This window comes from Uloborus diversus, chromosome 3 (genome assembly GCF_026930045.1).
Source record: "Uloborus diversus isolate 005 chromosome 3, Udiv.v.3.1, whole genome shotgun sequence".
Classification (NCBI taxonomy): domain Eukaryota; kingdom Metazoa; phylum Arthropoda; class Arachnida; order Araneae; family Uloboridae; genus Uloborus; species Uloborus diversus.
The window spans coordinates 150,164,220-150,236,308 of NC_072733.1; positions in this window are offsets into that span (position 1 = coordinate 150,164,220).

Below are 72,089 nucleotides of genomic sequence, written 5' to 3' on the forward strand. Positions count from 1 at the left end.
ACATCAAAATATTATCTTACGCAAAACAAAAGCTCTCAAACTTATAATAGCCTTTAGCAGAGACTAAAAGAGTTATCTTATTAAAAGTAATTCAATAAAAAAAATCTTATCGTAGAAATTGTTCTTTTAATGTATTTCGAAAGAAAAAATGACATTGGAAAAGATAATCCCTAAATACAAATGCAGTCAGAATGAAATAAAATATAATCTAGTAAAAAAATGCTGCATAAGTAAGTTTTACTGAAAATAATTTCCTTCTCTTCAGAAGAATTTATAGCGGAAAATTTTCTTAGGACTGAAGTTTATTAGCTCAAGAGTGTTTAAAATAAAAACTTTTTTATGACATTGCGTAATCTTTTTAAATTAGGAGATAATTAAGGCTTTAGCTCATATTTATGCATTCAAGTAAATATGACTAAGTACCTTAGATGAAAAGAGCTGAACAAACATTATAGACTAATAAAATTAGAATTGCTAATTTTGAAAGTTAATTAATAACTAAATGAAACTCATTCTAGCATCTCAAATTTTATTTAAACTTCATTAAATTGTGTGAAAGTAATGTTTTATTTTTTGAGTATTGTCATTAACTATAATCATCCACGTGCGATTAAAATTGTGTTTAAGGTAAACACACCAGTAGCAGCCAGTGCTTCAGTAGTGGCCACTTTAAGGTTTATATTTAAAAAGGATTCCAGGTCTCCTAATGAATTCAATAGAATACATCAAACGTGCGGGACGTATTACTTAAATCCATTGGGAAACCTGGAATCCTATTTCTTTTTTTTAAACAAACCTTGAAGTGGCCGCACTAACTGAAGCACCACTAAAGCACTGGCCACTACTGGTGTGTTTACCTTACTCGCATTTACTTCAAAGCCTTGACGAACATATTTGTTGTTTCATATCCTCCAGGTATTTCGGCAGCTAGACTACGAACATACTTAAAACATTTAATATTACAAAATGATGGGAATGAATGGTATTTAAGGATAGTGAAAGGAAACAGAATAAAGACATCATATAGTAAACATGGTTATGTTCAATAGAGGGCTACAAACGGGAAGGGGGGGGGGGGGCATGGCGCAGACTGGGCGATTAAATTTTAGTGGATTTGTTTCAGAGGAACTTTGGATTCCTTCGCTTTTTAAACAAACAATCAGAGATTGCTTATTGATTTCTTTTTACCGTAGTGTTTCTCATTCTATTCGCTTTGCGTTTGATTGGTAGTAGTAATTGCAATACCGGTATACGGAATACCGATATTTGGAGCTGTTTTGCAATTAAGTAATACCCGTATTTGATGGGGTAGAATACCAGTATTTTCGGTATTAGCCAAAAGTAATAAATAGTTTTTAATAAAAGAGTGTTCAATTTAACTAATTAGATATCCACTGTTATTTTAAATATAAATTTCATTTTCAACGAGACAGCTCTAAAATCAATCTATTGAAGCAAAAATTTGGCTTCAAAATCACGAATTTATAGAATATCATTAAATAATAGTAGCGGAAGGATTACAAAATGACATTTCTTTGACTTGCCTTCAAGTGAAAACTAATTTTAAGTGTAATTACGAATGTGTTAGTGCTATGAAAAATTTATTCCAACCATCAATTGCATTATTTTTTTATAATATTTTTTAAAATATTTGTCTCAATTGTACTGAATTTTGAGAAAAACTTTTTCTTGTTAGTATGTATAACACACAGCAATTTGTTGTCACCGGTGTACCAAGCGAGATAATAGTCGTATTATAATACCTAGAACATTTGCAATGAGGTAAGGCATAAATCAATTGGAACATATTTTCAGAAATTTACATAATTGTCCAGAATATCGAAAAGAAAACAAAAAAAAAAAAAAAAAGAAACTAACATGATCAAATTTATCGTAAATTTCAAACCAAAAGGTTAATAAAAAGCAAACACAAACCTATTCTGACCAAATTTAAATCGTTCAAGATGATGTTAATGTTGGAAAAGAATTGTCGCTCGAAGAACAGTTACTAAATGTATAATAGTAACTGTTCAGCTATAAATAATAAGAATTAAAAGAACCCTATACCCACAATTCAAAAGAAACACCCACACTTGCAAAAATGATTGTCTCAAAATCAACAAGTTAAAGACCAAATTATTTGAAGATGACGTATTTTCAGGCAAGTAGAGGAGGTGTATCGCGCATTATTAGCAGTACCCTCTTTTTTTTTTTTTTGACTGCGTTTCATGTGATACTACATTTTTTTTTACATTTCTAAACAGGAATGCCAGTGGGAGTTTTCACAAAACACAAAATTGATCTCATAAAATTCCCAAGGCAAGAAAACTCAAGATCACGTGACTAACAATTCTTATTTTTTTCACTTTTTTTTTGTGAGTTGCTACTATTATAGTTGGTCAACAATTAATCTTAAAAAATGATGAAGTAAAAAATCTGAGGACAAATACCGAAACTGATCTCTCAAAAATCATTTTTGGAACGAATTCTTGAATTGCGTAAAAATCGCCTGCTGAAAAATGAATTGTCTTGACATGCTTTATGTTTAGATAAAATATTAAACTTCAGTGAATATCGTTAAAATATTATCGTTAAAGTATTACATCTTGTTCATCAATGAAGCACAAAATCCAAGATTTTGAGGCAAAATCCCAACAACTCAAGATCTCTATTGAAAACCCTAGCCTTACTTAGAAGTAGTGATCAATGAAATGCAAAAATCCATCAATAAGGGTATATAACTAACGTTAAATCATCTTCATATTTAACAATTTTAATTTTTAAAATTGCATGAGTATACATCGGGAAAAGGATCATCGCTACAAACAAACGTATCTAATCCCCCCCCCCTTGTCCCAAAGCGTCTCACTTCATCATTACTCCGCCCCTGTTCTTGTCACGTGTGACACAAACTGTCACAACTTCAGGAATCCCATTCCCCTCTCAAAGTGAACGACCCCTAAACTGAGATTGTGTATTCTTCAACTTCAAAAAAGGTTGATATGCATCTGGATTAAAAAGTGTAAGCTAATTGTTTTGGTGGAAGTTGCCATTCTAGTCGCTGTTGCTAATTACGTGTTTTTGATAAATAAAGAGTTCTAATGAGAAAACTAACAAAAGTATCGCTTTGGTATTTACCACAAAAACAAAATTACAACAGCGCTTTATGGTATTGTGCATCATTTTTTTCCCCCTTTTTTCTTTCTGGCTGCTGTTTTTTTTTTTGAATGGGTAGTCGTTTACAAGTTAAAATCTTTTCCAATGATTTCAGGTGTTAATTTATAATCGTTTCTTGCAAATTTTTTGTAGCAAGTTTTATGATAACAATGTTTCTTGAGCTCACTTTAAAACCTGAGCATTTTTATTTTTAATGTTAACGTTTACTTTGAAACTGAAGATTTTTAGCATCACTTTTGATTGAAAACTCAAATGTTTTCAATTCTGCTAGAACGCGTTTTTATTCCCTATTGAAGCAGTAACGTTTAGCAACCTTTTGTGTTTTGCCACCAATAGTCTTAGAAACTGAATCCTGCAGAAATTAAGTTGTTTAAATTTTTTACAAAATTATATAATATTTCTTCAGGGGTGTCCACCAAGGGAGGGTCATGGCGCAGACTGCGCCATTGAAATGTTTAGGGGAGGGGGTGTTTTTAGAGATGTTTTTTCTTGGGGTTTTCATTCTTAGAGAGAAGCTCAATGGAATTTAATGGGGGGGGGGCGCCATTACTGTTTGGGGGCACCCCTGATTTTTTTATTACAAAAAAGAAACCAGAAACTTCCTTCTGACAAAAAGGAAGAGGGGGGGGGGTGATTTAAACACAACCTAAGCCTACACGCTAAGAGGTGGGGCGAGGTAGAGAAAAGTTCATTTAAGGTACGAACGAACAATAGAATTATTATTTCTGATTTAAAACAAAGAAATAAAATCATTTCTATTTAGGTTTTACTTTTAGTTTCTTATCGGCCATCAGTTGATTCATATAGAATTCTTTAATTTATCTTTTGTTACTAATTAATTCTAAGATTTTCAAAAGCTTTGCTCATTTTCAAAAGTCAGTTGATTGCTACTTCATCTTTAAAATATTTCTTTTTTACTTCTGCACTTTTATTTAGTCATTTGTTTTAACGCCATGGGTATGAATATCATGACAGAGCCCGACGCCGCCAAGTGCCCATCGAGTATGTACGGAGTAGGCTTGGGCCGAAGAGAGGTCGATGTCAGCCTCGTCGGAAATTGGCCTGGTCATGGGGGGGGGGGGGGGGGGGTTCGGAATTGCAGTGGTATAAGTTTTATAAGAATCATGGGGGAAGGGGGCAATGATGACCAACCTTACAAGGAGCCATGGCTTTCGGCGGCCCTGGGAGTACGTACTCGTTGTATCATTGGGTTCAAAAGTTCTGTGTTCGGTCTCTAGCAGTTACCATAGTTGCACAGGGTTTGATGGAGACTTTTTCCCTTTTTCCTGAACAATGTCTAAATTGTGGAGTTGGTGCTCTCATCAATGCAGGCCAATGATCCCTCCCCATTTGGGGACCTCACTTTTTTTAGTAGCCGTTCCATTATGCTTTAAATCCGTACTCGCTTAGTGGATGAAGCTTGTGTCTCCCAAGTGGCATTTAAAATAACAACCGTTGTTCTATTTCACTCATTAATTTATTTGTAGCATCAGTTTTATTCTGTTAGTTTATTTGTACTATAGGGGAGAGTGTTGTACCTTGGAACACTTTTCTTATTTTAATTTTTAACGTCAATTATTTGAATCAAAATTAAAATCTAAAAGTTACATTAAAATACCCTAACCTACTTCTAAGCAATATATGTTTTAAAAATTCAGACAGTTTGAAAATAAAATATTGCCAGCCATTTAAAGTAAAAGTTCCAAGCTGTCCCAAGGTACAACATCCTACTGTAATTTGGGACTCACTCTGTTGTACTATGGGAAAATCTACATGATTCAGGAAACAACCACATACTTCAACCAATTTTGCACCAGAAAACAAAACAAAACAAAAAAAAAAAAAAAAAAAAATTCAGTGGCAGTGAATTAAATAATTAATAATTAATTATGAATAATGAATTATGAATTATTATCTAACATTAAACGTGTTTGAAGGACTACATAAGATTAGAACATTGTTCCATGTTCCTAAACATATCTTAATTATTACCTTGGAACGTGTTCTAAGGTACAATCACCTTGTTGTTTATGAAAAACCAAAATGCTGGTCAATCAGGATGCACTATCATTATTTTCTCATAAGCAAAATATTTAAAGTACTACTCTTTTACAACAAAATAAAATTCAGTTGATTAAATTTGCGAATACAAAGACAGAAAATGAATTAAAAATTAAGAAAATATTTAATTTGGAGTCGTAAAGGTTTTTTTTTTCTCACAAAATCGTCAATTCTACTCATTTGATGCTGATTTTTACGATGGCGTCATTTTGTGAGAGATTACAAAAACATGGCTGCTAAAAATGGATTTTTAGAAATTAGCAGTGTCCCAAGGTACAGCACTCTCCCCTACTTGATGCTTTAAAACTTAATTTTGAATTAATCCGCCTCGTTTGGATATATTAATATAAATATATATTGTTTAAGTACACGTGATACTTAGAGCTTTGCAATCTCAGTCATAGGAAGAAATATGAAAATCCATGCATTTTTATTTTATATCCATAGTTTTTGTATATCCCTTTTAGGTATTTTCTACTTCCTTCTTTTAATATTATTTTTACATTATACACTGTTAAAAATTCAGGAAACTGCTATGGTAAATATTACTGTAAAATGGAGTGTTTACAGTACAGAAAAAAATACAGTAAATTGTACTGAGAAAAATCAACGATAGCAGCTCCAATTGATACACCACGTGACTTACGGCGCGAAGCAGATATCACCGTATTTTCCTTACTCGCTGTATCCCAAGTCGTATGGTGGGCAGCAAAGCCGCGTACCAGTTTGAAGGTTCCGAGATCGAACAGCTATTCGCATTTTGCGTTTTTAACTCTCGTTTATTTTTATGGAAAATTTTACAGTAAAATAAGATTTTACGGTAAAAGCTACTGGCAACATGGATGCCAGTAACGTTTACCGTAAAATTTCCAGATTATTTTTAACATTGAAGCTCTTTTATTGGGGAGTATAAATTTCAAGGTGTGTAGTCTTAAAGCTTAAATATTTGAAATTTTTGATGTTCCTGCTGATAAGTGTGACATGAAAGTTTTGAAGTTTTTCCCTTTTATCGTTATAGTTAGCTCTTTACTTTGTCGATTTTTACTCCGTTTCTTCAAACCGTACTTCTTTTTCGTTTCACTTTTATTGCAAAACATTAATTTTAAGTTTTTGCATGCAGGAACTATATTTGGAACTGGAGCTCCGGCCCACAATCTGAGGTGCCAAAGGAAAAGCGCAGCTCTGTTTATTTTCCGCCGTTAGTGTAAAGCACCACTCTTCCGAGAAACAAAACAAAGATTCTGTGAGAGATTTTTAAAAAGTTTCAACTTCGTAGCAAAAATATTTGCAGAGCAACATAAACCCATGCTCGAAGTAAGCGCAATTACTCATCAAAAGAACTGAAAACAGTAGGAGGAGGTTTGCATCTGTTCCGTTACAGGGATCATAAAACTTACAGAAAACAACTCTTCTTCTTCCGAGTTTACAAGAAGTATAAGTGTACATATCTGTGCTCAAAGCCATTCACAAAATGCTGAAGGGGAAAAGTTAAAGGAGCGACATTTTATGCGTTCAAAAACAACATCCGCTGGATAATGCGTTGAGCCTAATTTTACAGTCCTAGTAATTCTTGCAGCTGGATACGGATAAATATTTCCCCCAGTCGGCGTTAGACTCAAAGGATGTGTTGGGTATGGGAACAAGAAGTGAAAATTTTCAGCAGTTGCCCTTGTCCGTCAACCCCCGACACCCCCGCTTTGCAATCCCCGCTTAACTCGCATGCTCTATTTTCCGGTATTATGAGAGTGTTTATAAGGGTACAATGCATCGCTAGCAAACTATTATCGCAGGGCGGAAGAGAGAAAGGGCCGCATTTTTTGAGGGGTTGGGAGCGGGGTAAAAAAAAAAACTGGGGTTATTCGCACTCTCCTAGTTATGCGGAGTTCGATGTGGTAGTGGATTAAATGCGAGTAAATGAATTGTGTTCGGCGAGTTTTTCGAAAGGGGGACAATGAGGCGTTTAGAATGACGACGTATGTGAAAATTTGCATCATTCTGACTATTAGTTTATTTGTATTCTATTACCCGTAAATTAGTGTAAATGCCGGTAAAATCCAGGTTCTTAAATTTTCGGTTAGAATAGTAAATAGTATAATTTCGTTCGGCAAAATTTGAAGTTCCGTTCAGCTAATTGAGAATTTCCGCCCCCCCCCCAATTTAAGTTCTGGGCGCCCCTGCATTGTAAAAAAAACTGTTAGGTTTCCAGTATGTATGGGTGTAATGCTACACGAATTTTGAATTGTGTAGCATCATTGTTTAAAAAACTCAAATTGTTGGAGGGACCTTGCACTTGGTTTCAGTAGAATTCAAAGCGCATGCGTTAAGATCAGAATCAGCGCAGAGCAGGTAAACTTTTATTAGCTCAACGGAAACGGTCCTCGGTGACCGAGCGGTAAATGCGGCCTTTTCTATGAGACTCGTGTCGCACGTTCGGACCCCACTCCATGTCATTTCCTTTCTTAGTACAAGAAAAATATCTTGTTTGTATGGTAAAATAAATGAATAATTTGTGTATATTTGTTGTTAAAAAGTATGACCTTGATAAATCGTTCAAAGATGAAAGCTTAATTTTTACTAATGTGTAACCTTTCAAGCAGTTTCACTGTAAGCATACACAAAATACTGGGGAAACTTGTGAGACATTACGCTACTGTTACATTACCAGGTTGTAACTTTCCACAAGTGATTCGTAACTTGACACCAGCTGTATCAGTTAAGTTGCTCCAGAGCAGTGGAGGCAGCTAAGCTGCCACCGACTTCATGGAGTACAGTAAGGTTACACAATTTTTTTAGTGTGTTCAACAATTTTATTCTTTCCTTCGAAAAACATTTAATTTTCACGAGGTGGATGAAAAGTAGTATTTTTGACAGAAAGAGAAATTAGTCTTTTGAGTTGTTGTGTACATTGAGTTTAATCCTTTCACGGGCACGAAGCTGAAATGCTCTTTTCCACGATAAATTTTGTACGTTAAATATAATGTCCTCAATCCCTATGATTCTTATTTGGTAGTTAAAAACAAATATGATGAATGGTTTTTCTTCTGAGTGGTCGCTGGTTAGACTTAAGGGCCACCGCGCACTTAATACATTTGTTTTCTCATGCGGGAAAAAAAACCACTATTATTCTTATTACTATTGATATTTTCATAGCATTAGTATTTTAATGATGATTGAGTACAAAACAATATGAAATTTTAATAATAATTATGAATTCTATCATTACAGATTAAATAATTGTGTAATAATAATTACATACTGTACGACATTGGGAGAAAGCACACTGTAAAAATTTTTGTGTAACCTTACTCCTCTAAATCGGTGGCAGCTTAGCTGCCTCCACTCCTGTGGAGTAACTTAACTGATGTAAAGTTACACATCGCTTTTGGAAGCTTTCACCATGGTAATGTAACTGTAGCGTAACGTCTCACTAATTTCTGCGTAAGGTTACACCAGAATTTTCTGTATGCTTACAGAGAAAATGTTTGAAAGGGTACAGATTAGCAAAAATTAAGCTTTCATCTGACTTTCTTGAACGACTTATCAAGTTCATGCTCTTTAACAACTAATTATTTTAATATACAATATTTATTTATTTTAATATACAAACAAGACATTTTTATTGCACAAAGAGAGGAAATGACATAAGTGCTGTCCGAACCATCAACGGAAACAAAGCAAAAGCTTTAACCGTTTGGCCACCAAGGACAGTTATCGTTTCTCTAATAATCTCGAGCGCTGCGTCGATTCTGAATCTCTACGCATGCACTTTGAATTCTACCGAAACCTTAGTGTAAGGTTCCTCCAACAATTTGAGTTTTTAAAACAATGATGCTACACACTTCAGAGTTCGCTTAACTTTACACTCATTATTACTGGCAACCTTAAACATGATTTTTAAGAGCATTTTTCTAATTTGTGTACATCAAGGAAATATGAGTAGGGGAGACCCGGGGCAAGATGACTATGTTAACAACTATGTTAACTTTAACAAATCGTCATCTTGCCCCAGTACTGGGGCAAGATGACTTTGACGTTGGGGCAAGATGACAACACTGAAAAAGGTTGAACATATTTTATGTTTTGAATATGTTACCTCGTTTAACAAATGATAACTGTGTTTTTACAACTTACAAAGTATCAAATTAAGAGTAATACATTGTAGCGTAATGTTGAAGTATTACGTTGCGCAGCTAACAATAGACAAATAAAAATGCCATTTTTATAATTGGAACGTTGCTCATGCCACCACTCTTGGCATTTATAGTATGGATCCATTCTTTTGTTGGATGGTCACAATATTCCTCTGGACAATCAGGGCATATTATAACACCATTTTTTAAAGTTGCTGCAACTAGATTGCTTGACATAATTTGTACAGATTTGGACCTACAGGAACTTAGATTGAGTTTTTTTTACTCCCTTTTTAGCTTCACGAGCTTATTTTCCCTGTTTTTTTTAATACTCCTTTTTATTCCTTCCATTTTGCTTCTTGTTCTGACATTTCTTTCATGGGTGTGTTTGTAAGAATGGTTGAGCTCAGTTTTCTGCTTTTTCCTTTTTCCTTTTTTTTTTTTTTTTTTCACATTGTGTTGCTTTAGACAATGCATTGAAATCAGAACACTAACAGGCTTCTTTGGTGCATTGGAATCGGGTATTTTTCATAAGTTCTGCTTCGTCTGGAGGGTTTGTAGTTGGTTTTCTGCTATCAAGGCCTGAGGATTAGCACTATTATTCTCAGTTTCATCACCAAAGAGCTCGGCATCTTGCCCCTCGTTTTGGCTCGTCATCGCACCCCGGACTGCCTGTTTGAACGGATTCTTCTCCATTGCCATAAAGGAAGGCGATTAATTGACATTTATTGATGGTAATAGGTGGTATTTAAATTAGGTTACTCATAAATACTAAAGAGACACGAGAAATCTTATCTGTATCTGTCGCAGAGCTTATTTACGTATGCATAAAAGTTATAACGTGGCAACGGCAAACAATCAGAGCTTCAGAACTAACACAAATATTGCGATTTCAGCGTCTCCATACTATTTCTGAGCGAACAGTGGATAGGAAAGCGAGTAGTATCCAGTTGATGCTGTTACCAAGCAAGAAACGTAGAAATTAAGGCATTCGTCATCTTGCCCGGCTCGTTATCTTGCCCCGGTCTCCCCTACACATTAATTGCTGCTAAGTTCTCGTCTGTTTATAATTATTCGAAAAGAGTAGCATCCTCATGTTCATTATCTCTTGGCATGGTAAAATTTATAAAGACAAACTCGATCAATATTATACTTGGGAAGAAAAATGTTATAATAAATTTCCAATAATCTAACAAACCTATAACAGGGGTGCCCACCGCCCCTTAGGGCAAGGGCGCAACCCCCTCAATATCGCAGAGACCCCCTCCCCAAAAGCAAGAGCACCCCCCCAAAATGAGAAAAATCTCCCTCAAAAACACCCCCTAAAAATTTCAATGGCGCAGTCTGTGCCACGACCCCCCCCCCCGCCCCTAGGTGGGCAACCCCTGCCTATAAAGTAATTGAAATTAGTAGAATCTTGTTAACACGAAGAAACTATTCAAAATATCAAATGTTACTCCAAAAAATAGTAACGCTCTTACTGAACAGAAAAGCTAAACTGAAGATTTTCAAACCAAAACCTCCCATAACCGCATGCTCTGGAAGTAAATTTTTTTATTTTCCCAACTCTCAAAACAGTAGCGGATTTTAGGGGGGGGGGGGGGCACAGGGGGCACGTGCCCCCCCCCCCCAAAAGGATTAATTAATTTCACTATTTTATTTATTACTTTTTAACTGACCTTTTCCCTTTGCACTTTTTTTACGTAGCTAATTAAAAAGAACACAAAAAAAAAAAACACACACACCACACACAGCATATTTTGAATAAAAGCATTTTTGTTTGCTAAAGAAGTATTTACTGGAGTCAGAGGGCCCAGAGATGCAGAATACATTTTACTCATTGACTTCAAATTCAAGAAACCGCATTATCGGGATTCGTCCATTAATTCTTCTTTGATGAAATCAATAATTAACATTTTTTTTAAATGTGTAAGCGCACCTAAAAGGAGTCATTTTGACCTAAGAACCTATTTGCGAAATAATAGATTTCTTTTACAGCTAATAAAAGATGCAAAAGGAAAGAAATCATGTAGTAGTTTCTTAGAAAACCATGATTTTCAATAGAAATGGCATGTAGTATCAATATGTTACCTCAACTGTATCATGGCTTTAAGAACAAATCAGCAATTGTTTTGAAATTCACACAGAAATAGTTTCTGAGTTCTTCAGTGAAACTTATATATGTTATGAAGTCATGATTAAATTAATTTTAAAAAACTCAAAAGAGGTATGGGTTTATTTAATTATCTTGCCCTCATGTTATAATCATTATGACAATGTTCCTAGGTAATGCCACTCATTGTCTAGCATTTTGGTGACCTATGATTTTATGCAACCTATGGTAAATTTAATGGAACAGGGAAGCATCGGGGACTCTCTACTAAAAACGTTTCGACGTTGAACTATTAAAAAAACGCTAGTTGGGGTTATATTGGCTTTAGTATTTAAATGGCTTGAAACGTTAAAGATGTATTCCGTCCACATTCAAAGTGTATTAGTGCATAATATTCATGTACTTAGAAGTAGATTCATTGACCTTAAGGAATCCTTAAAAAAAATAAATAATAATAAATATATAAAAAAAAACACGCACAATTTAAAAATAAAGTCGTCAAAACTTTGTTATGAAACATCGAAGGTGGTGGGGGGGGGGGTATTAAACTTCCTGTGCCCCCTCCAAAAGATTTTTCTGTATCCGCCCCTGTCTCAAAACAAAGTGGAAAAAGTTCAAGGTCATAGGTGACTGACGTAAAGCTGGCAGTGGCTATAACCTCTAACCAATTTTGCAAATTTTTAAAAAAAAATTACCAAGCTTTTTTTTCTTCTCATTTTGTTTTAGCTGTTAAGGCGATAGGAAAGATACATTTACTCTACACTGAACTGTATTAATTAAGTCTCACAATTTTACCAAAATGCAAATTTCCAACTGCAAAATTTGTATTTTTACTGAAAAGAACCAAACTGAGCACACCAAAAGCATAATTGAATGAATAATTGTAGTGCTGCCATCTGTATTGATTTGTGTGTATTTTTGCCTCGATTAACACATGTGACTTAGAAGCATTAAAATCATCACTTGCCTCCCGCTACAGGTGGTGAACGGGGTGACCTGTAGCGGGCGAGGTGAGCGAAACGAGCAGGGGGGGGGAGTACAATATCATCCACTGCTTTAATTTACGCTTTTAATTACACTGAGGTTTATATTGCAAAAATCAAAAGCTTGATTGTCAAACAATTTATCAACACCAAATATAACGCACACCAATAAAAAAAAAATCTACCAAATAAAGCTCTTAAAAAATTAATGCTCTGTAATAATATTTTTAAATTTTTAAAAATAAATAACATTAAAAGGCCTTTTATTACCCTAAAACGCAAGTGGTTTTCATGAAAGGAGCGTAAATCTAATCGACACTTTTAATGTATTAGTTTTAAAAGGAGCGCATACATTTAAAAATAACCTGAAGGCTTACTGCTCGAACAGGGACTCAAAACCCTGGACCCTCAGTTGAAAAGCCTAACGCTGTACCGACTGAGCTACCGGCTCTTCCTTTTGAAAATGCAAGCGGAAATTAGCTATTTAAATGAACGAATCCATCCGTTTTTTTCCAGTGTGATTTTTTTTTTTTTTTATAAAACAGTGCAAATGTGAATTATTTGTTCATCTTTCTCCGAAATCAGAGGAAAACAATTTTTATGATGATACCTTCCTTACTTATGATGTTTGATGACGTAACAAGAAACTTATGGAGCTCCCACAAAAATAAATAAATAAATAAATAAATAAATAAAATAAATAAAAAATAAATAAAAAAAATAATTTGAATTTTGACCTCTTGAATTCAAATTATGATTTTTCGCAATTACGAGTGTGTGTGTGTGTATGTAGACATGTATGCTTATGTGTGTGTGGGGGGTATGTGTGTTTGTGTGTAGGGGGTATGTGTATTGTGTGTGTAGGCATGTGGGTTTGTGTCTGTGTGCAGGTATGAGTGTGTGGGTAGTTGTGTGTATGAGTGTTTGTGTGTGGTGGGGAATGTGTATGTGTGTTTAGGCATATGTGTTTGTATCTGTGTGTAGGTAGTTGTGTGTAGGTGTGTGTGTATGTGTAGTGTGTCTGTATGTATGCGTGTATGTATGTGTTTGAGTGTGTGTCTTTGGTTGCGTGTGTGTAATGTGTTTGTGTATGTTTGTAGGTGTATGTATTTGTGTGTGTGCGTGTGTGTGTATGTATGCGCGTGTGTGTAGGATATGACCGCAACCCTGGAGACGGTTTTCGCTATAGGAGCAGCATCGTAAGGAGCCGGTCGACGGTGATGCTGCAGAGTGTGCTGGCGGGAAAATAAAATGATAGCACATCAAAACAGTCAAGTGAGAACAATAAGCAATCGTAATTGCTCAAAAAAACACCTTTGATAAATATTATGTATGATAAATGAATACTAATAAGCAGGAAAAAATTTCGTTTTATGTACTTTTTGCAGAGTAACAAATAATACACTAGTAACAATGTTAATACATTTAACTAGATGTTTAGAAATTCCAATGTCTTGCTAAACGAATTGAAACGATTTGTTTTGCACATTTTGTCGATCCTTAATAGCATATAAAAAATAAAATTTCTCTGCATCTTTTTTAACTTAAGTGTGCCTGTTTTTAGGTATAGATTTTCCCTAAAGTACCTTACATCTAAACTAAGAGCAATATTACTTTGTCATTTTCACGCAAACATTAACTAAGCAAATATCCGAAACTCTCGTCTTTTTTTTTTTTTTTTGAAAATATCCTCCTCCATCTAATATTGCTGAGGGGCAAGTTTATGGAACAAAGAAGGAACACGTGCTATCATAGGAGACAAAAACATTCCTGGCAGTCCATAACATTTGTGTACTGGTCCTCAACATTTTGAGCAACAAGAGCCTATGGAAGGTATTGTATCTCTATAGGCCCATACCAGGTAAAGTTGCCTTCTCCCCTCGTCTTTCCGATATTGAGACATCTGTGCTCAAGAGCTTGGAGTCCCATTGCAGAGCGTTCAGGGGCGGTTTGCTCTTTGTTCAAAACTTCGCCATTGAAGCGATTTTCCGTGCCAATAGACATGCAGTTTTACAATGGCTGTCTGCATTAGAGGGATTAGTGGAGATCTTCAGCATTATTGTCATCGCTAGATTTGGCACTGTATCGCCAGCGACTCTAGTTTGGCTCGCCATGATAATTGATTTATTGAGGAACCTTGTATACGTAGTTAAGGGTGCTCTTCACTGAGAGTCTGAAAGATTCGGATCTAATGTTAACCTACGGAGAAAGTTGGAGCTTGTTTTACAAATTCCTGTGAAGTTTTCGGATCCGGTTTTTTTTCTGAGTATTTTTCAAGACCATGTCTGTTTCTTTTAGTTTTTACTTTTTTGATGTTTCCATTCTCCGATTTTTTTAAAATTCGAGAAAAAATGAATTTCTTCGAAAACGAGGTACTGTTGGACATTTCGCTCTGTAAAACATCTGCAACTCGTGCTATCGAAATTTTAAGAACGCCCTGACACGCAAAATATTTCCAGCTCTCTTTTGAGATCTTGTTTGAAATAATGCGACCATTTTTTAAACAAATATCATGTTCTAACTATTGAAAAAAATTTCAAAATACGTTCACTTTTTGCATTCGCCCCGCCCTTTATTAGAAACCTCCCCTTTTTGAGGGGTAAGCACAGACTTAAGGGGTAAGTGCTAATGGGGTGTAAGATTTATTACCCTCTCATTAGTTCCCCTCAATGACCTCCGCTGGAACGTCCTTTCTTCTTTCCTCTTTTCCTATAAGGCTTTCGTGAAGAATCAAGTGCTTTTGAAAGTGAATCCATGTAGATGCGTGCTATTAGCTGTTAAATTCGCAACATCTGCTTTTTTTCAAATTTGTGGTTTGAAAAGAAATAGATTTGAAAGGAATATTTCTGAGTCAAATTGTTTATTTACAATATAATGAACATTGTTACAATGCTGTCGAATGCGAAAAGTTGACATTTTTCCCTTCCAGTAGAAAAATATTTTTATATATAGATTAAATCGTATTCCAGATACTGGGTATTTTGCATCGTTTTACATGTGTTTTATGTTACTACAAATGGTACACACTAATGGTAAAGTGCTTTCCACAGCTCAACAAACATTTTTGAAAATTATTTGTGTCTTTAAGAGCCAGACTCGTCAAATTTCTTTAGAAGGTTTGGGAGGTGGAAAATTCAATTGCGGAAAACATTCCGTACACCAACATACTCATTAAACACATAGAAAATCATGAAAAATATATTAGCAATTTAATATAATTCAGTTAATGTAAAAAACACACCGTGGTAGAATTACTAAGCATTGTATGTATTAGTTTTAATGACGTTTTCAGCCTTATGTTGCCGACAAAGCTAACTAAAATGTGAACAATATAGAATGGGGGTTACAAGTTTTCACTGTTTTCTATTTTCATTCTCAGAAGCTAGATCAGCATTTTAATACAATGTAGAAAAAATTAATTACAGGCATAAAGGTTTTCAGGTCACATAAGCACCCCCCCCCTTAAAAAAACATCATTAAAGATCGTCTTAAATTTCGTTTTTATGGCTTTAATTTCAAAAAATTTCGGGAAGGGAGTTTGTGAAAAGTCCTTCTTTGACCATAAAAAAAAAGTCGTCTAAAATTGCATTTTTGGATTTCAAAAACCTGCATGTCCCCAACGTTATTAAAGATGGCCTACAATCATGTTTATAACACTTTAAAAATTTTGCCTCCCCCCCCCCCCCCAACATCACACTAAGACTGCGTTTTTAGACTATTTCGAAAAATTCCGGGGAAAGCTTCCGAACTCCCCGTTTCCTAACAGAATTGAAGAACCTGAAATTGTGTTTTTGGCGTTTCAAGTTCAAAAATTTGCTGGTGGAAGATCACAGGACCTCTTACTTACTTCCAAATACTACCAGAGATCGTCTAAAAGTGCATTTTGAAAATTTTTATTTTCGAGAAAATTAAAAGGCATAGCCCTCAAACAGAGTGCTTGGGAAAATAGGGAGTATTTCTGAGTAAATAGTATGCTTACGATAAAGATCATGTTAATTAAATATAGAAATGGTTCCCTCTCCTAAACAAGAAGCTAAATCCTTTCTCTCGCTGTATTTACATATTACTAGGAGTCAATAGAATGGAAAATGTGGGATCTCAAAAAAGATTTTTGTTCTATACGAATGAAAATTACTTGATAATCATTGGATTAGAACATTCATTTTATTCTGTGACTGAAGACAGGATACGATAATTTTTCGGCACAGAAGTGCGTAACACAGAACTTAAAAGAAAAAGTTTGTCTTGTTTGTTTTTTTTTTAATTGTGAACCCTTACTTGTACCTATAATTGCTTTCCTAAATGTAAGCTGTTCATTTTCATTTTTGTTTCAACTTTATGTATTTCCTGCAAATCTGTTTCTTGCCCTTTTTTTATTTTTTATTATTGATTCATTAAATGCAAGATGCATGAAAACGAGGCAGAGCGATAAAAACTTTAAAATCTGGCAGAGCGAGGCGTTGAGATTTTTTTTCATCTAAGTATTTCGAGATTTTTTTTTTTTTTTTTTCAGGCAGATATACATGTAGGTAATATTTTCGTGCCTCCTGAGAAAAAGTACAACCCTTAATATTTATTATGACAACTAACGAGGATCAGACACTCACAAGACTTATTAGAAAATTTTAATAAAAGCTCAATGTGTTGAAGTAGAAGCACTATATACACTATATGACCAAAAGCATTGGGACACTTTCAAAAATTCACATGTTTAGGGATTTCTCGAGAAATAATAGTCCAATTGCTCTATAATTTGTTTCGCATAAAATGTATACTCTAGTTGTCATTTTCCAATAAAAATTAAGTCTGCTATTCATTTAGGGGACCGACAACAAATTGAGTAAAAAAGTTTTTTGATAATTTTTCATTGCAAATTGCTGGGAATAAGCTATAATTTTCAGAAATGAGTTAAAAATCTATCAAAAACTTATTTTTATATTTTTGTGAAAGTATCTCTTATACCCATGGAAATATAAGCATTTCTTTCAAAAATGCAAAATTTTTTTGAAGGTTTTCGCCTTATATTACGCAGAGTATTTCGTCAAACGTTACTAAACTTTTAAAATATTTGACAGCATTTTAGAGAAACATAATAATAAAATTTGAAGTTAAAATATTGAAAATTTGTTGAAATATGAACAGTTAAAGCTATTAATTTTTCACTGCGCAGACACGAAAGATAGCAATTTATAACGTTCATAATTCAAAGCTCAGATACATCCTACAATCCATGAAAAAAATTCCACCGCAATTTCTTTAAATTTTAAAAAGTTATCAGCAATCTAATGAGCCGAATTTCTATAATTCTAGGATAGGCGACGAATGGTAAGGAATTGTTAGCAAACTGGCAACACTTTCCTGCCATCGCTATAGAGTGATTCATGATAAGAACAGATTATTTGTTGCTGGTCCCCTAAATGAATAGCAGACTTAATTGTTATTGGATTTGACGTCTGGAGTATACTTTTCATGAGAAAAAAATTACAGAGCAGAGAGCAATTGGTCTTTTATTTTTTGAGAAATCCGTAAAATTGTGAATTTTTGAAAGTGTCCCAATACTTTTGGTCATATAGTGCATGTAATACCTCATGTATTTTGCCGAATTTAGTAACTGGGAATCTGAGACTCTAAAAGTGCTAGGTTTAGTTTTATTGCAAAATTTCAACGCAAGATAGTTTACAAACATTGAGAGTGGGGGAAAAAGTGATTTTTGCCTTTGAGCTTGGAGCAGGGTGAGCACCCTTGCATACAAAGATCAGAGAAAAATCTTTAATTTTTCAAATTCAGGAAATCCTTATCCGTAGCCGTCCGCGACTTTGCCGTTGTTATGCTCAATTTGAAAGAACTTTCACCATAACAACCCCTTGAGAAATGCTATCGTAGCCTTCTCATCTGCATATAGTACTTAGATAAATAAATAAATATTTTTTCAAAAATAAGGATTCAAAGATAAAGATTAGGGGAATTTTCTGGTCACCAGTGGTGAGAAAAGGTATTTATAGTAGCCACATTTTTTTCTAGTCGCCACTACATTTGTAAAACAGGTAACTAACCAACAAAGTAGTATTTAATTTAGCACTAAAATATAAATATTATCAGTTCAAATAAAGGTTAATGTAACTAATTAGTGGCATTAATGTTTATTGTACAATCAAGTATTAACTATGCAAAGAGGATCTAGTTTCATTTTTAAGAATGTTTTCTGCTAACTCGGATGGGGTTGGGGAGAGTGGCAAACAGGCAGAGGAAGTGAAAGAATTTCGCCAACCGATAACTAGTTAGTCCCCACTTTTATTCGGCACTCGATTTTTCAAATTTATTAAGTAGGATCATCCATTTTTAAAGAATATTTTTTGGTTAGAATTTGGAGTTCATTTCGTTAAAATTCAGTGTGGTCATGCAGGCTATCTTTTTTTTCCTTCCTTTTTTGATATTATCAATTTTCAATAACGAACATTTTTCTAAAAATAAAACGAATTTATAAATTTATTGCAAATATTCATTCATTCGTTAATTTTTCCTAGATGAGATCAGGAACCGTATTAATGGGGGAAAAAATCTTCGTTTCAAAAATTAATTTTAGTGCGAATGCAAATAAATTAATATCACAAGCGGGATTGCAAAATGCCGCGCCTTTTACACTGAGTTATTTTTCTTTTACCTATGTAGTCAAGACTCAAGAGGGAAAGAACTAGAATTTCCTTGGAAGGGTCTGTAAAAAGCTGCGGTTTCATTTCGCCGTCAGCTATTACCTCCTTCGACTACTCTGCACAGCAGGGGAGCGTCCGGTCTGTCCCCTTGCAAAATGTGACAGGTCACATGATCCACACTTTCATCGGCCACCGCTCGTTCTATTGGTTGTTGAAGTGTCAATCACTTCACTGATGTACACTGCTTTCGTTTAAAGAAAAGGCCCATTTTCAAGCGAGATGGTTTTTCTTTCCCACTGAAGAGCAGCCTTAATATAAGCTTTAGGCTGAATGAATTTTCAGGTGTCTGATTTCCTGTAAATATTATTTTAAGGTGTTCCATCGCAAGTAATAAGTTTCAAAATCAATTCAGTAATAAAAATTACATCATAAACATTTATTCAGCCAAACAAATTAAGCCGCAGTAGTTGTGCTGATCGTGAGGCTTTGATCTTTTAGGAAAAATAAATAAATAATTAAATAAATTCGGCTGTGCAGTAGGGTGGGCCGAAAATATTTTTCTTTTGCCATTTAGATGATGGGGTAGAGCGGAAAAGGTGTCATTAGTGCCCCAAAGTGTGCATGAAAAATTTGAATTTTTTTGGAAAATTTCTTGATTTGCCGCAGTTACGTTCAAGTTTCGACCAAATGCTATTTCGATGATGGGTGGACCGGAAAAGGTGCCATTGATGGTACTGAATTCCCATTAAAAAATTGAGATGTGAGGTATAATTCCTTCCTTTGCCGCAAGTAGTGAGCTGTATTTTTCAGCAAATTTTCAGGGTCCCATCCCATGCAACTGGTAATGGTAAAATCCAACTAACCCACAAATAGTGATAGGTACGGGGAACCCTGGAGTGAAAAAAAAAAAAAAAAAAAAAAGTCAAAAAGTACACTCCGGGTAAATAACTATTGCCGCCAGTCTATTTAAGTTATACATTTTAAAGAATCAGAGTCAAAATATGGTGTCGTAGTGTATATCGCTCAATGAGCAATCTCCAGACGAAACACCTCGAAAAATTTCATTCGAATATATTGTTGATGTGATGTGAGCAGAGATCTGTTCTACTAAAAGTTGAAGCGACATTCTCTAACCATATATTTATTAACTTCGCCAGTGGTAGATTTTCGCATGTTTTAGCTTTCCGACAAAAAACAAAACAGAAAAACTTGCGGGTCCTTTCGTTGTTCCATTCAAATATTGCATTATATGTCTCAATTAGGGTTTGCAATATCGGACCAAAAATGCCATACCGGTATTCGGTATTTTACAAAACGTGATACCGGAATACCGGTATAGACATTTCTCAACAAATTATCAACAGCATATTTTTTGTTGCCATGTTTTATAGATTTGAAAAAGTGCGTTATTTATGGGGGAAAAAAAAAAACGTATTCTGAACTAATATGAAATGAAGGAATCAATTAAAAATCAACAATACTAAGATTTTTTTATTTTTCTCATTTCCTTGATACCTCACTTGCCCTTTTGGTTAAGTGTAATTACGAATGTGTTTGTGCCATAAGTAATTTATTCCTGTTATCAACATAATGCCCTCGTACATAATGCATATTTTGAATTCCCCCTAAGCCTGAAATTCATTTTAGTGAACAAATTTCTTGACGTTGAAAATACTGAGTTCACGCAGGTCGGTGATATTATTAATAATGCACCATACAATCTCCTATAATTGCGTCGAAGTCGTTCATCTTCAAATAATTTGGACTCTTGCGTGTTGATTTTGAATACATCTTATGTGTGTGTGTGTTTCTTTTGAATTATAGGTAGTTTTATTATTATTATTTATAGCTAGTTGTCATTTTTCCTCGAGAGACAATTATTTTCCAGTATTAACATCATCTTTAAAGATATCTGCTTGATGAGGATAGGTTTCTATTTGCTTTTTATTAACCCTCTGGTTTGAAGTTTACGATGCACTTAACTAATTTTGATCTTTAGTTAGTTTGTTTTATTCGTTTTCGTTTTCTTTTCAAAATTCTTTACAATTGTATAAATATCTAAAAATATGTTGCAGTTGATTATGCCTTTCTTCAATGCAAAGTTTTAAGGCACTATGTAATTGCTAAATATTATGTCATTAAGCATGACTCTAAATAGCAAGATAAGACACCACACCAATACCGGTGATCAACAAATTACCATTTGTTATACTAACACAAAAAATTTTCTCAAAATTCAGTACAGTTGAGACAAATATTATTGAAAACATAATCATAAAGTACTGCCGCAACTGATAACAGGAATAAATTGTTCATGGCACAAATACATTTGTGATTACACTTAACTTTCCCAAAAGGGCAAGTAAGGTATCAAGAAAATGAGAAAAATAAAAACAAGGTGAGCACATAAACGCACGAAAATGCAATTCATCTCACCATCTAGATCTAGTAATGGAAACATCATTTTGTAATCTTTCAGCTACTTTTATTTATTGATATTCTATCAATTTGTGTTTTTGAATCCAGCAATGCACGTCAATAGATTTTGGTACTGTCTCATCGAAAAAGAAATGTACCTAATAAATAACAGTAGATATCTAACAAGTTAAATTGAAAACTCTTAAAATTAAAAATTATTTAAAACTTTCAGGCAACACCGAAAATACCGGTATTTTACCTCAGCGAATATCGTTAATTACGAGAAATTAATTGTAAAATAGCTTGAAATACCGGTATTCGGTATTCCGGTATTGCAATCACCAGTCTCAATCAATGGAAGTTCATTTACATACAGCAGACAAAATCAAACACTGCTTGGGTTTGTTTAGTTTTAACTGTAGATGAAGAGTGACGCCACCTGTCATATCTGTTTTGGTGTTGGTACAGTAGCAACTAATAGCAACCAATTAGTTAAGTGCCTGCTCATTAGATGTTAAGAAATTAATAATGTCATACCGCAGGGGTTCTCAAACTTTTTCGACTCGCAGCACTCTTTGAAGATTTAGAATTTTCTCACGAAACCCTAGTCTATCTTTATTATAAATAAGTTTATATCTAACAACTAATAAGTCGTTATTTTCAGGGGGTGGGGAGGGGGATCTCATACCTGCGCACAGATCGTGGTTAAGATAATTTAAGGTTATAATTATTGAAATAAAAAACATGCTTTCGGGCAAAGTTGGTTGTGCAAAGCGGGTGTACACACTTTCTACATGTTTTACGGGCAAATGTACTGACTTTGATTTTCTATTTAGGATAAGTATCACTTTAAAAAGTTATTTTTTTATGACGGCAATTAGCTAGTCTATTGATTTAATCAAATATTTCTTTATGTCTTATAAACAAATGTGCTGGCTCAGATTTTTAATTTAAATTCGCTAAGCAAAACTTTTTTATTATAGTTTGCTATTTAATTGGTTATTATTTAATTGGGTATCATTTATTACTTCACATTTGACTGACAAACTTATCAAATCACAATTAGTTAAGCTTACCCGCTTTGGACTCCCTGGTAGGGCAAAGCGGGTTTTTCGAATGTTTGTAATGTTTGATAATAAATAAATATTGGGTTTGAAATAATGCAAGAATTACTTTTTATTTTGAAGTTCAAGATCCTTCCTAGGAAATAAATTCAAAATTGTTACGATAAAAAGCCAAAACTATATATTTTTTTATCGTTCTGCGCTAAACTATCCGCTTTGGGTCATTCTTCTCTAATATAAAAGTGCCATAGGAGTAGTGAACAACGAATTAATAGTGGTCACTGTTCCTGTTTCACTGTTCCCTAATTGCAAAATGTAAACTCAATAGCTGCTATTCTCAGAAAAAGAAAATCAACAATATCATTCTACTGCTAAAATGAACGATAGTTAACAGGCTAATGCGCGAGATTAATAAAAACAGCCTGTAAAATATATCTAGCATTTTTGAAACAGTTCAACAAACAATGGCGGTATTTCACTTCGATGGGTTCACACTATGATGACATAGGTGTTTTTTTTACATGATACTTGAAAGCAACCTTTTCTCAATTATATTTTTCACAGTATGTCGGATTCATATTTCAAAAGTTTTACCAGGCAGGAAATATCCACACAGAAATTAAATCGATGTTGTCACATTATTCTCCCTGTCTCACTGTATCCACTCCTCCCTAGTGGCGTACCCAGGGGCGCTGATAGGGCTACAGCCCCCCCCCCCCGAAATTTTCAAAATTAATTATAAAAATTATAATAAAGAACAAGTTTTTTTTTTTATGATGTATTTTTGAAATCTTACATTCGTATTGATATCAGAAAAGCGATACATGAACTTTTCTTAGCTACAGTTCATAAGTATCCCCCCCCCCCCAGCTCAAAGACTTTCGAGCTCAGCCCCCCCCCCCCCCCCGAACTGATTTGTCTGCGTACGCCGCTGCTACCCTCATTTTATCATCCGCTCTCCAAAAATTTATGTTCGAGGGCCCCCTTTGCCAGTAACAGATGCTGCTTGACCAGCCTCAACTTTCATTATTTTTGAAATATTGTTCAATAATGAAAACACGTTGTTATATTGTACAACGCTCCATTTTTACTAACCGTAAACTCTCAGCTGTCAAATTGTTCTTTTTTCAGGGTTGCCAACAATTTACTGCAAAAATGGTGGCAAATTCAAATTTTGCTTTAATTTCGAGACACCCTTTATTACACCTCAAACCCGCTTATTAAGCATCTGTATATTTTATGACCATGGCCACCCTGGCGCATACAGCGCCACCGGAATTTTTAGGGGGTATTTTGAGGGGTATTTTTCCCTTTTTAAAGGGAGGCTCTTGCTTTTTTTTGGGGGGGGGGGTTCTTTGCGATATTTAGGGGCGTGCGCCCTTGCTCTTGGGGGGGGGTGGCACCCATGTTAAACATGCTGCCCTTGCATATTATATTTAACCTAGTTTTTGACCGGAGGGTTGCTAGTTTTTTACTATCAAAGTTAAAATGTCTATTAACTTTTTGGGGGTCAATAACTGTACCGTTTCCCTAGAATAGGATTTATGTGGTTTAAATTTAACAGTTTGTGTTCGTTTATTGCTACTAGTCACTTAATCTTACTAATCAAAATACTCCATTTATTTAGTATATAAAATATAACAAATACATTTTATATTTAAATCGACTATTATCGGAACAATCAATGGGTGAGAATATAACAAAATAAGGTAACTGATGACTACATTAGTAAAGAACAATACAATAGTAAATGCCTCATTATTAAGATGAAAACTGTATCAAAAGTCCCACGCACAAATTATTCAATGCGAAATCATAATAAAAAATCATAAATAAGTGCTAAGTTGCTTCTCGCTCAAAAGGTCCAATTTTTCTCTCCGAATCCCGGCATTTCGAAAGTTGAATAAAAAGCCTTCAGTCGGAGCAAAACGTTTTCGGAAGTAAACATAATACTTCCATACCCAGCTGAAGTATCGAATTTTTCTCTTTATTTATTATTGGCACTCTCGCACTTCGGGAGCTTGGAGAAAACGGTGAATCGGCAACCCCAAATCTAGGGGGCAGAATTTGCCTTTGTGAAATCATTAGGGCCGGGCAGAGAGATATGCGCTGCATAAAGCCGAGCTCAACTTTATCCCAGGTAGCTTTACAAAAGAGCGGTTTCTTTAAAAAGATGGCGGCTTCGATTCATTTCTTGAAGCCACGCGAGTATTAAAATAAACTGCGGGTTTGAGGTTACTTTTCCCTGCGGTTTAAATGTCGGTGGTCTTTAGACCCCACCTGTAGAGCTTCACGTAGTCTAATGCGTCCAATAGGATTAAGCTATTCGTAGTCCTTTTAATAGAGTGCATCCAAAGGATATTTTCGGTCTTAAGGAACTCGAGGAATTTTTATTATGCGTGTAATATTCTTCTGCTTTCTGCTCTCAAAAAATTTTTGTGCTGTCTATCTATTGAGGATATATAACGAAGTAAGAAAAAAATTTGCTATGCAAATTGAAAGTTATTTTTCAGGTAATTATTCTGCGTAAGTAATTCAGAGAGCATAAACAGTATGTTGCAAAGTTTTCAGACGAGAGCAGCCTTCTTTTTAAGCAGCTAAACTGTTGCCACTTTAGAAACTGAACTTCGTCATCGCATACTTTTAGAAACTGAACTATGTATATTTTAGAACGTAAACTTCCTTTCCGTTCTCTTAGAAGCTGAAGTTCCCTTTATACTGCATCCTGGATTCAACTTTCGTTATTTTCTTCTTTTAGAAGTTAAATTGCACTGTTGCTAATCTTTGAAAAAGTTAACTTCTTCATTACCTTCTTTTAGAAATTGATTATCATTACTGCTCCCTTTCTGGATTTCAGTTGCAGAATCTCTTCCTTTTACATACTGACTGCCCTTATACTATTTCCAGAAAATATGTTTCATAATTCATGCCATTTTACGCTCATGTTTTTTTGCCCCCTTTGCTCCTTGTGTCATATTGCAGATGAAAGGGAGAGAGAAATCACATTAGTATAGACACAGCTAAATAATTATTTTCCTTTTTAAGTCTGTAGAGCATATTGTTCCTAATGTCAAGTAATACTAGTGCCGTAGCCAGGAAAAAACTCCAGCGGGGATATGGTTGAATTTCGGGGAAGGGGTATAGTTAGTCTTGGTCGTTTTCTATGATTAAAAAAAAGATGATTTCTACGTTTTGAAGAGATGTATCACCGAATCCCCCCCCCCCGGTACCAGACATGTAATGATTCAACGTCCCTAATACATGAAATACACCGCCAGTTCAGTCATTCCAGCCGAGAACTGCAGCTTCGTGCTTATTATCACTCATCAGCCAGGCAGAGGGAGTGACTGAGCTGGAGGTGGAAAACCTCTTAAAGAAGCCAAGAGTACCAAACAAACTAGTACCTAATATAGAATTAGCACTAACCAGACGAGTGACAGAAGCAATGGTTCGGTTCAACTCGAAGATTGAAGGCGAGTACGAACTTACTGAAAACGTCCCTAATGTCGACCAAATCAGGAGAAAGACAAACCCTGCTTTTGATTGATAACATTAAAACAAGTGAATAAGTGGTTTAAATCTTAATATTATTTAATATATATATATATATATATATATATATATATATATATATATATATATATATATATATATATATATATATATATATATATATATATATATATATATATATATATATATATTAGTTTTTGTTGATAGAGTCGTTTATCATTGCAATAACAATGATGTATTATTAGGTGCCGTAAACGGAGTGACTTAGTGACTACGTGAACTTTTTGATTTTTTTAAACATTGCGCCACTTTTGTGCTTGCTACTGGACTATAAATGATTGTGTCACTTCGTCACACCGGTAGTCACAAAATCACCCCGCTTATAACGGAGTTGGACATATTTTTGGTGGATTACAAAATGATATTTCTCTATCCTCTTTGCAAAAAACTTTTACTTTTTTCCATCATAATTTAAGAGACATCCAGATGAGCATAGATGCGTACATTTTGTTACGAAAGTGCTGAAATCAAACTTACATTTTGAATGGATATTTTCCTGCTTTGCACTTACGAAAACATTTTTTTTTTGCTTTTAATTTAAATACGTTTAGGTTAATAACCCTAAAAATAATCTCTACATTTTTATTTTCCTCGACAAACAATATTTTGAATATTTTTAGGTTTAAGCTAATAAAGCTTAAAACGTTTTTAGAGTTTCTTATATTTTTTACAAAGAACAACATTTTAAATTTTAATTTGACCTTCGGTCATCATGCTTTTTGTTTTCTGCGGAAAACAGTATTTCAAACGCTATTAAACTAGAAGAATTCAGAAGCTTAAATGGTAAAATTTTTATTGATATTTTTGAATTATTTGAAAAGCAATTATACAGTTTCAAGTTTTTCATCATTTGATAAGTTAGACTCACATTTTTAATTAATAATTGATTCATGGATACTGAATTCGATAAAAGTTGAGATGGTCAGTTTTTGGGTTACGGTTTTTTAATCTGTCAGTTGGGATAAAAGGAAACATGGGCAGATGGAATCAAGATTTATTATTTCACTTGTGATGATTTCTGAAACTGAACTGTAGATGAGGGAAGACTGGGTGACATATTGAAGAGATTTTGAGTTCCAAGCAATTTGCAATTTTGTAGACAGCATCATTATTTGAAGATGACACTGTGAAAAATGTTGTTTTTTTAAAGTTTAGGGATCTTACAACTTTCCTCTGCAACAAGTTTATAAATGCGAAGTGACTGGTTTCCACTAGTTTTGCTCGCCATGTGGAAGGTTACTAAAATCACTTATTTATGAATTTACCCTCCCGGCTATTTTTGATGAGCAATTTAGGTGTTTTCATTTGCCCCATAAATACTGTACTGTAGGATAAATAGAAACAACAAAGTTTTTTACTCTACCTAGCATATTTTGGAGATTAAATTTTGACGTAAATTACACTTTTGTGTATTTACATAAATTCAGCAAAAATTCCCTTTTTTTTAATGACATTTCTTTTAAATAATTTCATATTACATTTGAATGATTCAGCACGTCGCTTGCGACCTACGGATTACAGATTGAATACATTGTTGGTGTGTAACTTCTTAAACTTCTATTATTATTGTGTATAGTGCAATTATCCACCTATATAAACCTTATGGGAAAATAATTGGAGTGTTTCCCTTCACCCCAAGTCTCTGGGATTAAAAGCAACACGCCAGGAGAAAAAAAAAAAAACTACCTGGAGTGAAAAAAATTGATTTCACTCACTAACATCAGTCTTGAATCCAAGTTTTTCATACCATACTGTCTCAGAGTAGTTTTCTTGTAAACAATAGGTATACATAATTTTTATCTCTCAATACAACCAAAAGAAGGGGAAGGATCTAAAACTGACACATTTTGAAATGTTTCCCTTTATCTCAAATGCCCCTATATTTTCTAATATATTGAATGCTATAAATTCACGTAACAGCTACACGCACTTAAGATTTGTCCAAATAAGTTTTAATCGATGGGATTTTCATCTAATGAAGATGTAAGATCCATATCACAGTTTAGAGAGTTCTTAATTTACAACAGACTGTGTAAATATATAAAATGTACGTACATTAAAAATCACCGAAATCTACACAAGCATACACACTATACTAAACAAGCAAATTTACAAGACCAGCATCAGAACAAGTTTCACAGCGAAAGTTGATACATTAGCGCAAAAGCCAACCAAAATATTGTTGAAAACATCACAATACTGCAGGTGTTCCTATCAGTTACGGAGCAAATGTAAATAGTCCTTGTACGCTACATTTCACTTCAATATTCAGTCAACGAAGCCGAGTATAGTGATGCCTCTAATAGATGTCAAACCGTTCAACAAGTCCAGCTTCCCAACAGTGTAGGGCGGATGTAGGGAGAGAGACAGGACCACACGGTATACAAACGCCTTGTTCTCACCGATAAGAATCTAAAGGGAAGCCGACGGGTATGGTTGCAACACGATACCTTGCATCACGACTTCAGCGAAAAGGTCGCCAAGGTGTATGTAATATGTATGTCTGTGTAGAAGATTCGTGCTTCTGTTTAGTGACTTTCAGCTGATTTTCCTTTTTTTTTTCAACTGGCATCTGAAAGAGGTATTTAAATTTTTCCAAAAAAATGTAAATTTTATCATTCAAAATATTTTTTTTTTTTTTTTTTTAATTTTGTATCACTGAGCTGTTTTTTAAACACTGTGCAACGCTACTACATTACCTTTAATCATAGCCTTTTCCATACAAACTACAGCAAATTCTCTTACGGAGACTTATTTCCTCAATTTTTCGTTTATCATTCATTCGTTTTCATTTTATGAGAAGAGATAATGATAGTTTAATAAGTTTCAAAGTTTTTGAAAAAAAAAAAAGAAAAAAAATCACTTGAAGCGTTATTAGTTGGATGAAATGCCCGTATACACTTTAGCCCGTAAAGAAGCTAGTGCTAGATGTGCTTGAAGGATTCAGAAAATAGCTGTAAAACGATCAAGTGCGAAAAATCTTTTTATGTACCTGTTCCTTTTTAAAAGTTTTTTGCAACAAAACTGCTCGTTCAAATGACTTTCTCCTATCAAAGCCGAATTTATAAAGAATTAAAAATCCCCCGTAACTTAATATTAAGTCCCTTGAACTGTTTAAAAATTAATATACATAGTACTCTTATTGAAATTTTTCACAAGTTGGTGTTAAAAATTTCAATAACAAAAGTCTTGGCACAAACTGTCCAATGTCCAAAGCAGATAATTTTCTCAAAATTTACAGGGACAGGGGGTGGGAAAAAGTCCCTTGCACCTACAGACACACACATTTTTGACAGAGATCTGGACCCAAAGTCGGAACAGAGACGCAACAAGATTTTGATTAGGATACAAGTAGAACTGCCGGGGCGTAGAATTGGTTGTTCTGTTCTGCGTTGTTATTATTTTCCTTGAATTAAAATTACATCCAAACTTTCAAATTTAAATACAAATTCGTTACTTAAATTTTCCAATTTCTATTAAATTAAATGTTTGATGGTTGTTCACGAGACCAACTTATTTTTTTTTATGTATCTTGTTTTATTTTATCTAAATTGTCTGTGGTAGAGGAACGGCAGGAACTTGACCTAGGTGGCATATTAATATAGCACACAATTTCGTTTTATGGAAAGTTTTATCTTATTAAAGAGTTAGCCATGTTCTTATTTCATTACTATTCGCAATTTGACAAAAGAATGAAAAAAATAACACAACCAAATAAATCAAGCGAACTAAAGGCATTTTAAATCGTTAGGTAAATAGTTTCACTTAAAACTACTTTTAAAATGTAAGAAATTATATGCTCCACGTGGTTACATTGCGTAACACTTGACAGGGATCCCAAGATTAATAACTTGGGATCTCCATAATTGCGTAATGGGGCTTTCCGCGATTACCTACTGCGCTGCTGCATGAGAGCGCCTAGGATATATGGCTATAGACAGTCATGAAGGCATGACTGCAAAAAAACCTCCTGACCGAATAGCGGGATAACTTTATGGCATATCTTTTGACCGCTATTCGGGAAAAAGGGCAACTTGGCTGCCCATCATGTATATTGTGAGTAGAAAAATAAATTAGTTTGTGTGTGTTGTGAACATGGTATCTTCAATTCTCTCCCTCTCCAAAATTTGATTTATGGAAAATGTGACAAAGAAGAAGGGGCGAAAATCCTCTTCATAAAAGAGGGGCAAAAATGACAAGGATAGACAAAACATTAGTTTTGACCCAACAGGTGAAAACTTTTTTCACTTCTTTACTTTAACAGTTTATATCTCATAAAAGTATGTTATTACCCTTCCGGTAAACCATTTTTTTACTTACTTTCAATTTCTTCGAACAAAAGTAGGAGGGGGGGGGGGGGCAAAAATGACAATGAACAAAGTCACACATGGATTTTTAAAGATAAAACAAGGCTTATATACCCAAGATCCTAGATGATGTGCTACTTCATTTAAATGTTACTTTTCTGCAGAGAAGAACTTTCTTTTTACAATGAAAGTTGGTTTTTAGCCAATTCTTGCCACATATAAATCATTATTATTCTGTTTTCTATTTGGAGCAGTATTTACACAAAACTTGGGGGCATATACAAAACGATGTGGATAACAAATTGCATAAATAATGTGAAAAATATTAATCTGACACATTCAAGTAGACAGTTATACTGTATTGTAACTAATATGTATTAATTTTTATAACCCTTTTATAATATAGCACATTTGCTCAAAAGATGACGAATGTGTGCTGAAGTCAAAGGACAGAAATGACATCACCATTACTTTTTAAAATAAAATTTAAATTCAAAATATGGCTGATACTCATTGTTAATATTCTTTGCGAGTATTTCAAACAAAATGTGTCATTAAATAATGAAAATATATATTTAAATGAAAGATATAGCATTGGGACACAAAAGTTAAAGAATTGTGAAAATAATCCGCATATAGTTGAAGATCTATGAGCGTGTAAATGCACTTTCAGTTGGCCATCCTAAATTGGCCCTTTGTTAATCAATAATCAAAAACAACTCTATCATTAAATTTTCAAATGAGTTTTTTTTCCCTTTATTAGACGCTACTTTGTCGTTACTATCACAAGGCCATTTGGAGCGAATCTCAGGTTGAAAACCGCTGCCAAAAACCTGTTTTATTTCAAAACCAGCACAATCCTTGCTTTTACCATATCGCCACTCTAAAAACGTACACGCGTCAACAACAAAATAAATATTATACGTACTGCTAATTCAACTCAAATTTTTGATTGTACAGGATAGAACATGACAACGGCATAAAAGTGAGAAACCACATGAATTGGAATTTGAGTTAAAGATTAAAAAATAAAACAAAATAAGGTCGATTTACTTCAAAACCAGCTGAATTCAAATTATTTTTCTCTAAATAATTACGCAACAAACTTTAAATTCATACACCGAATGTTTTCCAAACTATAAAAAAGTCTTTCGGAAAAATTAAGTATGCAGAGTGAATAGTTATTAACTCTGTTCAGTAAATTCTTTAAAAATGTATTTGGAGTCGGAATCAATACTAAACGCTTCGTTTATTTTCTCGCAAAACTTTTCTTACTAATATGAAATACATTCTTTAAAGAGCTTAACATTTTATCACATTTATCTCCTCTAATTAAAAACATCCGGATTATATTTTCTTCATAACACAAAGTAAGTTAGATGTTTCTCCTTTAAATTATTGTATGCTTTTGCTGTAAACCAATCACGCCTCGACGTTTTGAGATTCTTGAAAGAGTAAACTTATCTAATCTCCCCCTCCTCCACGGATCTCACTTCTAAAATATGACAGAAGCTAATCTTGTACATGTGTGAGGACATCAGACAAACATATACTTTGAAAAACGTAAAAAAATGAAACAGCAAAAGAAAACGCTCACTTTTCCTTATTTTTGATACTCTTTATGTAACAAAACACTCTTCGTTGCCTCTCGCTTTTTGCAGAGCAAAATACTACATTTCTGACGACGCATATCAATACATTGTATAAAATTAATCCATTAATATGAAAAAAAAACGGTAGCATACATATTTTATCACCAAATGCTATTTAAAGTTACGAAGGTTTGAATTGTGAACGCTGTTTGAAAAAAAAAAAAAAGAAAGAAAGAAAGAAAAAGAAAACGTATGAAACGGAAGAGTGTGAAACTCTGTTTCGGCTCGCAACTTTAATTTGGATTTCGTTCTTTTTCAGGTTGAGGAATAACAGGGTGTCTGAGAAATAACTTAAGCATTCTAAACTTTAAAAACAGATGTACACCTAAACCTCTTTTTCTGCGGTGGGTAGGGACCGCATAAAAAAAAGTTCCGTTTTATAAATAACTTCGTCCGTTTTGTAAATACCAATTGAGTCCTAATCTGATTGATACACTGCACAAAAAAAAGTCGCACAAAAAAGACCACACAAAAAGAGTTTGTGTGTACTAACAGGAAAAACGAAATGCAGTTTTCTATAAAAAATGAAAAACTCTGAAAGTTTCTCCTGGCATTAATTGCCGGAAGAAGAAGAAGTCCCTAGTTGTTAGCCAATTGTGTTGGAAATAAGGAAACATCCTTGCTCATTTGCCTCCTAATTCTTCTTGTGTAAATATTTTCTAGAAACTATATTTAGTTCGGCATCTACGTTAATATGTTAAAACTGCTTTACTTCTAGCTCGAAGAAGAAAGACATTTTAATTTGCATGCAACTGATCAATTACGGTGGCCCATCTATTATAAAACTTCGATAAAGTGTTTGTTCAATCTTTCTTCTTCTAAGTACTAGTCTCGGGTAGATGCATGGAAGTACGTTATTGTAATAAATTGCCGGGACGGCGAGATTTTCTTCCTCTTCTATTTTTTTTTTTTTTTTTAATAGAAATAGCATTTTATGATTTTAGTTCATGTAAATTTGTAGCAATGTTATATTGGCAAGTTTTTGTTATTTTTTAAGTTTAACAGTTTAATTCATACTAGTCGACCCGTGCGGAACTCCGCACTGTGCTTCGAATCGTTTCATAAGGTATTTCGCCCTTTAAGAATTTCAAAGGAAGAACATTATGAAGAAGAACCGAAAAAAAAGTAAGCGCAGAAGAGAAGGCATGCAATTTAAAGACATCAGTAACAAAACCTCGTTAAATACAACGTTGTGATAATTTGATCATCGCTCACCTTTTGGTCGTACATGTTTTCAATTCAAACATAAATATCATTAAAAGTGTGGCTGAGTAGTGACTCATGAAAAAGCAATAATTGTGCTTGTAAAAAAACAGGTTGTGGCAAATACAGTCCTGCCCATGTGAGCATCTGACGGGAAAAAAAGAAACATTAAAGAGATATTTATTAGCACGGATTCGAATTGGCGCCATTCTGAATTTACAGCCCGACACCCCAACAAACCTAGCAATTGCGCCTTCCCTTTCGAAAGCTATTCATTGAAGGAATGCGTAGTAAAAAAACAGCAAAAAAGCTTTTTGCCAAAAAAAAAAAATAATAATAATAATAATAAGATCATGCTTCTATGTTTTGTCATTAACCAGCATGATACGATTTAAAATTATTCGCAAAGCATGGAATGTTGATTAAAGAATGACAAAAAATCTCACGTAGCAGTTGAAACGAATATTCTAGAAAAGTAATAAATTAGATTGAAAATAAGTGTTTTTATCTTTGAATATTGAACTATTTCACATAGAAGGTTGCTTTAACCGTTTCGGCTTAAATGCCCGCACATGTTTCTCTTTTAATTGACCACTTAAAATTCAAAACCAAAACCAGTTGAACTGAGTCCGTTTTTTAAATGTAATTTTTCGAACGTAGACAAAATGTTTTTTTTTTCAGCAGAAAGCAGAGGAGTAGAAGATGATTTCTTGCTAATGAAGTTGATAATAATTTTAATGCTTTATATCGTATTCGCGCGAATAAAAAAATTAAAGGTTTATTGGTTGAAACTCGTACTTTTAATTTGGCGTAGTATTTTTTCATTTGTACAAAAGGTCGAACACTGCTATTAGAATCATCTACAGTTTCAGCATACAATAAAAATGTTTTTTCTGCACAAAAAAGATTTCCTTTAGGTAAATCTAATACGTTTTTATGCTTGCATTATGCTGAGTGGTCTGGATGTAGTCAAAGCTTAAAAAAAAAGGAAGAACACCCTTCGATTAACAGTCAACTTATCCGAATGATAAATCTAGCCTGCATAAAGGAGTCGAAACACCAAGTAGCATTCCCGCTGCATTTATTTTATTACGTTTGTATGATATGAGTACATGTAATGCGTAATACTAATATAAATTTGATATTATATCGGACAGCCCAAACTTGCCCGAAGTTCAGATAGTTTTATAGCCGAACGCTCTACCGAAAAAAAACTTATCATTTTAACCGAACGACTAAGTCCAGTGCTTTTAAGCTTTATTAAAATATGAACACACACACACAGGCTTTTTTTTTTTGCCGGAAAGCGACGTAAAAAATGGAAAACTGCATTAGAAAATTTGCTTTTAAAAAATGCATAAGAACTACAGGCTGCATCGAAGTTTTGAAACAGCAGAGGGGCGTTTTCAAAAACTTGATTTTTCGACCGTAAGTCTATTTTTTCTTCATTAGCCTGCCTGATAAGTTTTAAAATGAGAAGGGAGTAATATATAAGATAAGATATTGAAGAAACATTTTTTTATTCCTGAAAATTTTTACAATTTGTTACCGCAGGCTGCTTGAAACATTATGACTTAGATGGCAGCACGTGTTCATCAATTAACAGCACGGTTAAAATACAAAATAAATTGAACTATGCTTTTTTTAAGTGTAGCTTTTCGAATGTAATAAAAATGTGATAAAGGAATTGTTTTTTTTTTTTTTTGCAAAAAGAAGAAAAAAATATATATTTTACCCTTCAAATTGAGGTAGTATTTTTTTTTATTTGTACAAAGAGTCAAAAACTCAATAGAAGAATATATATTTCAATATACGATTTATTATTATTTTTTCTGAACAAAAAAAACAATTCTATTGTAGTCTGAAATCTTAAACCTGTTACTTATATTTTCGCTTACATTATGCTTTAATTTTCTTACCAGAGCCAAAGCTTAAAAAGAAAACAAAACCTACAATTCAGAAGTAATTTAGCACAAAGACACTTCAAGTTTTCATATCAGCAAGGAGCGGTTCCTTCTCATTTATTTTATTCCTTCATAGTTGTTATTCACTTAATTAAGTGTTCATGTAATACGCGATATTTCTCTAATTTTTTTGTTGCAGATTGTCCGGACGTGGGCCCGAACACGCATTCTCCTGGTTATGAAGAGAACGCTCTGCCGATCAAGCTATTCAGCTCTGTCGGTCGTACCGCAAATTAAAGTTATAAGTTTAACCGAAAACCTCATTCTGGTTCTTTAAAACAGGTTTTTCGGCTGAAAAAAACAGTTTTTAGACCGTGGGTCTATTTTTCGTCAGTAGCCAGCACCATAAGCTTTAAAATAAGGCGTAAATCAAAGAAATCGATCAAGAATTGAGGAAAATCTGGCGTAGAAACCAAAAACAGGCTACAGAAATAATATATAAGGATTCTGCCAAGAAATTTCCAGCAGCTAAAAAAAGAAAATGGCGACTGCACAGGGAAAGCGCAGTATTTGTTGTTGTTTACCGAAAGAAAATCCCCAATAGCCGATTCATTAAAATTTTTATTGTAACATTGAACATGACAACACACCACAAGAATCAGGTCAACGGGCCTCATATGACTCACGGACCGCAGGTTGGACATAGACACGATTTTTGATGAAGTCATCTTTCAAACAATAAAAACCGGCCACATGGACCAATATTGAGGCCCCCATGTGCTCGGCGGACCCTAAGAAAAGAAAAGATGGTAAACACCTTGATCACGTCATGCTTCAGTCGGAGAGGGGGGGGGGGGGGGGGAAACGCATAGCAACCATAGGCAAAGCTTGACCAAGTAGAAATCCAGGATGACCTTGAAGCGTAAACATGATTTGTAAAAAGTAGAATCAATCAAAAAACGCCGAGTAGTAATAAGAGGTGCGTTCTGGCTGAGCCTACCGATTACTTACAATATAATAACAAATAACCTATTAAAAATAATACAAATGATGTTTCTGCTTCAAGGTCATCCGCTATCTCTTTTCGAATCGTAAAGTTTAACATAACAGCTGGTCACAAGGATGAACTTCAAAAAACCCCATGTTGCCCGCTGACCGTCGTAGGTTGGGCATTCGCGCGTAAGAACACTCTCAATCAAGTTCCTTTTAAAGTAATAATAATGCGCCTAATAGATCCGCATCACGGGCCACATATTGCCCGCGGGGTCATAGATTGGATTAAACCGACTAAAACTTTCGATCAAGTGCCCCTTCCATCAAAAAAAAAAAAAAAAGATCCGTGATTTGTTTTCAATTCGCAACCGTTTTAAATATGACAACAAACCACAAACATCAGGTCGCGGGCCTCATATGAACCACGGACTGTAGGTTGTGCCTCAGTCCGGCAAAAAACAATCTCATTCAAGTCTCTTTTCAAACTATGACTACGGGTCTCTTATGACACACGGGCAGAGGCGGAGTGGATTCCCCCAAGATGGTGCCAACCTAGACTCCCAAAAGGGCGCACGGGCAAGCAAAAAGTTCGACGGCGCAAAAAAAAAAAAAAAAAAAAAAGCGCATCACGGAAGAGCACTGGTTCGAGGACGCAAAAGCAAAAAAAAAAAAAAAAAGATAAGTAAATAAATAAAATTTAAAAAACTAAAATAAAATTAAGATAAAAATTAAAACAAATAAAATAAAGGGCAATTCCACGGTGTCGGACGTAGAATTAGCACGCAATTTACCAATAAAGGTTCATATTTTTCAGAGTTAAAATGGATGAACTGAGCCAATTTTTTTTCTCAATACTTAAATATGTAGGAACAATATAAAAACTTATAGAATTTCTGAAAAAAATTCAAACTATAAATATTAAAAAAAAAAACCTCATGGTGTCGGACGTAGATGAAACGAGAACTGAAAATTGACTTACGTTGAAAAAACCGAAGTTTCAGCTCAATGAACTGTTTTCAGATTTTTTGACTACTTGAATGTTTAAAAGCAAAGCTGAAATATGAATAATTTTTCCTTTTTCACCAAATTATTTTACGGATAAATAGCAGAATTTTTTTTTTCCCTTGGTGTCGGACGTAGAATAGTTGGTGACGGACGTAGAATGTGCAAAGCAGACAACGTCCGACATGAAATAAACATCTTAAAAAGCTAAGATAAATAAATACCTTTGTGCTGAATAGTAAAGTCAGACCAAACAACGTAAGTAGAAGCACAAATTTGTAAATTACAGCATAAATTGCTGCTTGTAAATTGCTGTAATTTACAAATTTGTGCTTCTACTTACGTTGTTTGGTCTGATCTTAAAAAGCTGTTTAACTCTTAATTTGTTTATAGAATTATATATTATGGTATTTTAAAGCATAAAAAAGGGGGAAAATATGCATAACAGGGATCTGTGCAGAATTTTTCCCAGGGCTCCATTTTTGTGTGAAAAATCAAATAATTTTATCAAAATTGAAATAATTTGAAACTCTAAATTTTAGCAAAAAGAATGTTGGGGGGGGGGGGGGGGGTCATGGCGCAAGTTATGTCATAGAACTTGTTTACAGGGAATGTTTTTTAATACATTTCTTTGTTTTTCTGACAAAATATTATTTTTCTGGGTGTTCTCGAGGAATTTGTGGGGGGGGGGGGGGGGCAGTGGGGATTCCATTGCTTTTGGGGAGATGGACACCCCTAATGTATCAATATCTGCATACCATTCCAGGAAATTTATATTTTGAGTCTTCACTCATAAAATAAGGAAACTACTATAACGAGAACAAGAGAGATTAGACGCATTTTGTCAAGGTTTTTTTTTTGCAATCTCTATGTGAACAACAAAAAACTCAATCTCTAAGGTGAAAAGAAATGAAGATTAATTTATAGAATTTTAATGAAGAAAAATCTAACTTATTAACAAATAATAAGAAATTTGGATGTTGCTTATAAATTGTTGAAAACGAAACTGAGCATTTTGAGGCACAAACAGGGGTTTTTGTGAGTTCACCAAAAATACCTGCGAGTTTTTTAAGTAAAAACTGGGAAAGGGAGGAGTGTCATTTTTGAACTAAGACCCCTAATGCTTCTTAAATTTTCATAATTTTATACATCACTACGTTAATCGCTATTGATAAAAATATGAGACTCATTTCTTATCTTCAGATATTTTCCCCAGTCAAAATATTGTGTATATGTTCTTTATATTCATGTTATGTAAAATATAAATATAAATACATAATTAGGCATGCACAGCATGTGTGAATTATTTACATAACCAAGAATTTTTGTATACTTATAAACCTAGTTTCAGTTAGGAAAATATTGGTGTCGGACGTAGAATTTTTCTGACCATTAATTTAAGCATAACTAGTTTTTTGAAATTTAATTTGAAAGATTATTTTTAATTGCATATAAAATCTTTATTTGAAGACAAAATATTTTGTAAAAATCTCCACTCAGTTTTACATAATATAAACTTTCATCCAATTTGGTGTCGGACGCAGAATTACAAAAATGCCATATATGAAAAAATCCATAAAAATTAAGTTTTGCAGTTAAAGTGCAACTTTTTTGTATATAACTCTTCTAGAGAGTTCTAAGAAGCATATTTTAGAGAGAATATTTGAAAAATGCGATAATGTAAATATCTAACAGCCATTCTTAAGTGTATAAAAAAAGTTACTCGTAAGAACATGGTCATAAAAACCCGATTTGAAGCCTCAGAACTCTAATAAATTTTGCTTTTGCTGCATATTTTTGTTGTTTCCATACACTTCAGATAATTATCTTTCCATTGATACCAAATTTGTGAGAAAAAGATTATTTTAAAATTCTGCCATTTTTTCCCCTTTCCTGTGGAATTGCCCTAAAACTAAATAAATAAAAATAAAGAACTAAAAATCAAAGGCGCACAGGAGAGGAGGCACACTGCCCCTCCCACCACCGTGCACACCCACCCAAGACGTGGGCCGATGGGCCGTGGGTAGGGAGGAACAATGGTTGGGAAATACACACCGACGCACATTAAACTATCTAACCCTCTTTTTGTGCCAGTAGTTTAAAATTTAAAATGTAAGAAAACTGGGGTTAGTTAAACAAGCTCAAAGTTACAAAAGATTCGAATAATGGAGGTTCTACTATAGTTCTCAAAAATTAGCTTCTACTTTTCTAATGAGCATGTCCTTCAAGGCGGATAAAATATGACAAACAATGCACAATAATGTAAAGATTCTACTTCAGATTAAAACGCTATAATTTTAACGAGAACGCAACACTGCCAGATAACGGATTGAAAGCTTAAAATTCTAAGCCAGAAGCACTCCGAACTAAAAATTTTTGGAAGGGCGAAAAATCTGAATTTGACGAATGGAACTCACATATTTGCCGATTAATAAAATACAGGTGCATTCACACATTAAGTATATCTAATTAAATGGGACATTCGAGCATTCGAAGACAGCAACATTGCAATTAGGTTCCCAAATTTGCCGAATCGTCAAACACAATTTGCCTAAAGTGGCAATTTTTGGGAGATCATAGAGGCCTCCCGTGACCTCCCATTTGTTACCTCGGTATGTAGCTACTAAAAATTAGTTTTGTGTTCAGAAGTTTCGATAGTACTAATGCGTTATACCCGAAGTAAAACTTTAATTTCCTGCTGACGCAAATATAAAACTTTCAAAGAGATTTAGATTCTTACTTTTTACTAGTTTTTTTTTTTTTTTTTTTTTGAGTGCTCCATTGGTGATTTTTTTTTTTAAAATTATTATTTGAATTTTGATAGATAATTATGAAGACTGGTTCCAGAATTCAGAGTATTTTGAGTCGTTCAGACATCAGAGTATTATGTTTCTAGATTGTTCTGTTGAGCAAATTATTTAGCAGAACACATGCAAACAATATCAGTAAACTTGATATTGTTTGCATGTCTATCGGTCACGTTTTTATTTTATTTATTTATTTATTTATTATTCATCTAATTATGTACAGTGTATAAAAGCTACTGACGCTACCTAAAGCTTGTTGTTACGAAGTTTATCATTAAAATGGTCAAATACAATTTAATAAAGAATTTAAAACTGAACATAAGAAAAAAAAAAAAAGAACAGAAAGAAAGAAGTTAATCTCGATGCGTTAACAATTTACCAGAAAACATACGGATTTAAATGTTTATTACTAACATCCTATATAATACAAAATGTAATCGTAAACAAAGTCTAATGCTCTAATACTTTAAATGCGATCAAGAAAGGAGTCGATCGCTGTTTTAATCTAATTCGAATTTCACAAAATACTTCAAAACTATCATACGCACAGTAAAATGTTCAAAATCACAAAAACTACTCGGATTTTTGTGGTCATGCAATCGCTACAAACCTTGCAACTAAAGTAATTGCGAAGCCTACACTGTTAAAAATTTTCCGGAAAATTTACGGTAATTGTTACTGGCATCCATGTTGCCAGTAACTATTACCGTAAAAATCAAATGTTACTGTAAAATTTTACGGTTTCCTCGGTAGGCCACAGCAACCAGTTGGCGCTGGGATCGCTTATTTCTCCGGTATAAATTACCGTAAAAATCAGCGATGCGTTAGCGATGCCATTTTACAGTAACAATTACCAGAAAATCTTCCTGAATTTTTAACAGTGTATACATCAACGAAGATAGGGATATGAATAACAATTTAAAAATAAACACTGTTATTTTACATACATTCTCGATGATAAAGAAAACTACATTTTGAGGAAAAGGGAATGAATAATTTAACTAGCACTTACCTTTAACTTGGATTACAGCTGAGCAGTCCTGTTTCAGCACACCCAAAATATCAACAAACATGGCTGTCGATATCTTGAATTCATTAAAGCTTGACCACGAAAAGAAGGCGGATGACCTTGAAGCGAAACATTATTAGTATCATCTGTAATAGGTGGAATCTGCCAGAAAGCACCGAATAGTAAGAGACATGGTCTAGATAATACTATCTATTCTAAAATAATAACAAACAACCTACTGCAAATGATACAAATGATGCTTTTGCTTCAAGATCATCCACCATCTTTTCGTGGTATAGTTTCTCTTTAAAACTTCCCGTATAAAAAGAAACACCTTTTGCGCATCGTTTTGCGCAATCTAAAACAGTTTTACAGTTTTTCTTTGTTATTTAGCAGAGTAGAATTTAACTGTAGGAAAAAAACAGCATAATACTATAAAAACAACAATTATTTTTTGCAGTGAAAGATCCACCAAGTGTCACACTAGGTGGATCTTTATTGTACACCCCGGCGGAAATTTCTTTTTAGGTTATCGGTTATTTAAAGGCACGGATCCAGGATTCGTCTCAGGAGGGTGCAACTTTTTTTTTCCAATTTCGGCGCCTCCACCTATCTGGCACCCCCTCCCCACTCCGCCAAAATGAATTCTTAAAGAGGGAAAATCCCATTTTTATTTGTTATACACATCGTTTTTATTTTTGAACATTCAGCCTTCCGTTAGGGAAAAAAAATATTAAGTAAAAATGCATTGCTTTTCGAAAAAGAAAAATAATTTAAATAAACTAATGTAGAACATAATGTGATTTGTGATTTTATAGTGGAGTTCCCACAACGGGTGACACCTTGGACGTTAATTTGTGGTGTCACCCCTCGCTCCAGCAAAAAGAAAAAAAAAGTAGAACAATGTATTGTGGTTTATTATTGCAATAAAAGTAATTGATGCGCTTAACATTTTCAGTGTAAACAATTGTTTTAGTGTTGTCTCAGTAACAAAATGCAAAAATTGAAAGGGCAAGCGCGGATGCAAGGGAGAGACGATGGGGGTGATCCTTTGAGGAACTGTCCACCGGCCATTTTTCCATATTATAACTCAAAAAACGCAATTTCAGTCGATCTTCGATGAAGTAGGAGGGATCCTTCGAAAATGTTTCTGAATTGTAGTCTCAAAAACGCGATTGCATTCCATCTTTACTGACGTAAAGGAAAGTAGAGGGTTCAGAACTCTCTCCCGAAAATTGAAGTTCCAAGAAGAGCAGGTGTACAACCTGAAAATAGATTTTTTCTTTTAAAGGGGGGGGGGGGGGAGAGCACTTTTAAAATTTTTCTTTCAGACATGTATATGTAATGTATACACACATACAAAACTAACAGGACCGTTGAGGTTAAAACTGGGTGACAATCTTTGGTAATATTAAAGGAAGCAAAGGTTCGGGGCCCTCCCATGAAATTTTTTGTAATTTATGTCTTAAAAACGTGATTATAGACTGCATTGGTTGGTGATAAAGAAAGAAATGGGGCTCAGGAAATGTCATCGATCGATTTTTTGAGCCGATTTACCACCCCCTCCAAATGTCTCAAAATTGAAGCTCCAAAAACGAAATTGGTGATAATCTGAAGATATAAAGGAAAGGCTCCAGGGGACTCTTCTTGAAACAAAGTTTTTAGACATTCTTCAATGATGTAGAGGGAGAAATTCGGAGGTTCATCCCCTTAAAACTAGCGAAATTGTAGTTCTAAAAACACAATTTTCGTCATTCTTTATTGATATTAGAGGGACGGATTTCGAGGTACCCTCCCGAGGAATTTTTCGAAATTGAACTCTTAAAAATACGGTTGTAGGCTATATTTGATAAGGTTAATGGCCTGGTAATTTTTCGAAATTGAAGATTTAAAATCGCTACTTATACGATCTTCGGTGATGTTAGATGGCGGGTTGTTCGGGGGCTCTTCCTCTTGAATAATCTACAAAATTAAAGACCAGGAAGAAAAATTTGAGACTACTTTAATGATTTTCGATGGGGGTTGGGGGAGCGTCGCGCACAGCATTCTTATTTTCAGAAGGGAGGCGTAACAAATTTGCTGACCAAGAATCTGTAACTGTTAAAGGTTTTTTACTTAAAGATTTCTTTTTAAAACAATCAAGGTTTTTTCCTAATATTTCTTTTCCTTGATAAAATAACTTTGCTTTCTCCAAGACATTTTCATTTCTTCCCTACGGTAAGAAAAATACTTCTGTAAAAAGAAAGAAAAAACTCTACTCAGCATTCTGGGGTAGGTACGGGACCTGTGTGTGGACCCCTCCTCTGGTTGCGCCATCACATAAGAAGAGTGTAATTTATGATCTTCTTTGATGATATTAGGGAAATGAGTTGCTTGGCAGCGTATTTCCAGTTATATTTCAAAACTTAAGTCTTAAAAATGCTATTGTAAACTATCTTACGTTTTGTTGAAGAAAGGAATGGGGTTCATGTGTTTTTTTTTTTTTTCTTTTCTTTTTTTTTTTTCGAAAAATTTTCCGGAAAGCTATTTCACACGATCTTCGATGATGCTTCACAAAGAGAGGTTAGGAGGTTCTCCCTCGAAAATTTTGTCGATTTTCAAGGAGGAATTATTTAAAAAATAATTATAAATTGGAATGCAGCAAATCTTTCAAATTTCGCCCTCACAAATCTTAGCGATCGTCCCTCTCGCCCTCCTCTTCGAATGGACCTTTTGTTGGCAGACTATGAAGCAACGTAACAATTTTCCTGACTTAACTCAGGAGAAGGATGAAAAATGAGTGAATTGTTTTCTAGCAAAAATGTTCTTGCTATAGTTATATAGTTCTTGGTTTGGCGATGTTTGAGACTGGTTGTAAAAACAAAGCCATATTTTCTCTTGGTGATCCAAAGGAGAAAAGAGAATAATGGAGTTATTTTTTAAGGAATCGGGGAAAATTTTTATTAAACGAATATTTAGTATAAATGTTAAGTTTTGTGAAATAATTACGGAACATATAGCAGCATCACAATTTCCGCCTCTGCGTTATTTTGTTACAAAAAGAAAAACTATTTAGTCATTTCATTAATATTTTCTATTGTTTTTGGCTGTGCGAAATTTGTGGCTAATTGTAAAAATAATGCAATTCCCCCCCCCCCCCTGTCTGTTTCACATGCATGAGAAAAAAGAACAACATGCCGCTTTTTAGAGACATGGTATTTCTGAAAAGAAAACAAACGTATAACTCAGTGGTTTAAATTACAACTCAGTTACGTTTTGTTTTCTTATTATTAATTTAATATTTAAGTTGCTCTAAAAAAAGTGTTACATTCATTATTAGTTTCTCTTCATAGAAGTTTATTATTTCTCTATAAGTTACTCTTTGCAGTTATTTTACTATAACTATTTAAATTACTCTTTTAAGTTACTCTTTATAGAAATAGTATTTTACAAAAGACTGCGATAAACTACCTTTTAGAGAAATAATATTTCGAAACTTTTAAGAAAAATCGTATTTCTCGAAAGATAATTAGATTTTATTTTATAGAAAAATCATATTCCTCGAAAAGAGAAGGATAACTTATTTTTAGAAAATAGTATTTCAAGATTTTACGGAAAACTTTGAATTGGTGAAATGATTTCGGACCATAAAATAGAATGCATGTTTTCTTATCTAATAAAGATATAGATGCTATTAATCAGTAAGTTCTCCCAGCAAAAACATTTTTGTTATTGTACAAACAGTTTCTAAAGTTTATGGTTTGGCAAAATTTGAGAATCATTCTCCCTGTACAGTGGAAATGTGTAAAGGAGAATAAAACAATGCAATTACTTTTAAAAGAAATTGTATAATTTTTAAAAAATGTATTGAATATTTAGCAAAAATCTGGGATTTATCGAAACAGTTACATAGTAATGCAATAACTTTCACCTTTATGTAAAGGATGAGCCATGTCAGTAATTTTACCCAGGAAATATTTTTAGTAGCAGAACATGGCCTCTGGTAAAACTTTTGTCCTAATTTAAAAAAGTAATGTGATGTTTTCTTTCCTACAGTATTAAATGAGGCTTTTAGAGTAAAAAGTTTTAGGAATTTTTCAAAAAGAAAATGAAACATTTTACGTTCCGCCCACTTAACTTATTCAGAGTAATTAATTTTTCGTTTGAATAACCACTAATGTATTACAGTAAAAACCTTTTAATGTGGACACTAACAGGACAAACTTTTTTGTCCTAAAAAGAGGGGTGTCAGTAGGACAGGGGTTTAATAATGTTATTTGCCTTGGAATCGGGGAATTAAAAATAGGGAAGTTTTCGATTTTTCAATTTTATTTTTATATGATAGAGTAACATGTATGAACATCATAGGTGAAAAAATTTTTGCGATACGATATGTAATTTTTTAAAAATTAATTTTTAAAGTTCAAGCACATGTGACGTCAAATGGCATAGGAAGAGACATCATGCGCTCTTCCGATAGGGGAGAAATCGAAGGACGTGCATTCGACTTCGAAGACAAAACGTAAAAGGCTTTCTCCTCGCATTTAACTCCCCGCGTTTCTGGAACATTAAACCTCTCATCCTCTCGGAAATATTCGAATATCTCATTGGTGTTACTTGAGGAAGATTATTTAGATTGTGCTTTAACGAATCCGGCCTCCATAGTGTGTTCAAAAAGACAATTGAATTTCTAAAACATAAAAATAAAAGCGCGCTCAAAATGTCCCTAGCGAAAACAAGGGATCTTCGGCGGAAGGCTGCCCATTAGTACCCAGTGACGTAAGCTCGTGACGTTTCAGAAGAGCGCACTTTTGCGCGTGGATTTTTAAAAATTCATTAAAAATCAATTACGGTGTTTTAAAATTCGGCGATGGTGAATTTTTTAGTTTTGAGGGTCAATTAACAATATCCAATACCCAAAATATGAACATTTAATATGTTGCAACTTCCCTATTGTCCGCATAAGAAGGGTGTCCGTTAGGAGGGATTTTACTGTACTTCATTTTTATTTTCGTTTTTAAAAAAGCAGTATTGTCTAATTTTTTACGGATAAAAATAATTTGGATTGAGCTGGTTTTGAAATAAATCGATCACCTACCACCACTATCGGTGGATGTCACAACCACGAGAGCTGTGACGCACAGTCATACGACATGGACGCTGCCGATTTTCTGCATCTTGAAAATCCACCGACTGGAATCAGGTTCAAACCTGCACTCTTGGGTGGAAGAGATGCGCGTCTAACCACCACATCACTTGGTCGGTTAAAGCTTTTTTTTGCCATGCTTAGCTCGTAAAATTAAAAATGTACGTTGATTAAGTAAGTAAAAAATAATATTGTAAATATTAATGGAATAATATTGTAAACCGTGCGTTTTTACAAGAACCATTTTGTACATAGAGCTCATTTTGTAAAATAAATAAATAAAGAAAGAAATAAAAGAAAGAAAATACGATTTTTTGCAGCGAGTTTTGAACTTGATTGAGAGGGATTAGATTCAAATCGCTTTGTACGTTTGTAGTGTAACAATATCCACCAAGAAGTAACAAATTTCAAAAAAAAAAAAAACTTGGAAAAATTCATGGGTTGGGCTGATTTTGATTCTAAACGCCTCAAATAAAGGACACTGATAAAGTTACATTTTTCAGAAAGAGTATTTTATTATTGAATGAATATTTTCCACAGTTTTTGGACTTGGCGAAAACTTACTCCATCAAAAAAATACATAAAAAATAACAGATGAAAGAGAAAGAATTTAAAAAATCTTATTCAGCAAATTGCCATTATAAGCCCCTGATTCACTTTCAGTTACCGACGGAAACTTCGTTACATCGCTGCTGTCGTTACGCATGCAGAGAGAAAAGAACGCAGGTTGATCAGCAGGGGGTATAATTAAATCCCTCCCGCAATGAGGATGATGCCTAAAGGAAAGTGGGGATCGAACCCTCCTGTTATGTAACTTAAATGGGGTAATACAGGGTAAAGCTGGTATTAGGAAACTTGTCGCTTGATTTTCTGTCACCCCAATTGGTTACTTACTCATCCCCAGAGGAGCTAATAATGGGTCCCTGGGAAGATACCCATCAGCGCGATGGACCACTTGAAGAAGACGATTGAGGGTGTGGAGTGGGGATGACTGACAAATTTTATTGAGGGGATGGGTAGGATTTAGAAAAGGGTGGCGATAAAGTTTTTTGTATTCCTCGAACGTCTTCACTTTATTAGCGGAATCATAAAATATTTATCTAAAAATGCTAAGTTATGCTTCTTCCGAATCTTCAGCAGGACTTTTTAGGTATGTATAAGTGCTATCTATAATTAAAATAAATAGCAAAAATACATTAAATCTTGATAAATTGTTGAAGTATTTTTCTTATTTGGCAAAGCAAGGATCCTTCTTTGCCTGCTACACAATTCTCTTCCAGATGAATCAGCCACTGGACTTTTCGTTTTCAATTGATAATCTTCATGTTTTGCATGTCCTCGATGACATCATCTAGTCATCATCTAGTCACCTACTTTTTGGTCTTCCTCTCGATCTGTTGCACGATGGCTTCCAATACAAACGTTTTGCCACTAAATTATCGGTATGTCTCTCGGTGTGATTGAGATGAGTGTATTGATCTTTAAAAATAATTGAGATTATATTTTCATGAGTTATTTTAAGAAAGCGTCAAATAAAAACAACGATCACACACTGGCATAGATTCTGGTTTCGCATCAAAGTATTTTTTCGACACTACAACCATGGTAGCTCAAAAATCAACAATTTTCCTGAAATGACCTATCAGAAGCTCGTTTGTCGTCATCTGGAAGACAAATTAACTGACTTCACACAGAGAGCAAAAGACGCAACTATTCCATCAAGTTCTGCAGTTGCAAAATTCTTTTACTGCATTATATCAGCGCCTCGGAGTAGCTGTAGGGTATCGCAATTATTCTGAACCTAACCAGGAAACCATACGATAGTATAATAATGAAAAAAAAAAAAGATCTAAATAAGTAGAAACCAAAAGAGCATTGTAAGACATGTTTTCAGACACATGAATTATTTGCCCTCGTGTCCCCGCGATCGAAGTACGAGGTCTTAAACTCAGTCATGCTTTTATAAAAGTCACCAAATTTAGAGCGTTTCTGTGAGTACTTGAAGGCATCTTTCATACGATTTGCAGACATATGTCTTGCCACATGCAAAAACGGTGAAATCGCTTGGTTCTTTCAATTTCTCTTCAAGTCTTATATCTCGATAACGGAAAAACGAGGGCAAATATTTTTTGCGCAAAAAAAAAAAAAAAATAAATAAATAAATAAATAAATAAAAGGTTCAAAATGCTCTTTCGCGGTTTCTACCTATTTTTTTTTTTTTTTTTCATTATTACATTGTTCGTGTGGTTCCCTGGTAAGATCTTGGAGCAGGAATTATAAATGGAGGGAGCCAGTCCAATCACTGGCTTAGCAAAAGCTTGGCAACGGTCTCAAGTCACGTGACAACACCGACGAATTGTTGGCACGTTTTGCGTGAAACTAGCGAAAGAAACCTGATTTCTTCCAATGCATCGCTTTCAAATCTATCACGAGACTTGGTGTCTGTTTCACGAATGTAAATCTTCACTCCCTTAGTTTGATCTCTTCTTGATGGGTAAGATATCTTACTGTTGCTCTAAAACGACGATGTATACACGCACTGCGCAAACACAAAACCAGAGCAGCAAAGTTTTTTTCCTTCTTTTCTTTTTCTCGTTTTCGGTGCACCGTTAGAGTAACCGCGATACATATGAAATTTTTATTTATCGAATAATCTCAAATCTAGGATATTAATGAAATTTTGGCTCTTCAGTACGTCACACAAAAAGTACATATCACAGAACGAGTTGTTAATTTTAACATTTGGACACATGTTTCAACATTTCCTAACATTTTTATGTTAACAACTGCTATTCGGGAATTATATTATACATAGGTTATTCTACAAAAATGAAAAGTGTTCGATGCATTTGTTTCACAAAATTCCTTTTATTTAAAAAATGTGAAGAAAAAGGAAAGAAAAGAAAATATTCTATTGGTTAAGTAATTAAAATATCACCTCAGCTCAGCAGATAATTATTTGTATCTTATTGTATTTTTGTATGTGTTTTTTTCTCAAGTATGTGAGGAACATAGCGGTGTGAATGAAATGTTTAAAACTGTTACTTGAAAAAAAAAAAAAATCAGCAAATGAAGATCTTTCCAGACCTAGATTTTTTCTGTACAATAGATAATACAGAAAAAGATTTTTACAAACAAATTTTTACAAAATTACTAGATATACATAAGCAATCCTACGCTTCTATCAGCCAAGCTCTTTGATTCAGTCACATGTTTCATCAAAAGTCGTACCAACGACAGAAGATAAAAGGGATGCCAATGAGAAAACCATATAAAACTTGTCTTAGAAATTTATTTTAGAAGCTTTTCAAGCTTAGCTTTAGTCAAAAACTTAGGATTGCAAGGTTTATCACTGTATATCATCAAAATTCGACTGTATTTACATTTTATTAGTTCTCTGTAATACATACCAATGAAAAATAAAAGGCATGACAATAAGAAAAATACATGAAAATTGGTCTCAGAAATTTATTTTAGAAGCTTTTCAGGCACTCACCTATAGATGAAGTAAAGATTTCGTTTAATTTCTTGCCTTCTGGGTGCCTGCCAATCCTTGGGACGATGTTTGCCTACATTTTTTGACATGATGTTTCCACATTGTTTAGAAATTTGTTATGATAAATGTTCTTAAGATATTCGTTTAGCTTGCAAAAAAGAGCTGAAATTTCTAATCAGTTTTAGTCTATTTTTTTTTCGAATATGAGCAAAACAGCCTATAGGGCAGGGCATAACAATGTTATTTTGCTGAAAAACTTTATCTTTAATAGGAAAAAAATCTAATTTTGACAAAATTAACTATTAATATTTTTAATATTTTAGTGCTGATGAAGCGCAAAAGTATGCATTAAAAAGTTTTTTAAAGAAGTTAAACATAATAAAAATACTAGTGTGGAAGACAAAACTTCCCATTCTAATAGAATCGCTGACATCAATACTGCTGTGGGCAGGTAAACGGTAGTATCTGCAGAAATGAATGTTCGAGGTATTTGAAGAAATGTGTGTTGGTTTCAATACTAACAGTATGGAGATGTTGAAATTATACTTTTTTTTCACGCCTTTATTTCAGCGGCAACTGAAAAACTTTATGTACTAGCTTGCTTATTTAAGTAAGCTTGTACAATAATGCTAATACAACACACGACAAAAATGCAAGAAGAAAGAAAAAAGAAAAATTTGCAGTTACTGCCCTTTACCTGCCCACGGCAGTATACAACCCAAGACTTCTTAAGACCTAAGGCCATATAGTAACGTTGTAAATTGTATATTTTGCACATTTAAAGATTACAAAAAGTATTATAGCAACTAGCAACAACGTTAAATTATTAAGTAAAAATATCATATTTATCGTGAGAAAGGAAAAAATTACTATTTGAAAAGTAAACCACTGAGTCCCGTTCATTCAGGATAGGTTACCATTCGATTGGCTGTGAATTCAAACACTCGATCTCTAACATCCGATTTTTTTTCTTTCTTTAAATAGACTATACAACAATGCATTGAAAGTTACACGTACCAAAAATCTCCACCGTGTCTGCACAATCTTCAAGTGTTTACGAGTCTTTAGGAGAGATAGAGGAAAAAAAAAACCTATCTATTTCAGCACGGAGTTCGAAATACACAAACAAGGAACTGCTCCCTCACTATTAAAAAAACATAAGTGCTCATCCTACAGACACCTCACTGCAGTGAGGGAGCGGCCCCCTTCCACTCCCCGCATTTCGAGGGTTTTGAGCATTTAGTCGCAGGGGCCTATTTTGGCGGAGAATGGAGAACTCTTTTTTTTATACATATATCCAGAGTAGCTCGATTCATGCCCATGCCTACTTAACATGGAACCCCTATAGAAAAGTACGCTTTGAAAGCTAATATTTCGTCCAACTCTATCACAATGACTACCAAGTGCTCTTATCCAGGCTATATATATATACACCATATATGTATAAATATATATATCTTCGTGGATATTTGCTCCGAAGATCCATATACATATAAATGCAAGTCCATTTTGAAGCCGTTTTCAAACTCAAGTACTGGACCGCCTGTTGTGATCGGCCTGCCATCTGTGCTTTTAGGCTACCGAAAAGCCTATTTTTTAGCAAAGCGGTTGGATTGCTTTTGTAAAAGAAAATTATGAATCTAGCTTTTAGCGAGATTGTTGCGTTCTTTAGAGAAAAGTTGAAATTGTGATCTGACTTTTAATATGCCTGAAATTGCAATTTTATTCATTTACTCGGTTATTTTCACATATGTGGTGTATATGTATATGCGTTACTAGAACTGATGTGCATGAATGAAAAATGCAACACTTGTATATAAATGCTTTTCCTCCTTTTCATTTTTTTTTAATAATTAGAATCTGTTCATCGTTGTCTCTTTTGATTTAACTTTTTGAATTAAATTCAGCTAAACATGCGTCAACTACGATAGATATTAGTTGAAATGTCTTTTTACTTTTGCGAATACGCAGAAAAGTAAAATAGAGTTTTCTTGTAAATAGGATGAAGAATGTCACGCATATTTGAAGTTTCTGTACTGTCTGACTGCAAGAATAGTTATTAATTACATTAAAACAGTTTACGAGTAAAGTTTGTATTACTGCTCTCTAAAGGAATATAAACGTGAAACATAAACGTTCGTCATGATTATCCATAACACAAATTAATTATTGACTGGATTTTTCTTTTTTTTTTTTTTTTTTTTTTTTTTGTAAATTAAGGGGAAACAATTTCCTCTACGAAAAATGCTCCTACCGGGACTAATATACTATAAGGAAATGGTTAACTGAAGAAATAATATAGTTTGGCCGAGGTGTTAGAGGAACTATATTCCATTTTGCAAATTATGTAAGACTATAACAGCCGCATCTTTGATAAGAATGTTGTAAATTCTTACTCGTATTTTCAAAAAGAAGTTGGGAAAAGTTATCGGTTTATAAGAAAGAATTACAGTTGCAGTTATCGAACTAATTGATCAATAATTTTATAAGTTACTTAAAGCACAAAGTTCAAAATTTTATTTCACTTCGATATAGATATATTAGGACTGAACTTGTTACCCCCATTTTGAAAATGATTCTCAAAAACTATATTAACTAAAAGATGTCTTTTCTTTCGATAAGCACGAAGTGTTTGCGCTTCTTTAAAATTTTATTTCATGTTGATTCAAAAACAATGGAGACGAACATACTACGTTTCTTCCGAAGATGATCTAAGTTTAATAGATAAAATTTTGCTTTATTTTTTCCAGAGTGTTTTCATACTTCCTCATTCTAAAAAAAAACCCTTTATTTTTCTGTTTCATTCGAAAACATCATTGGTAAACTGATTAACATGTTACGTTCATAACAAATAAATACCTTTGTGCTGAAAATTAAATGAATCAATTAACCAACGTTTTGAAGTACAAAAATTGCAAATTACAGCAGACACGTGTTTCGGTGTTGTGAGGAACAACTTTTCTAATGTAAAGAAGTGTGAGCTTCTGGATGAAAAGTCATCCGAGGAAATTAATTTGCATTTTTTGTGCTTCAAAACGTTGGTTAATTGATTCATTTAATGTTACGTTCATTTCAAAAACGATTTTCAATAGTTAGTTTAATATTAAAAATTCATATCTTTGGATAAGCAGGAAATTTTCAAAATTCTAGTTTACGAAATGCCATTGCGACTCAAGGAGGGACTAATACAAATAGTTATTCCGGAGGAGAAAAAAAAACTTGTATTTTAAAAAGCAATTAGTCGCCATAAAAACTTAATTTCATCGCTGCATAGAAACATTTGGGGAAAACATGTTTTTTTTTTTTTTTTTTTTTCCCCGAAAACGACCATTATATGCTAGTGTAACTGTAAGTTAGATTTCATTATTTTCATCTTCCATTGACTCCATAGTTAAGAATTTCTTTTATCAAACGTTTTTACTACGCAATTTTTATGACTTAAAAATTTATAATAGCAGTTCCGTAATACTTTAGCTGCAATAATTTATTTATTTATTTACTTAAATTTTTTTTTGGTGGATATGGGGATCAAGTTTGATATATGTTGGGATCCTTAGTCATTCTAAATGTTTGTTTTTAAATATTTATTTATACAAAAAAGAGAAGTAAGGGAATGTCGGACAAAGTAAAATAGTTAACATAACTTCCCATTTTCAAAATGAACAAAGTGGAAATTTGTTTTGAAAAGTACAGTGCATAAAAGAATAACAATTTGAAGACACAAATTTAGCAGTAAATTTGTATCTTAAAAAAAGAAGAAAAGAAAAAGGTCAAAATTTCACTGTTTTTCATGAGGCAAAAAGGAAAATAAAAAAATTTCCTTAAATGAAATTTTTCAATTTGGTTTTTAAAAAATAGTTTCGATCAAATGAATAAGTAAATAAGAGAGTTAATGAATAAATAAACAGATAAGGAAACAATAAATGAAAAATAAATTAACTATTTGATTGATAGATGAGAACTACTCAATGAGTGAGTAAAATCTTTAGTAATAATAAAGCTGAAAGTCTCTCTGTCTGGATATCTCTCTGTCCGGATCTCTCTGTCTGTCAGGATCTCTCTCTGTCTGTCAGGTCTCTGTGACGCGCATAGCGCCTAGACCGCTCGGCCGATTTTCATGAAATTTGGCACAGAATTAGTTTGTAGCATGGGGGCGTGCACCTCGAAGCGATTTTTCGAAAATTCGATTTTGTTCTTTTTCTATTCAAATATTAAGAACATTTTCCCGAGCAAAATTATCATAAGATGGACGAGTAAATTAACAAGTTATCATAACGTGGAACCGTAACATGGGCAAGCCACTTGGGGAGAAATTCCCCATGCATCATTTGTAAATATACAGGCGAACCAAAAGACCTTTTAATTTTCGACAACGGGCAAAGCCGTGCGGGTGCCAGAAGTACTGAATAAAGAAGAAAATAGGGGAATGAATGTATAAATAAGTGAATTATTAAAGTTGAAATGCATATGAGTTAATTTTATAAATGAATACGTAAGTTATTGAATAAATAATTTAATTGAATAAATAAGCGAAATGAACTACTTCACTTTTCCCCTTATACATTTAACTAACTGCACAACACATTTAACATAAAAGTAAGCGTAATATTAAATATTAGTAGGCCTTGCTTGTACACTGTAAAAAAAAAACTGTAAATTTTGAAGAAGTTATCTGTATTTTTTACAGAAAAAAAACTGTTCGTAATAAAATACAGGATTTCTCTGTTTTTTGAATCTGTAACCGGTTATACTTTGTTTTTCTTCGAATCTTCGAAATTTCGCCCGCGTGTTTGGATTTTCGTTCTCGTGCTCGAGTTTTTGATCTTATATTTATTTAAAGCGAGTAAGTCTTAAATCGTTTGCAACTTCCATTTCATTGCATTCTAATCAATATTTTATTATTATGTTTTTTTGTCATCTATTACAGAGGCATATTCGGAAATTTACCTTTGTATACATGTATTTCGTAGTAGTATAGTAAATATTGAAATGGATTTATGAAAGTATAGTTTAATTTTTTAATCTTCATAAAAAAATAAATCAGCTTGAATAAATAATAAAAATACGGAAGATTTCCGTAAAATAAACGGAAGAAAACTGGCGTCCTGGCTGACAGTTTTTTTCTGTAAATTTTACGGATTTTTTTTACAGTGTATTATCACATGCTTTGATTTTTAGAGATAACTTTTTCTGACTGGAATTAACTAAATGTGTTACCACATATAGGTAAAATGTTACAAGATAGATAACACTAAAAACAGAGTAAATACTTCACCATTTCACTTAGCCCCACATTTCCTTATTTATGAACGTTCTTTGTAATTGAGAGTTATTCCCAGATGCGAAGGCTTTTTTAGTTAAAAATGCAAGAAAATTTCAGTTTCGGTTCAGTGCAGTAAAAATGTCACATATAATTACACATAGATATTTTGAGCTGATCAATGGGCGAAATTATTAACTTATGGTATGTATTATCTACGCAACATCGTTTGCTTCTTATTTCATATAACAACTCAAGTAAAACTCGTTAAATAAAAACACAGAAAGCTTAGTTTTGACAATTAGTGTGTTCAGATTAGAAATCCCCCCCCCCCATTAAGTGAAATTCACTCAAATTGTCTTCCGAAAACTTCGTTAGAAGTTAAAATGAAGCTGGGAGTTCATTAAGAACTAAAAGAGTACACTTTCTTGCATAACAACAATGATTTTCCAAAACATACCTCTCTCTCTCTCTCAAATATCTTAGACTAAGTTTTTTCAGAATTACATTTTAATAGTTAAAACGGTTTTTGATATCTCTCTTACGTAAAATGAAAACAATGTTTTTCGATACATTTTATTCTCGAACCTATTCTCCTGTAAGGTCAGGAGACCTATTCTCCTGTATCCGTCCTCAAATTTTCCTAACACTCCAATGTTCATTTTTTGAGAACTGTTCAAAATTAAGCAAAAAATTATTTAGGTCAGAAAGTAAAACGTGCGTATAAGCTAATCTCATTTCCGTGCTTTTAAATATTTAATTTGTAAATATTTAACTAAGTAATTATATTTTTAGACACAATTGTTTTACAATTGTTACTACAGTAAAGCATCGTTTATACGTTTCTCTTTTATACGTTTTAATCAATTATACGTTTTCAAAATTGGTCCCTGCAAAGTGTAATACACATTAACCTATATCTATTATACGTTTTTTCGTTTGTACGCTTTTTTCATACAGTCCCTTCAAAAACGTATAAACGGTGCTTCAATGTAGTTTTATTGCGCTTTTATTTGTTATTATTTTTTATTTAACGGAAAAGCAGAAAAAAAATGCAGATTGCAATGTTACTGAATGATAAAAACCCGTTAATAATATCATTTGACATAACATAATATTGCAAAATATGTGTCATTTATCAATTCAGAATAAATACTATTTGCAATTACTATCTTCAAAGTTTTATAGTTAAAAATGACTGAAAGCAATTAAAACCCTTCTTAATATTTTCAGAAGGAGACATGCATTTTGAATAACTAATAAAGAAATCCTTTCGCGTTCATAGCAATTGCAAATATTTTAGAAGGTGCTCTGAATGAGTAAGAAATAATGAAAGCAATAATTGTTTAGGAATAGTTCTTAAAAAATCGGAGCAAATAAATTGATTTTTCTGTGAAATCATATTCAGCTGGAAAGTGAACTACGTAATTTTTCGAAATAGGCAATAAGAATATCTTTAAAATGTTTTTGTTCTCAGAAGTGAAGAGAACACTTTTTTTAACCCGCCGTAAGTGTTGAACTTGATGCGACTATCGATCATACTTATGCATTTTTACTGTGATAACTGTAGTTAGATGTTGAATTTGTCAAGATATTTTTTTTTTATTTTTAGATTTCCGAAAACTTGTAAAACCTTCTTCACTCTTGAATGTGATTCTTTGCTTGAAACAGTGCGAAATATTATGAACGTACGTTTTATAGATTTCAATCCGCTCTCTTAATTTAATTTACATTTTCGCTAAATAAATAAATAAATAAATAAATAAATACTAGTCGACCCGTGCGGAACTAGGGACTGTGCTTCAAATCGTTTCATCAGGCATTTCGCTCTTTAAAAATTTCAGAAAGAACATTATAAAGAAGAACCGAAAAAAGTAAACGGAAAAAAGTAAGCGCACAAGAGAAGGCACGTAATTTGAAGACATCAGTAACAAAACCTCGTTAAATGCAACGTGGTGATAATTTTATCATCGCTCACCTTTTGATTGTACATATTTTCAATGCGAACATAAATATCATTAAAAGTGTGGCTGAGTGACTCGTGAAAAAGCAGTAATTGTGCACGTGAAAAAACAGGTTGTGGCAAATACAGTCCTGCCCATGTGAGCATCTAACGGGAAAGAAAGAAACATTATTGGCACGGATTCGAACTGGCGCCGTTATGATTAACAGCATGACACTCCAACAAACCTAACAATTGCGCCTTCCTTTTCGAATGCTTTTCATTGAAGGAATGCGTAGTAAAAAACAGCAAAAAAGCTTTTTGCTGAAAAAAAAATAAGATCCTGCGTCTATGTTTTGTCATTAGCCAGCATGATACGATTTAAAATTATTCGTAAAGCATGGAATTTGATCAAAGAATGAGGAAGATCTCACGTAGCGATTGAAACAAATATTCTAGAGAAGTAATAAATTAGATTGAAAATAAGTGTTTTTATTTTTGAATATTGAACTATTTTCCACAGCAGGCTGCTTTAACCGTTCCAGCTTAAATGCTCGCATATGTTTCGCTTTTAATCGAACACTTAAAATTCAAAACCAAAACCAGTTGAACTCAGTCCGTTTTTTAAGTGTAATTTTTCGAACGTAGAAAAAATGTGTTTTTTTTTTCAGCCGAAAGCAGAGGAGTAGAAAATGATTTCATACTAATGAAATTGATAATAATTTCAAGTTTTATATCGTATTCGAATAAAAATTAAATAATTACTGGGTGAAACTCGTAGTTTCAATTTGGCGTAATATTTTTTCATTTGTACAAAATGTCGAACACTGCTATTAGAAAAATCTACATTTCAACATACAATGAAAATGTTTTTCTGCACAAAAAGGATTTCCTTGAGGTAATTCTAATACTTTTTTATGCTTACAATATGCTTAGTGGTCTGGACGGAGTCAAAGCTTTAAAAAAAAAGGAAGAACACCCCTCGATTAACAGTCAACTTATCCGAATGATAACTGTAGCCGGCATAAAGGAGTCGAAACACCAAGTAGCATTCCCATTGCATTTATTTTATTACGTGTGTTATCTGTTGTGTGTTATGTGTACATGTAATGCGTAATATTAACCTAAAGTTGCTGTTATGTCGGACAGCCCGAGCTTGCCCGAAGTTCAGTTAGTTTATAGCCGAACGCTCTACCGAAAAAAAACTTATCAATTTAACCGAACAACTAAGTCTAGTGCTTTTAAGCTTTTTTTTAACACACACACACACACACACACACACACGCACAGGTTAATTTTATTTTTTTTTCTTTCCGAAAGCGAAGTTTTCGGAAAGAAAAAAATTGCAAAATTGTATTAGTACTTTGCTTTAAAAAAAAAAAAATCTGCGCAGAACTTCAGGCTGCATCAAGGTTTTACAACAGCAAGGGGCGTTTCCGAAAACTTGATTTTTCGATCTAAGTCTACTTTTCGTCATTAGCTAACCTGATAAATTTTATAATGAGAGGCGAATAATATATAAGATAAGATAGTGATGAGAAGTGTTTTTATTTTTGAAAATTTTGCTATCGCAGGCTGCTTGAACCGTATGACTTAGATGACAGCACGTGTTCATCATTTAACAGCACGGTTAAAATACAAAATAATTTGAACTAAACTCTTTTTTAAGCGAAGCTTTTCGAATGTAGTAAAAATGTGAGAGGTTATTTGTTTTTTGCAAAAAGAAGAAGAAAATGTAGTTTACCCTTCAAATTGAGGTAGTAATTTTTTTATATGTACATAGAGTCAAAAACTGATTAGAAGAATCTATTTTTCAATATACGATTTATTATTTTTTTTCTGAACAAAAAACAATTCCATTGTAGTCTGAAATCTTAAACCTGATACTTATATATTCGCTTACATTATGCTTTAATTTTCTTACCGGAGACAAAGCCTTAAAAAAAAAAAAAAAAAAAAAAACCGTACAATTAAGAATCAATTTAGTTCCACGTTGCATTAAGTTTTCATAACAGCAAGGATCGTTTCCAACATTTATTCTATTCCCTCATATTTGTTATTCATTGATATTAAGCGTTCGTGTAATACGCGATATTTGTCTAATTTTTTGAAGCAGATTGTCCGGACGTGGGCCCGAACACGCATTCTTCGGGTTACCAGTCGAACGCTCTGACAATCAAACTATTCAGCTCCGTCGGTCTCCCTCCAAGTTAAACTTATAAATGCAACCGAAGTTCTCATTCTGGTTCTTTAAAACCGGTTTTTTGACAGAAAGAAACAACTTTAGACCGTGGGTCTATTTTTCGTCAGTAGCCTGCACGATTAACTTTAAAATAAGATGTAAATCAAAGAAATCGATCAGGAATTGAGGAAAATCTCGCGTAGAAACCGAAAACAGGCTGCAGAAATAATATATAAGGATATACACTGTTAAAAATTCAGGAAGATTTTCTGGTAATTGTTACTGTAAAATGACGGACTAACGCATAGCTGATTTTTACGGTAATTTATACCGGAGAAATAAGCGATCCCAGCGCCAATTGGTTGCTGCGGCCTTTCGAGGATACCGTAAAATTTTACAGTATTATTTGACTTTTACGGTAATAGTTACTGGCAACATGGATGCCAGTAACAATTACCGTAAATTTTCCGGAAAATTTTTAACAGTGTATATATATATATATATATATATATATATATATATATATATATATATATATATATATATATATATATATATATATATATATATATATATATATATATATATATATTAGGACTCGACCGATGCATCGGCGCCGATGGTTCAACAATTTAGATATCGGCATCGGCGGCCGATGCTAACTTGCAGGAAACATCGGCCCATCGGCCTTAAAATACCTCGAAAAGCCGATGGAATTGGCCGATGTTTTTGAAAAAAAAAGGACCTTTGCAGTTTTACTTTTTAATACATAGTAAAGGGAGTTATTGTTTTCTTAATAAAATTTTTTACTTGAATTTCAGTATGAATTTATTTTAGTCACCCCTAAAGGAATTTTTAATTTTTCATTCAGGTACAAACAAGTTAATTATTGCGTTGTTTCTTGCAGCTGGATGTACGTATATATCTCTCATAAGTCATAACTCAAAAATGTTAAGCTGTAGAAGGTAAAATTTTCATGTGGGGTGTGCGTACGTTCTAGTTGTGCACTTTCCTTTTTGTTTTTGATCGGATGTTCTGAAAAGCCCAGTTTACTCATTTTTTGTGGCTATTAATTACATATTTCAATGCAAAACTAATATAGCGTCTTAGACTGACGATTATTTGGTGATATATTGCTGAATTGGAGATCATGGAAACAAATATGAGATGGCGAAACCGTTTTTTGGGTCATTTTGCTAGATTCCCGTTGAACAGACGGTAATTTTTAATTTTTTGATATTTGTAATATGAATCACAGTAATGCAGTCTTTTCTGTATCGCTTCGGCGGAGTTACAAGTTTGGGGCCCGTTGAAATACATTTTGGGGCCCTATTTTTCTATCACGGAAGCTGTAAAACCTATAGCATAAGGATTTTTGTAACTCCTACGGTGCCCGTATGGTTATGAGGACTCTCGCGCAATTGCAACATTTGCTATATTTTAAATCTGCCACTGCACGTCAAAACAAACTCGAATGCAAGTTTTAAAAGGTTTTTTCTGCTCCATGTTTATAATTATTTTGAACTCTTATTTTTTACGACTATTTTTTGAATTTCCGAGAACACTTGTGTGGCCCTCCTCCCACTCCCTCAATTTCTGAAATTAAACTCTAGTTGTACTTCTGAGTTGTTTAAAACTAACACCATTCATAAAATTAAAGATTTGTTTTTCAAACTTAATTTTTTATTTAGAAAGAATTTAGAGCATTAATGTAAGAAATTGATTAAAGACGTTTTGAATGGTGACATAATTCGGAACTCAAAGGGACTTTTGAATTATTTCTTCGGAAGTGCTGAAGTACATTCAGAAACTCTTCCGAGGCGTTGGTGGTAGCGGTTCTGTACTAAAAACATGAGGTCGAAGTTGGGGCCGAAGTGTGAGTTACTCCATAATCAGAGGGTGACCCCCCCACCCTCCCAAACCATCCCTCGTCGTTTCAAGCATTTCTTAAATATTTAGCGATTATTTATTTTGGTCAAGAGATGTCATTTTGCGTATTTCTCATACTTGTTTCACCTATATTTCGTAATGCGCCATCTTTTTTGCATCATTAATAGCGATCGATTTTTTTTCTGTTGTAAGTAACTATTTTTATGTATTTTTATAAAATCAATGAATGAGCTATTTTCGTTTTTTATAGAAAAATTTCAAGGACTTTCTATTATGCAATTTTTTAAATTTCAGAAAATTATTGTTAAATTGAAAAATTTAATTTGAACTTCTTTGTGAAGCTTCATAAAAGATTAAACAACCAAATTGTTCAATATTATGTGTGTAAACAACAGATCAAGTGTATATTTATTTAGTTATTAACTTGGTGTAAATATTGAGTTTGTTTATTGTAGCTGCGTTTTAAGAACCTCGCTCTTATCATGGCTATTTCTTTTTTCAGCAAACTTTATGAAAAATGCAAACTTTTCTATTCATAAATTTTAAATAAGTACAAAAATATTCCTATTATGATTTAATATTGTAATTTATATGTTGTCTTTTTTGTTTAATTTGATGACTAAAAAATGTCTATGTGCAATCTTTAAACTTAAATTGCGTTATTTGTTAACGGTTTCATAGTTTTATTCTTTTTTTTTTTGAATGATTAAACAACATAATTTAATGTTTTTAAACTATTTTTGGTGTACCTAAATCCATACATTTTTTCAATATTACTGAAATCTTAGTTATATGTTCAATTTAAAAAAAATAAATAGGTTATTAAACAGTCTCTTTGTTTATCTTCCTTTTTTTCTTTCTTTTTTTTTTTGGCTGTTGTTCTTTCTATTTCATCATACAGCAGTCAAAAAAGGAGAAGCATAACTACACCCTATACAAATTGTAAGTAGTACGTCCAAAAGTTCGGGGACAAGCTGTATAAAACCTTACCCAGAATACTTCACATTATCGAAGCACATCCACCTTCAAAGGGTCACCTTGAGGGACTATGTACTTATGCCAGTGTTCATATAACTTTTGGAATCACTCCTAGAAGCCACTTTTCGCTACCTTCTATGATGCAGCTTTATCTTCTCCTGACGGAAGAAAGCGGCGTCCATGCAAATGTTTTTTTTTTTTTTGCTGGGAACAGGTAAAAGTCACACGGAGCTAAGTTCGACGAAACGTTAGGTTATTTGTTTGGCATATCATTGGTCGAGTATTGACCAATCGAACATTGCATCTGCAACATGAAAGTCGCCTTCTTCCCCACGATGAAGTTAAAGCAGCAGCGCAAGAGGCTTTACAGGAGGTTGCGAAAAATGTCTTCCAGGAGTGCTTCTAAAAGCTATACGAACGTTGGCAGAAGTGCATAGTCGCCCAAGGTTATTTTGTAGATAAATGTGCTTCGGTAATGTGAACTATTCAGGGTAAGGTTTTATACAACTTGTCCTCGAACTTTTAGATCATACTACGTACGTATGCGTTTTCAACTTACTACTTCATAACGTTTTTAAGTGAGGCAAGTTTACGCGCATGAAGACATCACAAGAGAATTTGCGATAATTAACTGAGGAGGCGCTCAAAATGGATATTTTGGTCATCTATATGTTCTTAGGTACATATGCATGTACAGATGTGCCGAAAAAACTTGTGAAGTTTAAATTGGGTGATCGTAAAATAGAAATTTAGGTCGAGAAATCTGATTTTCTTTTTGTGATTACGCTTCCTTATTCGTAGAAAGGAAGTAAAGTGAAATAAATCAATGATCCTTTAAATCCCTGGTAATCTTATCAATTTATTTCTGTTTGATTTTTTTTTTTTTTTGGCATCGGCCAACGGCATTGGCCATCGGCAATCGGCCAACAATCGGCATTGGCCCATCGGCCAAAAAATGCCATCGGTCGAGCCCTAATATATATATATATATATATATATATATATATATATATATATATATATATATATATATATATATATATATATATATATATATATATATATATATATATATATATATATATTAACTGTTAATTTCCCTCACAATCATATATTCCTCTCTATTATCATACACAATACGAGATATTAAATTATCACTCGACAAGATTTTGTACATATATATTGCGTGACAAATATGGGTATCTAAGTAATGCTTTTTCTTTTTTTAACTAAAGAAACTTTACGACAATATACTTAACTGCAGTGATGTACCCAATAAATTAATACATATTTATACATTTGTTGAGAAAAACATTTTCTTGTTTCCTTTAAGGCTGCTCTGTAATCAGAAATCGTTTTTGCAGATGGTCCTCTAATTCATTCTTAATTTCAAAAAAAAAAAAACAAAAACAAAAAAAAAAAAAAAATCCAGTTAAATACAATATACTCTTTTTACTACCGAGAGACCTAACCGGTTGGGAAAAATTATTGTTCAGGTATTTTTTTTAAATCTAAACATTTATTTAAAGAGTGATTTAAAAAAAAAGATCCACACACGTAATCGTTCAAACATGTTAATAACCCCAAAACAATCAACTGTTGCCAAAACGAAACACTTAAACAGAAAAGTTAAAATTTATAGCGGAGTTTCATGTTACTATCAGTGGCGCACACAGGAATTTTGCAAGGGGAGGGTCCAAGATCGAAAGCCTCATTCTCATATCATACCCCCAATACGCCGTCAAACATATTGACTTGATTTTTTCGATTCTCGAGAACGAAAAAGAGTAAAAAATAAACTATTGAATAAATAATTAGTGTTAATTAATAAAATATGCTTAAATAAATTACCAGAAAGCAAAATAATTTACGCATTAACTTTTCTCATAATTAAAAAATGGATTCAACAAATCAAATTCATCGCTGCAGAAGCACCATATGATTATAGAAGTTCATAGAATCTCATTTGATGTAATATGTAATTACAAAACTAAAACATGGTTTTTTAGTGTATTCATTTATAATCACCATTCTGCTTGTTATGGGCAATTCGTTATAGGAAAAGTGAACAATATTTAAAAAAAACTTTTATCATGAGGATTTTTTTTCACTTATTAGAACTGAAATTAATGTTACCTTTGTTTGAAATTAGTTTACGTACAAAATACGTAGAATCGTAATCAATCGGGGAAAAAAAGCAAGACCTTTGGGAGGGGTCCGGACCCCCTGGACTCCTCCCTTGTGTGCGCCACTGGTTACTATTATCCAAAACTTCTCGATATTCACTTTCATGACATCACTTACGAGACATTAATAAGACATAATATTAAAATATACAAACTTAGAAACGACACAAACGAAAAAAAAAGAAAATGTTTCTTTTTTGTAGGTATAGATGAAAACTTGCAGTTCAGTTTCGAACAGTATTTCTAACCACAACTATGTGTGAAATATAGCTTTGGTTGACTTTAAAAGCTATCATTCGAACAAAACGTTTTGGCAAACATTTCCAATATTTCGAACCACGTTGTTAAACACATTTTCAGTTATCATTTTTTTTTTCTCTCTGCGAGGGGTTTGAAAAAAAAAAAAAATGGTCAGATTTTGTCTGTTTTATGTGAAAAACATACTTCTCAGCTTTCAATAATAAATCCACATTCGTTCATCAAACGTTATTATTACCCCAAAGCAGATTAAACTGGCAATTGTGGGCTACCCAGGCGAAAAGGCGGGGAACCCACACACGCGAAACCGTTTAGAATGCTGCTGCACGAGGTGTTTGGAAACAGCCTTTGTTACTAGATGATTAAACAGGACCCCTGTATTCCCTACCAATACCCCATTGAACTTTTGTGTCCCCAGAATCAGCCGTCCTTCCCCCGAGGTCGGATTTTCAGCTAGTGCTACCCATATCGCTAAGCCCTGCTCACAAAGGTACCTGGTCTATGTTTGCAAACAAGACATGTCTTTAATGACTGCTTTTCTAAAGATCCATGGTACTCTCTATAACCCTACTACAACAGCAGTGCCCCCGTACCCCCAGGAAGCTATGAAAGCTAATAGAGCCCGGGGGAGGGATAAGTTCCGGGGATGTGGATTAAAGTACCCCCTCAAGATTACGAGAGGCTGAATTGTAAAGCCACCTTCCTGAACTTGGTCATGGGAGAAAGCATCTTTTTGAATAAATAATAATAAAAAAGAATCGTTTGAGTTTTTTATTTTTTGAGTTGAACTCGGTTCATTGGATTCAAGCTCTTTTTCATACCCCTCAATGACTCTCAATCGGAAAGCTAAGATACGAGTTATTATGTCCATCGGCCTTTCGGGGGTTCCATGATGAAACATACGAATCGCTGATCCTTAATCCAGTTTGAAAATGAAGATGCTTGATGTTCTTGAAGAAAATGACCGTATAGGCGGTTTCTTTAGAAGTTCTCAATTTTTCGGAAATCGTTTTGACATGGTATTTTCTTGGCAGGGATACGCTTCATGACTAAGCTTCAAATCACGTAAGTCTGCTCAAATAGGTTGGGAATTTTATGATGAAATTCTTCTTCGGGGTGCAGAGTATTCATCTAAGCGAGTTTTTTTTTTTATTTTTTAAACCTGGGAACTTGCTGGTTTTACGGAAATTACAGCAAGGAAGACAGGTGATTAAAAAAATGAGAGACACAAAAAGAGCTACAAACAGTAAATGAATAAATAAATAAGTAAAATAAATAAAATAAATGAATAAATGGAAATTATAATAAATAATATACATAAATAAAAATAAGTAAATAATATACATGAATAAAAATTAATAAATAAATAAAGTTAATCAAAACAAATAAATAAATAAACAATATACGTAAATAAAAATAACTAAATGACAAAGTAAACAAAAAACAGACAAAGAATATACCAAGTTAATGAAATGAAATAAAATTAAATCTGAATAAATATTCTGAAATGCTTCTGAAAAAAATAAATATTATGAGTAGAGCTTAATTTTCATGCGAGCTTATCTCCTGCACTTCTTTTTTACTACACGTGAACATTTACATACAAAACGGAACTCAGGCTATTTATGAATAATGTATGGGGTTATATATTATACACATTATATTACTTCCGCACTTCTTTTTATAGAAACTAAGTCGTAAACATGATCCCCTGCATAAAGATAGTCACAAAGTTTTGTAATAATAAAAATAATAGTGTTATAATATAAATTTGAATAATATCATCAAATAAAAAGTGCATCTTATACTTGCAGTTTTTTGCAGCTTGGATTGCATGATGATTTATGAATGATGTTGAGAAAGTTATATCCCACCAAAAACATTCTGTAAAAAACTAGCCAAGTCTCGATGGAGCTGCTTGTTTATCTCTAAAAAGTAATGAAATCTAGACAAAGTCATGACAAGTCTAAGGTTCCTTACTGCGATTTCTTTATTATTATAGTTAATGTTGTGTGACTTGGCCGTTAAACATTCTTTATACGTTAGTGGGTACAAGTCAATTTTGTTTATACGTTTTCCAAGTGGCAATTTTCCATCGTCAATGAGTAGCGGTTCTGGCGACAGATATGTGCAATGGTGTCATGGAGCACTTGGTTTTGTACCCTTGTGTACCCTTTAACGGCCAAGTCACACAACATTAACTATACTAATAAAGAAATCGCAGTAAGGAACCTTAGACTTGTCATGACTTTGTCTAGATTTCATTACTTTTTAGAGATAAACAAGCAGCTCCATCGAGACTTGGCTAGTTTTTTACAGAATGTTTTTAATGGGATTTCACTTCTTTTTGTAGAAACATTTAATTTGTGTAATGTTTGAGTAGACTAAAGCTATGCTAGATTAAATTGGAAGATGGGTCCCACTACGCGGGACTTTTGCAATGACAGTCGATTTTTTTATGTACTAATAGTAGAAGGGGGCATTACCATATCTCTAATACAACTGAGGCTGAGACCAGCTGAGGGTTCTTCATTAGATACTTCAGACTTTTGATTTTTGACATCAAATGAAGCGACCCACCAAGTTGAATATTTTTTGTAAAGGCTGTATGTCGATCTCTAATAGTTTGGTTGGGCTCTTGTGTTTTCTAATCAGGGTCACTGCAGATCTTCGATTAGCCTAGTTTTTATAGTTTTCCCTTTATGTGGCCATTAAACCCAAACTCTGTACCAAATTTCACCTCTCTGAGTTTATGGGAAGTACTAGTTCTATTTTGATGATCATGAGTGAGTGAGTGAGTGAGTGAGTGTCATAAATGCGAAACTTTGCTTTCGCTTAACTTCGGAACTAAATGACCTACAGACTTGAAATTTCGGATTTTAAGTATGTGATTATAGCTTACTGGATAACGAAAATTTCTGCGTCCTGGTCTCATCAGAAGGTTCTCAAATAGGAGCCTGAAAATGCGGCGAATGGGTTCCAGTAAAGGATGGTACGGCAGTGTTTGCTTCGCGCTCGACTTGGCCCCAGATTTTATCAAGTCATAAAGGTTTGCTAATCCATAATAAAAAAATTATAAGATTTTTTTTCTGATCATAAACGGTCTTGTTCAAATGACATTGTTTCAAGCTCCATTGGAATGAATGAATGAAAACAGCAACTAAAATGGAAATTACATTAACTCGATACATGAGTGAAAATCAGAGATGTTCGTTGGACACAAGATAACGATTACTTTTTCGTTTTGAACTTACTCAATATTAAGGAAAAAAGACAGAAAAAAATCCATTGACTATGACTTCTTTGCTATTGACTATAAAAGTACGCTTTTTTTTAAAAAATATTTTTATGCCATGCTTACTGTAAAAAATACATTTGCTCTCTCTGGGCATGAGTACAATAGAGAATAATACATTTCTTAAGCTTTTCAGCGATTTCTTGCTTTTATGCCAATATTTTCCTACTGTGCTTTAAAAAGGTAGCTCTGTTTCCTATTTCATTATTATTATTATTTTTATTATTTGTGCTAATGATATTTACCTCTATTCAAACTTTATGTACCTTTGCAAGTTTGAGTACAATATACTCTGAATTCTCATTCCGTAAAAATCTTTACTGCAGGAATAAAAAGAAATTAGTTTAATTAGAATTAATGATTCATTGCTGTGTTTATAGCTTGTTTTGGTGAAATGTATGCACAGGTTGTTACATTAATAACTTCATCTTACTGACTTCTTTCTCACAAGCATTATGTATACCTGTTGTATTTCTCTTTGAAAAAGCCAATGTTAAAATGGTTATACTTTACTTAGCAAATACGGAGGGAGGGAGGCTTCTGGGGTTTAAGAAGTAAATAAAAGGCACAACATAAGTAAAAGACGCAGTAGCTAAATAAAAATAAACGTTTGCGAACATTGAACAAAACAATCAAGCTTATTTGTTTGAAAATTAAAAAAAAAAAAAGAAAAAAACCTTTTCTTCTCTTCGTGGACTAGAGTTTTTTAGCCAAATACATTTTTCGATCTCAAAAATTTGGAAAATGCTTTCATATTCAAATCTTTTGATTTTGAAGTGTTTGCTGTATTTTTAGTTTTGATGTGGGGAAAACTTTTCATCAAACAATGTCGTGCTGGTTTATAAATTCAGGGGTGATTAAAACGGAAATTTATGTTGAAATATGAGTAAGTAATTTGTCTTGAATGCAGTAATTTTTCTAACTTCGTTTTAGGAAGTAAAATTGCTTGTTGTAACTTGAATCACCATGGTAACCGAGTTTAAGTAGTTATATATATATATATATATATATATATATAATACTACTGGATTCAAAGCAGGTCATTACAGCTTTCGTTTTAACGAGGCGGAGCAAGACTTAACAACAGACGAGGCGAGAAGTATGAATCTATCGACATTTCGATATTTTTGATCGAGAATAGGATCCGCGAACAACTCTTGACCTAGCATCCCAGATTTACTGATTTTTAATGTGAACATGGAGGACGTGATGACTACTACAGATTTAACGTGTATCGGCCATCATTAGCATACATGGTGTGTCTTCGGTCACCGAGTATCGAAACAGTGACTCTTTAGTCACGAGATCCGTGCCCATCTGATTGGGCTTTTTCGGTCATTTTAAACTGACTGGAATACCTAGTCAATGTTAAGGTTTTATATAAATGATTTAAGTTGATGATTTTATTGGAATACTGAGTGATATAGAATATATATTGTGTTATTGAAGTTAGACAGGAAACTAGTAGTTTATGAAGATTCAATATTTATAATTTTCCGTGAGAAAACATAAAACTTTTCTCAGGCAAAAATTCTGTTTGTTCAATGTCTTGCTCGCTCAAGTTTTGATGCGCAACGCGCAAGTAAAATAAGTGACAACTAATCAGCAAAGGTAGAAGAAACCTTTTTTAATCGTCCTCAGTACAAAAGCACAAAAGTTCCAATTCCAATTAGATAAAGTTCGGTTTAAAAAGTTTCTGTATCCAGAAGAAATCGATAACCGAATCGGATTATTCTTAGATAATAAGCTTCGACAATTCTTTATTCGCAATCGAAACTCCTAATTTCATCACCCTCGAAGCGAGTAAAAGTTTTAATGCAATTGTGGGTAAGAAATAACGATAACGGCAGCTGGGCTTCGTCAACTTGTTGTCTTAGCTCAGCAGGCGTTTTTTGCTCATACTGAAACAGTGGCATGCTTCGGAAAACAATTATCGGAAAATGCTCAACTATTCACAATCGACCCACCCGAGCGAATAAAACGGCTAAATAAAACCGGCACCACTTGATGACTGCACAAAAGAGCCGGTTTTCTCTTCCCCAGTGATGTGTTCTTTTTAATTAGCTCCTATCAGAGCGGGCTATTTGTCTTCACGCAAACTAAAATACCAAGCTTTTAAAACATTTCGAGAAACTATTTAAAGGGTCGGCTGAGACACATCAAGCGTAACAAAACGACAAAGTTTATAGGATTTAAACAAGCAGCAGAGGCTTCTAGAAAGCTGATTGAGTTAAGGGTATCTTCTCGAAATCGGAGGACGCGCTGAAGGCAATCATGGGTTACATTCCAGAAGAGGTTCTAAGCTTGTTACCCAAGCAACAATCCCTTTTCTCATTTTGTAACCACTGGAGCTGAATTCCCTTAAAGTTGCTACTTTTTCTAAGTCCCGGGTAAGGTAACAAGGTTACCAACCGTGGCAGCGGTCAAATAGAATTACAGAAACCAATTACCTGCAACTCTCTCTAACGGCAGCTACAGAGTAAATTATTATTGCGCAGCGAGATAACGTATTGACTTCTCCACCACTAGAAAAGGTTGCCGAGCTATTTATACATAGTAACTTAAGAAAGATGTCGCCGGATTTTCGTATACACAATAATTTGGAGGGGAGTTTTCTTTATTTAAGAGCGAACAACTGCCGTAATGGCCGATTGAGCTGAGGTATTGCGGATGAGGAATGTAGCCTCCAGCTCGCTTATTTATTGGAAAAGCGCAGCTTTTTTTTTTCTTTTTATTCTAAATTCGAAATTGATACTTAATATTGTGAAAATAAAAAAAGCTGCTTTAGAATCGTGAAATAAGATTGGACTCCTTTTCTTTTCAGCTACTTAGATTAAAACTAAGAATCTTACGGGAAAGGAATTTTTATTGAATTCGAATGTTTTTATTTTTTATTTTTTAAGAGACATATTTTAGGCCTCTGACGTTCTTGTAAACTCGGTATGCTAACTCCTTCTTTGAATTAATTAGTGTTTCATAAAAAAAAAAAAAACACCTGCAGCCAAATTTTGAGATTGAATGAAAAATAGATCAAGTTTTTAGAATTAAAAAAGAAGTTCATTCAAATTTTGTCTGTACTTTCATTCTAGCTTTCAGCATTTTCACTAAAATTAGCTGATAAAAACAAACTAACGCTCATGATTCAAACTGAATCCATTGAATTAATTGTTTAAAATGTTCCTATCAAATTTTTTTTCTCCACATCTTCGATTTTCTCTGCCTCTTGATTCAAAATTTTTAAAGAAATCAGCATCAGCAAAAATGTTTGCTGTAAACATGCTGAATTCCAACTATTGTTATTCGGACAGCCAAATATTGACACCCTGCTATTCTCATATATATAAGTATTACATGTTATTAGTATCAGAGTTATTAGGGAAGACTGTTGCTCTTCCACCATTCACGATTTATATTTCTTTCAACAAAATGTAACTCAACTCCAATTTCAATGCATAGTTTTTAATTTCAAAAAGAAATCGGTTTTATACTGCTGAGCTGTGATCTTCTTTTATTTCATTATTTATTAACAATTTTGCTTTTAGTTGTATCATTCGATTGGTTTTTTTTTTTTAATTTTTATTGAACATAAATACTGTGCATGAATTCAAATAACTCTTAAACTCTTATAATTAATGGATGGATTTAATCTAGTTCATTACAGTTTTATACTACAGAGTGGTCGTCATCTTTTATGTTATTATTAATTAATTATTTTAAGTTGTTTATTAGTTTATTTATTTGTTTTTAAAATGTATAGATCGAAGAAAAATGGTGTTGTATAATTCCACAAGCTTTTGCTTTCATTTTTTAAAAACTTTCTGCATAGAATTTATTAAGAAATTTCATAACAAAATGTTCAAAAACAGGAGAGAAAATCAGTTACTTTTTTCAGTTTGTCACAAGCGTTTGGGTTTAAAAAAAAATTTCTGTCATCCGAAAATTTAAATTTATTCGAGCGAAAACTATAAAGAGAAATAAAGCTACACACTTTGGAAATCAATTCAGTAGTCAGCTTCCAGTGAAATGCTATATTAATTATTTTAATTTTCAAATGTTGATCTCATGACTCACAGCACTCCTTTACTATTTTATCACGAAGAAAGCTAATATTTTCACCACATAAGAAGTAAATAAACGAAGTCAAATGTATAGAAATCTTTACTTTCCAACGCTTTTGTTATATTTACATCAGAAAAGAGTTTCGAAGCCATCTTTTTATCTCTTAAATTATTCTTTGAATTTCATGCCGTTAAAGCTTGACTTAAAGTTTGAAAATTACTTTTTCTTTCATAGAAAAATTATTTGCATTTCTTTGTAAGTAGTTGAGGCAAATATAGCTTAAAATTCTTAGGGAAATTTTGTCTTATTTTTATGCGAGATTTTTTTAAAAATACTTTTCCTTTCTTTGTCAGGTATGAAAGCATTTTTTAG